Below are 72089 nucleotides of genomic sequence, written 5' to 3'. Positions count from 1 at the left end.
TTTGACAACTTCCGAGCAAGCTCGAGCTTCAAAAACAAGGGCAGACGAGGCAAAGAAAGGGTACTGTTGCTTAATAAGAACCTGCCCTTGGTGATCCACCGCAATCCATGCCGCACCTCCTCGAAGAGAATGCTTGTTCCATGCCCCATCAATGAGAAATCTATCAAAATATAAATGAGGAGACCAAGAAAAGTTATTAGTAATTGTGAAATGGTGCAATTCGGTAACCTGACCTTGAGATATAAATGGTTCATGCCACAGAAAAGAACTTGTATTTACAGGTTTCTTTTCCAGAATCAAGGAGTCTATCCAGGATCAAAATTTACAAGCTCAAAGGCAGCTCTGTTGCCATAACCAAATACCCCACAAAATCTTAATAGCCTCAATTACAGCCAATTCATCTGGAGCTTGTGTAAACCATCCAACCAACCACTCCGGAACCGACTGAGGTGTGCCCCTCTCAAAATCTAATCCTAATTGAGACCCTTTCCAAACATATTTTGAGATTGGACATTGAAAACAAAGATGTTCTGAAGATTTATCATCTTGCCAACATCTTGGACATATTGTGGACAAATTCACCCCTCTGCTTCTCAATGTAAGCGTAAGATTCTATGCATCAATTTCCAAATGAAGAGAATCCACTTCGTTGGAACGTGAAGATTCCATAATTGCTTCCAGAAAGCACAAAGACCCACCAAACAGTAACTTCACTTGCCAAGACTATTGTCTACTAAAAAGAAATAACCTGACTTAATAATATATTGTTCAGTTTTAGAAAATTTCCATACAACCTGATCGTAGGACTCTGTTTGAGGAATAGGCATAAGGAGAATATGCTCCGCCAAATTTTGTGGAAAAAAGAACTAGACCAAATCCCTTCTTCACTCCTTAGTACCGAAATTAGCAAATGATGCACCCCAAAAGACAAGAAAAACCTGACCATCCCTTGACCTATAAGACTATTTTGAACAGTTGGAATCCAATCATCTTCAAAAGGATCAATAGACTGTCCATTTCCAACACACTGGAAAAGACCTTTTTTAATCAATTCCTTTCCCCACAAAATACTCCTCTAACCCAAGAACAACGAGATGAAGGTTGAACATCGAGAAAGTTAGCCCTCCTAGAATATTTGTATAACAATACTCTGCTTAACAGCGTTTTAGGCTCCGTCAACAATTTCCACCAAAAAGGCCTGATTAAAAATCCCCGGATCCTTTAAACCCAACCCTCCCAACGACTTCGAAACACATAGAGTAAACCAATTCTTCCAGCACATCCCGTTCCCATCTTCATCCTTCCAAAGGAACCTACCAATCACACGTCAAACTTGTTTGATAAAATAACCCGGAGCTTTAAAAACCGAGAGTAAATACGTGGGTATAGAAAGTAGAGAATGTTTAGCTAAAACAGATCGACCCGCAAAAGAGAGTAGGCCCTGTTTCTAACCCTGCAACTTAGACTTGAATCTAGAAAGAACATTATTAAAAAGATTCGCTTTGTGCCCTGCAATATTCAATGAGGAGCCCAAATACACTCTAGGTTTTTCGAGGATTTTTATGCCCAACGTCTCTTTGAATACCCTATCCTTCCACAACATATGAGGACTTACAAACAATTCAGATTTGAAGAAATTAATCTAAGTTCAAATTGACAACAAAAAGCCTCCAAAAACCATTTCAACAGCCAAACCTCTGCCAGCACAAAAGGCATAAAAATCAAACAGTCATCCGCAAAGAGTAAATGAGAGACTAAATGGCTATTACAAATAAGAGCAATACCCCTACACACCTGTTGCCCTTCCAAATTCTGAAACCTTGCAGAAACGGCTTGCATAACCAACAAAAATAATTATGGAGAAAGAGGATCTCCTTGGTGCAATCCACATTGAGGTTGAAACCAATCTGAATGATTAGAATTAACCAAAACAGAGAAAGATACGGTAGAGATACACTGAGAAATTAAGTTAATCAAAGTATTACTAAAGCCCATAATCCCCACAACCTTTAACAAAAAAATCCCAACTCACACGGTCATAAGCTTTATTCATGTCCAACTTAAGTCCAAAATACGAATTCTTTACCCTATTTTTCTTTCGTATAAAATCCACCAACTCATGGGCTATATAAGGATATTATCAGAAATTAATCTACCCCCAACAAAAGCATTTTGATATGGCTAAATCAAGTGAGATAAGGCAATACGCAATCTATTAGCGAGCACCTTTGCAATAATTTTATAAAGAACATTACAAAAACTAATCGGTCTAAAGTCATTAACTGTCTGAGGACTTGTGGTTTTAGGGATCAAAACCAGTAAGGTTTGATTCAACTTTGTAGGCATAACGCCTGAATTAAGAACCGAAAGCACCAACTCTCGAATAGAGTTACCCACCACACCCCAATTACGCTGATAAAACACAGCTGTCATACTATCAGACCCTGGAGCTCATGGAGAATGCAACCTCATGATCTTTTTCTCCAGAAAAGGTGCATCCAGACAAGTTGTTTGCTCAAGACTTAATCTACCATTAATAACATTCAAAAAATTAAAATCATGGGGGGAAATCAAAAGAAGATTGAGTACCTTCGCCATTAGATTGAAACAGCTTCCGAAAATGTCGCACAAAAACATTTTGTATTCACACATGGTGTAGTATCAAGTAAAATAGGCCCATGATCCGACGGCTGAATATGAAGAGCCAACAAGGAAGCAGTCCTGAATTATGTCATCCACTCTAACGAAGCCATAGCATGATCTAATCTTTCACAAGTGACCTCTTGACCAACTCTATTATTTGTCCATGTAAAACGAACTCCCGAGGAAGGAATATCAACTAGCCCCAAATGACCCATAAAATAAGCTAACCAGTGCATCCCCGGGTTTTTTGACTTCACCCTACTTTGTTGTTCAAATGGATACAACACCTGATTAAAATCACCCATAATGACAAAAGACCAATGTACGTTGACCACAAACTTGAAAACACAATCCCATGCTTCCTTCCTCATAACTACTTTTGGATGTCCATAAAACAACAAAAGAACCCAAGCATCCATAATAGGTTCTTGAATTTCCAGGGCTATAAATTGTGCGTAACGTTTTAACACCCTAACTTGTTGAGTATCATCCCAAGTAGCTCAAAGTCCACCACTTCGATCAACACTATCAACTCTTGTCCAAAACTTAAAACCTAAAGTTAATCCCAGCACTTTCAACTTTTCTACCTTCATCTTGGTCTCCATCAAAAGCAGTAAATTTGGCTGTTGGGTGTTGGCTGTAATAATATGTCAATTGTGCTTTTGTTGGGCTATTGCTTGGCACATTATTGGTAATGAATATGGGCTAGATTTGGAATGAGCATTTTTAATGCTGGGATTAAATTAAAATTAGACTTAAAATATAAATATTAAATTGTTCAAATTGATTTAATAGGGATTAAACTAAAATTTGAATCAAATTATAAGAATGAAAAATGTAATTTACTCATATTATAGTTACATTTATTTAATTGTATGTGAATTTGAAGTTGTGATATGTGTTTTGTGGTTAATTTGTGTATATCTATTTGATTTGAAAACTATATGTAATGATTTTTGTTCTAAATTTGAAATTGAAGGTTTAAATGATTTCAGAAATCAAAATTGACAAGATGAATAGACTAATTGGAATATTTAGAACCCTTTGAAAAGTTTGATCAAAATTTGATTCGGTAAAATTAAGTTTTGTTTAATTTGTTCTAAGGCTTGATTAATTAGCCTAATGACCTAATTAGTGAGTTAACCTAATCAACTAGTATATATATATATGAGCCTTAAGAGAAAATTAGCTCATTCTTGAGCTCAAAAAATCTATAGAGAAGTTCTAGAGAGAGCGACCAAAAGGTGGCTCAACCGAATATTGCGAGCTTCCAGCATTTTTAAAGAACATCACAAACTGCTCGAGCGATCGAGAGATGGCTCGAGCGCACATTTTGAACATCCAGTACTTTTGCAATCTTTGCAGACCGCTCAAGCGACCGACTCTATTTCAGCATATTTTGACAAATTGTTTTGTAATCATATCTTCGTTACCATCATCTTTTGAGCATACCTAGACATGAAATATGATTCATTGGGAACTAATAAGTAAGAAAACAGTATGAGTAATTGAATTAGAAAAGAGAAGAAAGAATTATCCGATTTGAACAACGTGTTTCAATGTGTATGGTTATGTGAATGTGTAGGTGGGAACGTTAAGGAAGAACATCAAATTAGTCAAGGTGAATAATGTCTTTGTAGATATTTTCGTATAATCTACTTTGAAATTGGCTTTGCTATATGACAAATTATGGCATTTATACTTTGTTACGAGATATATGATAAGATAAGTATTTTCTGAAACGATGAGATATGCTATGAATTTCCATCATGATTATGATGTAATTGATATGTTATGAAACACCAAATTGTGTACGATACGATATGTTTTTCGAAAATTAGATTTTTACTAAGAATAAATGAGTTTCCTTTTGAACAACTATTGTGACAACTTGGAAATTGTATTTTGATCTTCAGTAACTTCTGTTTCGTCTTTGAACTGTCATGTACATTCCATATAAGTTATTGACTCGTTGTAAACATTATGTATGATGTCAATCTTTGATGATCATTCTGTATGGTTTCGATAGTAATCGCTCTGTATGATATCTACCTGTAATAAATGTTTCGAATGAGTCGTCCAAAGAGGGTATTCTGCATGAGTCGTCCAAGGTGGACGTTCCGTATGGTTTTGATGGTAATCATTCTGTATGATATCTACACATGATAGACATTCTGTATGAAGTCGTCCAATATGAGCGTTAAGCATAGGTCATCCAATGTGGGCGTTCCGTATGATCTCATCCAATGTGGGTGTTCCAAATGAAGTAATCCTATATCGATGTTCCATATGAGGCTGTCGAATATAGGCGTTCAGAATGATTCATTCCGCTATGAACATTTTGCGTGGTATTCCGTCAAGTTTGAGTAAGGCCTTCGGGAACTATGCAATGTGTTAACCTATGAAAGGTTTGACGAACTATATTCATTATTATACGTTTTCGAAACACGCTTTAAGTATGTCAAGTACACTATATTGTTGAAAATGTTATAGAACTCATTCATTTAACCTTTTTACTTAGAGATTACTCATTGGGTTTTTACCAGACTTCGTTTTATATATATGTATGTAGGTAAGCATCAGGAAGTTCAACATTAGAGACTACTTTGGAGTCAACTTTGTTGTGAAGCCACCCATGATGCACCTCCGCGTTGAGGCTTTTACTATTGCTTTTGGTCAAGCTTTGTTAAGCTTAATTTCGTTAAGTTTTTGTTAAGTCATATTTGTGATCTTGGGATTTGTATATTCAGATGAATGTTTGTAAATATATTATGTATGTGGAGAAGTGATTTGTATATCTTTGATCATGTCATGTAAACACAGCTCAATGGGCAAATTTTTGTATTCTGCTTCCGTTTCAGGCTCGTACATTTAATTGTATATTTTGAAATTTTGTCTTTTGAGGCTGGGTAATCTGGGATTACTGGCCAGTCATGATCCAAACCTCTAGGGGTGGGTTCGGGTCATGACAAGAAGAAAGTTCAAGAGAGTAAAAATTGTAATGGAAGATAGAAATGGTCTATCAATTTTGAAGATACACATTTTTCTTAGTGCAACACAAGGTTTTGATATTAAAAGCCCTATCCTTATGAGAAAGAGCTATGTATCAATATTTCAGTTTTAAATTATATATGTTGGGTTTATTTTTTGAGTCCTAGTGTCAGAGTAACATGAAGAAAAGGAAAAGATTTATTTCCCTTCACGCAAGGGACTGTTTGACATTAAATGAATTTAATCGATGTAAAAGAACTTCTTTCTTCGTCTTGCCTCCCGCCATGGCTATCAGGGTATGGTATCTGACCCTCAGGATCTTGACATTTATGCTACTTGACTTTTGCATATATATATTTTATAGGTTTTCATTTATAAGAGCTGTTATTCTTACTCAATTTTGTTTCAAATACATTCCTTTTTATCCTACAGGCTTACATGTTGGCCGTAATAAGTAGTCCTATGAGAATTAATAGTGTTTTTCATCCAACACGATTAGAAAACGTCGCTAATTGTTAATTTTTAGCGACAGTTTGAAAATTGTTACAAAAAAGTCACTAATTATAAGTTTTAGTGACAGTTTAAAAAAACCGTCACAAAAAAGGTCACTAATTTTCAACTTTCAGCGATAATTTGAAAAATTTATCATAGAAAAATGTCACTAATTGTAAATTTTAGTAACAATTTATAAAAATTGTGACAAAAAATGCCAATTATCAATTTTTTACGACATATGCAAAAAATCGTCGCAAAAAACAATTTTTGCGACAATTTTACTAGGATTTAGTTTTAATAGGATTTGATGAGTATTAAGTCCAATTATTAAGACCTATTGGTAGTTTACCCTACCCTTAGAATTTTTATTTTTTCAGGGAGTGTATTTTGTATAAAATGATATTAATGTAACTATATATAATAAGGATAAAGAAGAGACTGTATTTGGAATGTGAGAGGGAGGCTGAGGGAGGTCATAACCACTAGATTTGAAGCCCATTGGTTGGTTTACTTTATGATTTGAGAGAATTTGAGAGAGCCATAAGCAATGACAAAGCCATGGCTATGGTAGTAGTGTCACCTGACATCACTAAGTTAAAATTTTCTTTTTGAAGTATATATACATCTTTACCTAAAATTGTAGGCTTTCACAAAATGACCCCACTAGAATTAGGAAATATAAAAATAAAATTTTACAATTTTGATCCCTATGGAATAGGGCAATATATATATATATATATATCGTTAAGGTCACTGGACTGAAAATGAAATGGAATAATCATTTTCTTGGCCTTTCTATAAAGTGATTATTCTTTTATATTTGTGAATGATGATGTCCGTATATCATGTATTTTATAGGGGGAACTATATGTAGGTGGCAGAACTGTTGGGTTTTTTTGGCTTTCGAAGGTTAGTGATGTAATTTTAAGCGTGCTAGAAAGAATCAACTAGTCCTTACAGAAGATTAATTGCCAACCAATTATCAGACGCTTGTGTTTTAGCTATTTCAGCCTCAATGAAAAAGACTTTTACTGGTGGCTTTTTTAGGAGAATTTAATAAATAACAACTAAGTGAAGAATAATTTCAAAATTTCATTAAGTAAAACGAAAAACTTACAATAACTGACCCAACCTCGTAGAGGTTTACAGCAACAAGCTATTTGAAACTACTCCTATGAATAAAATGCAATACATGAATTTGAAGTACAGAAATGTAAAGAACTGTAAAAACTGGAAGAGAAAATAAAGTAAATAAAACTAGTTTTTTGATCTAAGTCTGGATGTTTCTTTCTGGGGCCTTCTCTGGAATTTATACTTCTCAATGATAACCGTCGAAGTGGGCTCCTAACCTTTGAAATGTCTATCCATGATTGCTGAACATGCTCTCTCACAGTCAATTCCACTACGCCATATTTGCAGTTAGGCTTCCCTCCTGATCTTGAGTTTGAACCTTGTGAGTAACCATTAAGCCACATCATCTTATATCCCTCGATCATTCCAATGCTACGCAGATCCATTATTACCAATATGGGCTGACACGTGTCTGACTATGGTTGGCAATTTGTATTAACTCCCCAAATTGCCATTTTCAAGCCACGTGTTGATTTGTGATTGGCTTATACAAATTACAAATTACACAACCAACATTACCCCCCGCACTAATATACCCAATACTTGGTGATATTAGTGGGTCAAAGCATTTTACCCATGTCCTAGAACGTGCATGGGCTTTACATCTTCTTAGAATTGCAACTGACTGCATTAAATTCTTTTCTACACCTTGAACATTTCCCATTATCTGAGCATTCGAAAAGATTGATACAGTTCGCATGGCCAAACAAACCTTCTCTGACATAGATCAAGCATATGAAGAGTTGTTAGATAATGATGTTCGCCCTCAAATGAATTTTCATGCATTTATTAGCCATACCTATCCATCTTTATTTGTTCAAGTCATGGAAGCTTTTGCAAATCATCGACCTTTGAATCAAGAACCTATTGTTCACAATTCTTTAGTCCAAGGCTTTGCAAAAATGGATATTGAAAGCTCTTCTTCTGCCACAAAACCTTCTGCGTGGGATGAGGCTGCAGCTTCCTTTTCTTCTTCTAAAGCTTTTGGCTGGGGAAGCTAGCCAGAACCTGATGAATCCAAGAAAAGAGAGCGAATTAACCATCGATTCGTCAAATTCGCTGATCCTCTGTCTTTCCCTCATTTTGCTCGGAGCTCGGTGGTTTACCCCTACGTATCCATCGATTGCCAATGCAGTTTGGAAGATAACTTACTTATAGCATGGTATACATCTTCCATGCCTACGAAGATAATGCGAGCGACTCCTCGTCCAGAGGAAGCACAAGGATACAACCCATCATTCTTAGCCTAGAGGGCAAAATTTTGGTCTTCTGACTGGTTTGAATGTGTAAATAACCCCCAGCTCCCTTCTTCTTTTGGGATGGATCCTCATGTGCCTCCTCTTCCTTAAAACCCTCATTGGATGGAAGAACTAAGACTTACTCTCTTTGAGAATCAGTTTCTTCCTTCCTACTAACCTCCAGCTTTCCCCACTATATTTGAGCAATATCAAGCTCAACTTCTGCTTGCAGTCTTTTCTTACTTGCCCTTCAATGTTCTTGGAGTTGATATTCCTCTTAAGAACTTTCGATGGGCTTGTGACATTATGACTCGGTGTCATGTCCTCAACCCCATTGCTCAAGCAGAACTTCAGATGTTTTTGGATCAACTCCCACTGCTTCTTCATTGGTACCAAACTTCTTTGGCTACCACTCAATCTTTGGACAAAATCTTAGCCCATCAAATTCACGCCCAGTATGAAGCAGAGAACCTTGTCGACGAATATAATGACTTCAAGAACAAAGATTCTGCATACTGGGATGATTTACATATCGATGAGATAGAACAAGGATTGAAGGAAACAGAGTTTGAAATAAAAACTGAACAACCTTTTCATCAAATAAGAGCATATCCGCTACAGCAACCCAGCTTGGAGAGGATAGAGGACAAAATAAAAAAGGAACATAAATTCATTGACCACTGTTGGAACAAATTCCATGACCTTGTTATTCTTTCTATTCCTTATTTTTATGAAATTGAATTTGTAGCCAAGAAGGCTTTCTAATGTAATTACTTTCACAGTAATAAAGCTAGGTTTTCCTTTCTTTATTCGGCATGGTGTGATTTTATTCTATTTGCCAAAAGCAAACAAAATCAGAGCTTCAAATTTAACAATTTTGTCCTTCGAAACCTGATTTGAACATTTCCAATGGAATACTGGAAACCTAATTTGAACTTTCCCAACATATGGAGTATAATTGACAATCCTTGCCTTAAGTCTTTTCATTCCAATCATATGGTTAACACTATCAACAGTTTCGAATTAACTTTCTTTGCTTCAAAAAAAAAAAAAGTCTACGTGTTTCGAAGTATGAAAACTTTCCTTAGGGATTGCACTGTTTTATTCTAAAAGAGTGAGTCCCTTTGTGTTCTTCACTGCTTAACCAAATATTGGTTTTTTGCTACTTCGAAGTCTAAAACAAACAAATTCTAGCTACAGAGTATTTCAAATTTTACTTCGAAGGATTTTACTATCAACAAGAAACCTAAAAACAAGTCTTTAATCCCCTTGAAGCAAACAAACACCTTAGTATTCTTGTATTCAACGTGCTTCAAAGTCAACTTTCTGTTTTTGAAGCCGTAGCTGGATGTTTGTCATCTGGCTTTGGAGCCAAAGCTTGGCTTCAAAGCCAAATATTTGATTTTGAAGCCAATATGAGTGTTTGAGATACGTTTCCCTCCCAAATTATCACTCTTGAGAGAAACTTGTCGTGTCCGTACCTTCAATACTTCTTTATGAATTCTACCCATTTAAACTGATTGGGTATTTTTCAGACAGAAAGGTTTAAAAACCCTTTCTTTTTGTGCTTTTAATTTACTTGCTCACGCAACACACAAACCCTTCATCTCTATTGATCTCTCCTCTTTTTTACCCTCTTTTCCAACTTCGTCCTCTGAAAACTTCTATCAATGGCTTCTTTTTCCTTGAAGATACCAATCGTAGAGCATGTGAGTCTATCTGTAGCCTTAAAAAGGATCATTGCTAAAGAGTGTGAGAAATACAAAGCTGGCGAGAAAAATGCTATTGATGGGCGTATTTTCATTCCCCGTCGCCATGAGCAATAGGAATATGTGCTTGGCCCTATTTTTAAACAGGTCCCTACTCATCTTCCAGCTCTGTACCCGCATTTGGAGGACCATTGCCTCCTTTATGAAGGCGGTCTTGATTGGGGAAGCTGGAGAGTGAACCGACCCCATCACTGCTGGCCCACGGTAAGACCAGAATATGAGGAATGGTATGATTGAGTCGTCTCTGCTAGAACACTGGATCTCCAGGAACTTTGCCTCTTTAACGCCCTTCAACTATCTAGGTTCACTATTTCGGAAGACCCATTTTTAATACCTATTGCTCTTTGTTTTTGGAATTCTGCTTTCAATTTCTTCCAATTTAGATGTGGTATGATGGCTCCTACTGTCCTTGACATCTGCCATCTATTAGGGTTATCCCCTATTGGTACCCCTTTTGGTCCAGACTACCCTAACCTCAGCATCTTTTTTTCTCTTCTCCCTCTAAACTCATCCTATAGTGACTTTGTCAAGGCTAAGAACAAAAGGGAAGGCCCTATGACTGATTGGGAGTTCTTTTGCTTTTTATTGTATTGGCTTTGCAAATTCCTCTTCTGTATTTCTTCTCAGAGGATTATGCTTGAGTTTGCCCCTCTTGCCAAAGCCTTTGTTTTGCATAAATAGGTGACCTTAGCTCCATATGTTTTGGGCCATGTCTACAGAGTTTGTTCCCTCTTTTGTGAAAAACCCATGGATGCCAATCAAGGAGGCCCATTTTGGATACTCCAACTCTGCCTTTTTGCATACTTAACTGATTTGCGTTCTAAGTGTATAAAGTTTTTAATACCAAACCCTACCACTTATGGTATGAAGTTAGCCAATGTCTCTCTTTATCTTTCCAACTTTGCCTTTTACTTTTCTTTTTTCACCAACTCCCAGCTTCCCCTTCTTTTCATACCTTCTTCTACCCCTTTGAAGCCAATATTGGCCAAGCCTGGTTGAAGACCTTTTTGAACGATAGGTCTTGCTCTAGGCCTCAGCACAAAAGTATGTAGGTTTCTATTTTGATCCCGAGGGAGCTATTCGTTGGCACCATGAACTCCAGAGCTTATTAGTGTATCTCTGAGCCCTATTGCCCTGCCCAATTTGCTAGGCAATTTGGACTCTCTCAAAGGATCCCAATCCCTCTCTACAGTCAGTCCAACTCAAACCTTGTGAACAGAGAACTGAAAGTTCCTAGATCCATATTAGAAGAGGAAACCTTCAAGTTCATCCAAGACTTGATTGATTTTGAATACCTACCCTTCATTTCCCAAAGCAACACACTAAAAAGGTACCAGAATTGGTGGATGGCCAATATAGAGGTGTACTTGGCCATTTCTCTTCAAGATCTATTAGTGGTACTAGATGTTCCTCAAGCCAAGTCCAAAGGGACTGAAGTTGTTACTTCCTCCACTGCTCATGCTACCCCAACTCTTACCCCTGCTACCACAAAGTCTGCTCCTGTTGCCTCACCTCTTCCTAAAGTCGCTCGAGCTGTTTCGAAGAAAGGTATGCACTGCTGTTTCTTTTCTTTTCTCTTTCCTTATGATGATTTTGCTTTTTACTTATAGTTCCTTCTTTGGTGTAGGGGGTGTCGGTACCTCACAGGGAGACTCTCCTCAAAGAGTTCAAGCTTTAAATATCCTCAAGAGCAAACAACAACAACAAAGGAAAAGAAAGCTCTTGCTTGATCCTGAAGAGGAGGTACCTGAGGCTCATATGGAAGAAGAGGAAGCAAAAAAAGAGCAGGAGACACCATTAAAAAGAAAGAAAAAAATAACGGTCTCTCTCTCTGATTTCACCGTGGATCTCATTCATGAAGCATCTGCTAAAGCAGTGGAAATGGAACACTCCAAAGAGATCATTGTGTTCCACAGGGCTAAGAAGAGGAGACAACAGCAAATGCTTAGGGATGAAGCTGCTGCTGCTAATGCACTCCAAAGAGAAACTGCAAGGAGGCAACAAACTGCTGAACATTATACCCTTCGCAGTTCTTCAATCATTGCTACCACTTCTGAAACTAGTAATTTCCTTTTGTATCTCTAGTTTTTTTTCTCAAGTTTTCGATACTGAAACTTAACATTGCTTCGTATTTCTTTTTTTGTAGCAACAACTACTCTACCTCCTCCTTTCGATAAGGACTTCTTCAGTTTCAACTGAAGTTGAAAGACTATTAGAAGCATCCTCAAAAAAAAAAAAAAAAAAAAAAAGACTAACACTAAAGTGCCTCTAAGTATAGAGCTCATTCAGGCAATACTCTTACTTCCTGGTTCTACATTTTTCATACCCTTTTTTGAGGCAAAGCATTCCTATATCTTTATCCTTTGGCTTAACTTCATACCTTCCTCTTCTAACCTTTAACTCAACCCAATTTATTCTCCCTACAATCCTTGCTGCTCCTTCCCCTCCTGAGGAGATCCTAGTTATTACTTCATCACCAGTAATAGTTGATTCCCTCAGAGAAGATACTGGTAGCTCACCAATTCTTGGTCCACCATCACTATCCAGCTCTAGCCCTTCTTCTCTTGACCTACTGATGGCCAGGACTATGGAAACTGCTAGGGACACTTCATCTTCCTCTTCTATCCCTATGTAGCCATCTCTTCCTACCACTAGAGCCCTTTCTGCACCACTAATGTCAATGGAAGAGATGAACATTTTCGAAGCTAGACTGGCTAGCCTTTTTGACATGCCTTCTACCATTCCAACAACCAGTAATGAAACTGAGCCATTGATTCTGGCTGATTCTCTCTTGGAAATTTTTGAGAGCTCTTCAACCATCAGTAGGGCTTCTTCACCTTCACTAGATTTGGGCATCTGTTTGGAGTTGCTGACATTGTTCTCGAGGATCCCATTTGAAGCCTTGCAAAGACCTATTATCAAGAATGGTTTCCTCTAGTGCTGCAAGTTTATTGAGAAATCCAACATGGCAATTTCAAGTTAGTTGTCTCAGGCAGTGGCTACTATTGACTTTTATGTCAAACACCTGCCATGTTGCCAAAGCTGTGGAGGAGAAATTGTTGAGAGGCCAAGAATTTGTTTCCTATATACATGCTGAAGTGTCTGAATTGAAAGAAGAACATTCCTCTGTCTCCTAATTTTGAGCCCAACTTTTGGAGAAGAAAGCTCAACTAGAGGAAGAGTTATCAGCAGTTAACCTGGCTTTGGATCGAACTGCCACAAAGCTGCAAATCACCAACCAAGGACTGGTTGATCGAAGGCATTAGATGACTACAGCCATTCAGTTGTTCCCATCCCTTAAGAGTAAAGGATCAATTGTAAAGGAACAAGTGAAACATTGTACTAACTTTTGGGCCAATCTATAGCTGCATGTACTTATCTCCTTATGAAATGAATTCTTTATTTATTATTTGATTGTTTTCATGCTTCTCATGTTTAGAAATTATTATACTCCTTGTGTTTCCCATACAGCTGGATAATAAGGCTTTAAGTACTTGCCATTAATTTTCTTAGGGTGTATATACCCATTCAAATTTCTCAAATGGTATGCTCGCCAAGGCAAAACTCTATGAACTTGATATGGTCCTTCCCAATTAAATGATCATTTGCCAAACTTATGGCTTTTAATTCCTATTGGGAGTATTGTCTTCCATACCAAATCACCTTCATCAAAGCTAATGTGCTTAACTTTCTTATTATAGTTTTTAGCTACTTTCTTCTTCTGGAAATGAATGCTATTTAATGTCAAAATTCTAGCTTCACCCATATTTTCTAATTCCAAGAACATGCTCTGACGGTACTGCTCAGGAGCTAACTGATCCTGGCATTTCACCCTCAAGGTCTTAATGTTAACCTTTACAGGTAACACTGCATCATGCTAATATACTAAAGCATAAGGAGTAATTCCTGTACGTGACCTTGGAGAATTCCTATAAGCCCACAATACATCCAACAATAAGTTATGCCAATCCCTTGGATTGTCTTTCATAACTCTTTGTATTCCTTTTTTCAAAGACTTATTGGATGATTCTGCCTGACTATTTGCTTGTGCATAATAAGGGGTAGAATTAACAAGGCTAATTCCAAACTCTGCCGCGAAAGACTTTACCATCTTTCCATCAAATACAGTCCCATTGTCCACAGTTATGGTTTGTGGGATGCCAAACCTATGAATCAGGTCTTTAATAAATCCAATAACTTCAGTTTGGTCTACAGCCTTATATGGTTTAGCTTCGACCCACTTAGTGAAGTAGTCTGTGGCCACTAAGATGAAACAATGGTGCTTCGAAGAGGGTGGATATATTTTCCCTATCATATCTATAGCCCAACCTTTAAATGGCCAAGTCTTCACAACTGCATGTAAATCAGTTATTGGTACATGTCTTATCATGCCATGCTTTTAGCATGCTTGGCAACCTCTAGCATGGTGGGCCAATAGTAGGAATGTCTTCGAAGTAGCCATCTCATCTTCACACTAGGCTGATGAGCACCACAGATGCCTTCATTAACTTCAGCCATGGCTATCAGTTCCTCCTTTGGCCCTAGACATTCCAATAACAACTTATATGCTCCCTTTTTATAAAGAGCATTACCATACACTATGTATTGCATAGATTGTAGTTTGATCTTTCTGCTGGCTTTCGAAGATGGGCCAATTAGGTACTGCATTATTGGATGCCTCTAATCTTGATCTTGTAAGTCATTATGATTGACTTCTAACACCACATCCCTTTTAGTTAAAGGTGGTATTAATTTTTGATATATTGCTTGACTTATGTTCATTTGAGTGTCATCTCTTCTCCTGAAATTCAAAGCTTTCTCAGCTACATCATTGGCTTTGTTATTCATGAATATTGGGATATAAGTCACAATTGCTATCTGAAACTGAGAAAACAAATATAATGCAACAACATAGTATGGCAACATGCTTGCATTTTGACATTTGAAAATCCCTTTCACTTGGTTGACCACCAATTAAGAATCCCCAAATATATCAACTGCATGAGCTTGTAATCCAATAAGCATTTCCAGTCCCATTATTAAAGCTTCATATTCAGCTTGATTATTGGAACAAGTAATTTCATCAACTCTGAAACCATGTGTGGTTTTACCCCATGTGGTGACTTAATCACCACACCAATTCCAGTTAGACCATTGGCTTTTGATCCATCAAACCACATTTTCCATGGCTCAACATTAACCATACCAAGATCCATTATCTCTTGGCTTTCTGTCTGACATGGATGATCTACCAAGAAATTAGCTAAAACTTGTCGTTTTACTGTTTTTTGGGGGACATATTCTAGATGAAATTTTGATAAGGCTAGTATCCATTTGCCAATTCTTCCTCTCAACATAGGTCTAGATAACATATACTTTACCAAATCTGTGGTTACAATTACCAAGACAATTGTAGGCAAAAGATAGTATCTTAATTTCATTGCAACAAAATACAATGCAAGGTACAGCTTTTCTATAGTTGAATATTTACATTCACAAGAATTTAAAAACCTACTAATGTAATAAACTGCTTGCTCTTTGCCTTCTTCATTGTCCTGGGCTAAGAAAACTCCCAATGAATCTTCTGCTGCAGCAATGTACAACTTCAAGGGCTTATCACTCTTTGGTGGCATCAGTACAGGAGGCTTGGCTAAGTAGACTTTAATTCCTTCAAAAGCAGTTTGATGCTCTGTTGTCCACGCAAACTCCTCTTCATCTTTCAACCTTAATAAGGAAGAAAATACTTTAGTTTTCCCTACAGTGTTAGAAATAAATCTTGGAAGAAAATTAACTTGTCCAAGGAATTTTTGTACTTCTTTCTTACTTGATGGAACCTTGGCTTCAATAATGGCTTTGGCTTTATTCTGATCAATCTGTATTCCCTTCTTGTGTACTACATAGCCCAAGAAGTTTCCAGCTGATACACATTTGAGAGGATTAAGCTTCAACTTGAACTTTCTCATTCTTTTGAAAGCTGCTTCCAAGTGAAATAAATGTTCCTCCATGGACTAGGAATTTACTACAATGTCATCAATGAAACACTCTAAATACCCTCCAATGAGATCATGAAAAATAGTGTTCATTGCCCTTTGATATGTAGCCCCAGCATTCTTTAGACCAAATGTCATTTTAACCCATTCAAAGGTGCCAATGTTCCGAGGACATCTGAATGTTGTCTTATGGACATCCTCCTCTGCAATGCAAATTTGGTTGTAACCAGAATGCCCATCCATCATAGATAAAATCTTGTTCCATGCTGAACTATCCACCAATAAGTCTACTATAGGCATGGGGTACTCATCTTTTGGAGTTGCTAAATTCAGGTTTCTAAAATCGATGCATACCCTCATTTTACCATTCTTTTTAACCACAGGCACAATATTGGATAGCCATTCAACATATCTGGCTGTTCTAATAAAGCCTACCTTAAGGAGCCTAAGAATTTCCTCCGTGATCTTCTGAATCACTTCAGGACTCATCCTTCTTGACTTCTGCTTGTATGGCTTGAAATTAGGCTTCATAGGGAGCCTATGTTCCAATAATGACTTATCCAATCCTGGTAGTTCATTATAAGACCATGCAAAACAATCTTTATATCTCTTTAAGACCATCAATAACTGGTCCCTGTCAAGAGCACTTAACGAAGCACTGATGTAAGTGGGTTGCTATGCAAAACCTTCCCCTAAATTAACTTCTTCCAAGGGGTTGCTATGCACTGATGTATTTGAAAACTCACTAATGCTTCTCTTTTGATTTCTTCTGTCCTCAAAGCAATTTCTTTGCTTTGTTCTGCTCTCACTTTCTCTAGTTCAACATCTTTGCCTTCTTCCTCATAGACAAAGTCTGTCCATAAGGGTTCTTCTTCCCGTATTTCTTGGACTTTCGTTTCGATGTCCAATGCACAGTATTTATCAAAGGTCAAAGGTCTGACCTGTTGTTGTTCCTGCTTACAGCCAACTACCATGGCTTCCTTCTCTTGTTCCAGGACCTTTTGAACTATTGATTTTAAGTCCAATGCTGAAAATTTGACTAAAGCCAAGGGTCTGGCTTCTTGGATTTCATTTTCTTGCCTACAACCAGGCATCATTATCATCTTTGATGATGAATTCTTCATCAGCACTCTCCTGTACCAAGTGCTTCAGGTGTGCTACTTCCTTATCAACCGTCACTTCGGCTGAACCATAAGGTTTTCCCAATATACTGAGTGGTTTCACTCCTTTAGTATACAACTTGGCCTCTGCAAAGTCAGCACAAGCGACAAAGGGTAGAGGGTCAGCATTGATCTCCTCTATCTCTCCATTGCATAAGGCCGTCATTATCTTCTGATGTAGAGAGGTAGGCATACATTTGTTGGTGTGAATCTAATCCCTGCCATGTAAAGCATTATACTTAGCATTATTATCAATAACAAAGAATGTCGTCATGCAATCTCTAGTTCCCACACTCAAGTTGATGGGCAGAATACCCTGAGTCATCTGCTTATCCCCAGCAAAACCAGCAATGGTTGTGCTGGTTGGGATTAGTCTAGGGTTCCTTTTCCGTAGTTTCTTCAAAGAGGATTTCGGAAGTAGGTTCACTGTTGCCCCATTATCCACTAATACCCTATTCATCTGTATCCCATCGAATATAAGGGCTTGACATGCTATGTCATGGATGTTGTAGGATATTCAAAAGGATATGAGAGATTAATATCACTTCTTCCTCACTCTCATCTTCAGTTTCCATTGATGTGGCCACTTCAGATTCATCTTGAACCATACTAAGCTGTGAATCTTCACTAGAAGCTGGAATAGGGTCAATCTCCTGACCTTCTTGGTTTCTATCTTTAGCCTGGAACTCCTGTGGTAGTATATGCACCATATTCACTGACATTGGAGGAAATGAGCCAAACTGAACTACTGGCTGCACTTACTTCTTTTCCAGACTAACTTGTTCAGTTATTTCAGAAGCATCTTCCATGCTGCATTCAGGCACTTCAGTACTAGTGACTTCCTTCGAATGGTCTGTTCTTACTGGTTTTTAAACCAAAAATGTATGTTCATCCATGAAGGCTTCAAACATCTCCTCATCTACCATTTCTTTCCTTTAGCCTAGGTTAACTTCTCTTTCTGTCTCACTGTCGCTTTCCATCAAGGCCTTTTCAAGACCTGCTAAGCTGGATCTTTCCTTGGCTTTCAGTTCAGATTGAACTTTAGCCAACTGCTCTTTGCTGAAACTTCTTCTATTTTGAGGAGTCGATTTTCGACTATGGTCCAATTTTGGACTCTCTCTTTCCTCTGTCTGGCCTTTTGGCTAGGCCAATAAAGAACTCTCCCTACTTTCCTTCAGATCCTTTTGGTACTGAGTGTACCTTTGTTGGATCTTCCTCCTTTGGGACCTCGAAATTACTATAACTATATCGCGTTCCTTTGTTTTTGGATGCTTTAGTAACACCTAATTATTTGGAGCCACCAAGAGAGGTTTAACCATCCTACCTTGGTCTCCAACAACACTTCTCTGGGTAGGCATTTCCTTAGGCATGTTCTACATGGAAAACCAATCTGGAATCCCAGGTACCCATGAACTCACTAGCTCAGTTGCTGAACTAGCTTTTTCTGCCTTTGAAGCCAGCTTCGAAACTGCCCATGGAGGCCACTGCTTGGCCCTGATCTCCTGTCTTGAGCCTAATTCAGGCCTTCCATCAGGGTGGCTACCTTCCATCTTGTTTGAGGCTGGTCTAGGAGGCCAATCTCTAGCTCTGATTCCATAACTTGAGCCCACTTCACGCCTTCTCTCAGGATGATTGCCCTCCATTCTATAGTAGTTGGGTGGTCTGAACTCATGTATAGGTCTCTTGCCCTTGGAATGCACTCTAGTGGCTATTGGTCCAGCCAAGAATGGCTGCTATCTGGGACCAGTTGGGTATGGCCTTTTGTTGTAGGTACTGGTTGGTTTAGGACGTCTCTGCACATCCTTGTAATACTGCTTCCTATCAATTGGGAGCCCTTTCAATCATTTATAACTTAACCTGCATCTAGGACACATCCTTTGCATGGCAGCTACCTCTAAAGAGTCATCATCCAGTGCCTCCTCTCTAGAGTCCTCCCTTTGGTCTGCAAAGCTCTGCCCATTCGCTAGTAAACTTCTGGTATCTTTCTTGACAGTAGTCTGGCTGGCAATATGCATCTGCACATTAACCTCTTCCAATTCCTTCAAGGATAAGTTCTGGAAGTCTGGCACAGTAACATCGCCTGTAACTTCTCCAATCTCTGGGAATGGATTAGTGTTAATCCCCGTAGCTTTCTCTACTTTAGCTGGGAATTTTAAACTCCCATTTCGAATCTGTCCTTAGATCCTGTCCTGAAAAATAATATAATTTTTAGTTGAGTATGACCAAGAATTGTGCCATTTACAATACATTTTCCCTTTAAGTTCTTCTGGAGAAGGAGTTTTAACTCCTTTTGGTAACTTTAAGAAATTTGCTGCAAGCAAATGATACTGGTCTATCATAGTGTCTTTATGAATTAACGCCTCACAGATCACAGGTTCTTTCCCTATGATCTCTGCTGCATCAATCTCATAATTAGGATCTCTATAATAAGTCTTGTATGATGCATTACTTCGATCTTGTTCTTTCTCAAGTAATGATTCATATCTAGATACCTTATAGGTTAATTCCACTAAGTCTCGAAACTCAGTTGAGTCAAACTTCTTTCGAAGCCTAAACTTTAAACCATTTTGAACCAATCTCACAAATTCAGGCTCTGGTAGAATGACCCTACACTTGTTTTGTGCTCTTTTGAATCTGGCAATAAATTGAACAGCCTTCTCATCTGGCCTTTAACTCAACCTTGCCAAGTCTACCGTGGAAACTTCTGGCTCCGTTTGGAAGAATTAGGCATGAAATGCCTCCTCCATTTGCTGCCAAGTTTGGATAGAGCCAGATGTAAGGTTAATATACCATACAAAAGCTACCCCAGTTAGAGAATTTGAAAAAAGTCTTAACTTCAAGTGATCATTATTAGTAAATTCACCACATTGGGCAACGAACCTGGCAATGTGTTCTATTGTTGACTGGTTTCCATTCCCATGAAAAAGAGCAAAGTCTAGTATTCTAAACCCCCTCGGGTATTCATGAACCCTATCCACCCATTTTGGGTATGGTTTCCTATACACAGGGGTTTGAACCCCCCGAGCCATAGGTTCACACATTTCTCTGACAATATCGGCAATTTGGTCCCTAGGAACCATATTTTGTGCTTGTTGGACTACCATTGGAGGAACAAACACAGGATTTGGTGGAAAACCGTATGTTTGAGGTCCTCTTGGTCCATAGGGAGGTATATTTGGGACTGGTTGTCCCTGTGGTACTGGCTACTGTTGAGGGTATGGTTGACCTCTCTAAGCTCGTCCTACGAAAGAACCTGTGAAGGGTGTTGTAATAGGAGGAATAGGTGTTGTTTCTCTTCTAGCCACAGGAAACCCTTCCACCCCCCCAGGTGTAAATTCGAACAAGGGATTAGTGAACCCCCATATGCCAGGTATGGCTTTGAACATGGGATTTGGAAATATTCTCATGCCATTTTCTTGTGTTGGTCTAGATCCACCAATCTATATGACTTCGCTGTTAGGTAATGAGGCATTTTGATTTACCATAGGCCTCGATAGAGGCTCATACCAAGACTGAGGTATAGGTAATGGCCTTTCATAATTTTGATTACTAGTCTGACCATTAGTATGTCTATTACTTTGCATAGACTATTTATCTCTAGCCAATCTTTGCTGAGGAACATTTGAATTTTCCTCCTTATGCCTTGTGTTAGTTGGTTTATGGGAATTCATCCGATCCATAAAGGATATTGCCCATCTTTCCATTCTGTTCATTAACTGTTGTCCCATGGCATCTACCAGGCCTCCCTATGGATTTATTGGCTGAGTAGATGAAACAATGGATGGTTCAATTCCATGGCCTCGTCCAATATTTTGAACATGTGGTGCCTGTTCTGAATCACTGGTCTGTTCGACCATAGGTTCTGACGAGATAGGTGCTTCCATAGGATATGTTATCACATTATCCTCTGGATCAGGTACCTCTACCTCTCCTTCTACACCTTCTTCCAGGCATTCATTTTCTCCTTGTCTCCTACGTATAGCCATTTCAATTAGTCCCACTAGGCGTGCCAAAAATATATGTTGGCTTTTTTGGCTTTCGAAGGTTAGTGATGTAATTTTAAGCGTGCCAGTAAGGATCAATCAGTCCTTACAGAAGATTAATTGCCAATCAATTATCAGACGATTGTGTTTTAGTTCTTTCAGCCTCAATGAAAAAGACTTTTACTGGTGGGTTGTTTAGGAGAATTTAATAAATAACAACTAAGTGAAGAATAATTTCAGAATTTCATTATGTAAAATGAAAAACTTACAATGATCTGACCCAGCTTCGTAGAGGTTTACAGCAACAAGCTATTTGAAACTACTCCTATGAATGAAGTGTAGTACAGGAATTTGAAGTACATAAATGTAAAGAACTGTAAAATTAGAAGGAAAAATAAAGTAAATAAAATTGGTTTTTTTATCTAAGTCTGAATGTTCCTTTCTGGGGCCTTCTCTGGTATTTATACTTCTCAATGATAACCGTCGAAGTGGGCTCCTAACCTTTGAAATGTCCCTTCATGATTGCTGAACATGCTCTCTCACAATCAGTCCCACTACACCATATTTACAGTTAGGCTTCTCTCATAATTTTGAATTCGAACCTTGTAAGTAACCATTAGTCACATCATCTTATATCCCTCGATCATTCCAGTGCTACGCAGACCCATTATTACCAATATGGGCTGACATGTGTCTGACTATGGTTAGCAATTTGTATTAACTCCCCAAATTGCCCTTTTCAAGCCACGTGTTGAATTGTGATTGGCTTATACAAATTATACAGGCAACATTACCCCCTGCACTAATATACCCAATACTTGGTGATATTAGTGGATCAAAGCACTTTACCCACATCCTAGGACGTGCATGGACTTTGCATCTTCTTAGAACTGCAACCGACTACATTAAATTCTTTTCTACACCTTGAACATTTCCTACTATGTGAGCATTCGAAAAGACTGATACAGTTCGCATGGCCAAACAAACCTTCTTTGACATAGATCAAGCATATAAAGAGTTGTTAGATAATGATGCTCGCTCTCGAAAGAATTTTCATGCATTTATTAGCCACACCTATCCATCTCCATTTGTTCAAGTCGTGGAAGCTTTTGCAAATCATCGACTTTTGGATCAAGAACCTATTGTTCACAATTCCTTAGTCTAAGACTTTGCAAAAGTGGTACCTCTGATTCTAAGGGTGGCCAATTCTCCAGGCTCTAGCTGACAGATAATAGTACCTCTCATTCTTAGTGCGTGTACATTATCAAGCATCACAACATGCTAAACACCCAAATAATACAAATGTACTTCATACACATAATCTATTCAACATAACAATGTCATCCTCCACCGATGACCAAGGACAAAACCTCTAAACACAAACATTCAATATGCGTAATACAACAATCCACTTCTTCATGAAACATTAGGTCCAACAACAGCAACATCTAATATGCCCAAAGATTAACCCCGTTCATTTATCGATTTGTAAAGGAATTTCAATTTCATTTATTTCCAAAATGTAAATCCGTTGTTTTCCAATCATTATCCAAAAATTAATTTTTCTTCCTTAACAAATCCAAATCCATAGATAACAAAATCGCAACCCAACTTAACTCAACATATATTTCTCAAACAATTTCGATATCTCAATTAGTTCCCTTTTTAACAATTACAATATTAATACAATCTACATAATACATAACCTAACTATTACTTAACTTTTCCCTCTTTTTCTTTCATCAAACCTTTAATAATAGAAATTAGGGTTTCTCAATCATTCATAACATAAACAAAATAGACTACCTTTCAATATACCAAAACCTCCCAAAAACATACAATTTCACTTTTCATAACTCAAACCCAAAAGCCCCTTTACATGAATTTCAAATCACATAACTAAATTTTACTTTTTAGGTAATAGAAATATACCACATGTCTATCTATAAGGAAGTATTGAAAATGAGCAAAGAAATCCCTACTTCTATCAAGAAGAGGAGAAAACCCAAAATTTCAATTTTGACAAAAACACGATCTGCTCAGATTACTAGAAAGCTCTCTTCATGCTCTATGTTTTGGTATATGGAACTAAGGGTAGAAAGTGAGTGGAGATAGATGAAAACCAAGCTAGGAAGCTTGAAACCCTCAAAAATGGCAGAGAGAGAGAGAGAGAGAGAGATCTAGATTTGAGCAAAAATGGCTTTTTAAGGTGTTGAACCTGAATAGACCACTCGAGTGATGAAACTTGCGCTCGAGTGTTAGAGACACAAGCCCACTCAAGTAATGAAACTTTTACTTGAGTGCAGAACGTGAACTCCCAAAAGTTCAGACTTGCAAAAGACCTGCAAGATCGCTTGAGCGAACAATCTGCTTGAGCGATAAAAAAGAAAAATTTCCAAGTTGTCACAAACCTGATCCTTCACATGTATTGGATTGGTTTGAGTTAGAGATAGATGACGATGCCTCGTATGAGGAGAGACCGGTTCAAGTTTTAGACACATGGGATCAAGTTTTGTGAGGTAAGACTATTCCATTAGTTAAGGTATTGTGGCGACACTACGGAGTTGAGGAAGTGACTTGGGAATGCGAGGTTGAAGTCCGTGAGAAGTATTCAGACTTATTTGTTAGTGTTTGAGTCTTTGTACTAAACTTTTGCTTCATTGTAATATACAAATGTTGTGAATGTTTTGGAGATTTAAAAACCATAGTTTTTTTTATAGATGGCTATGTTGTACCATTAACTCTACCGGGGTTGTTTAATAACTCCGCCGGTCCCAAGCCGAGTTAAATGAGGAGGGTTGTGTGTTAGGTAGCCGACAGCCAACACATAAAAAAAGCCACTTGGATCCTTTATGACAATGAATCCTAATTTGAATCGATTAAATGCTAGGTCGTTCTTTTCAAGTGACGCGTTGAGCTTACCTCCGGGTGTTTCAAAAAGTAAGCAAGAGGCACCGTATCGACGCCTGGGTGCGGTGAAAAATGGGTACAGGTTTCTGCATTTTTCTAGATGAGCTCGAGTAAAGAAGTTAGTCCAAGACTACTGGTTTAGGGTAGCCACATGGAATATAGGAACTTCAACTGGTAAAACTATGGAATTAGTAGATGTTATGATTATGAGGAGAGTTAGTATAGCATGCGTACAAGAAACTAAGTGGATAGGTGAGAAAGCTAGGAAGATTGAAGATACTAGGTTTAAACTATATTATAGTGGCAAGGATAGACACAGGAATGAGATAGGAATAATAGTTGCCAAGGGTCTTGTGAAAAATGTAGTGACGGTCATTAGGAAAGGTGATAGGATTATGTTAATTAAACTAGTCATTGGAGGGAATATAATGAACGCTATTAATGCATACACCCCCCAAGTAGGATTAGATGATCAGACTAAGAGGAATTTTTGGGAGCAAATAGATGAGATATTGTAGGCGATACCCGTAGGAGAGAACCTAGTTATAAGTGGAGATTTTAACGGCCATATAGGAATAGATAAACTAGGTTATAAGACGGTGCATGGTGGGTATGGTTTTGTTGATAGAAATGAGGCTGGAAAGAGTAGTTTAGATTTTACGTTGACTTCTGACCTGGTGGTGGCCAATACTATGTATAAGAAAAGCGAGAAGCATTTAATAACCATTAAGAGTAGGTCAGTTAAGAGCCAAATAGATTACTTTTTAGTGAGGAAAGTGGGCCGTTTAAATGCAATGACTGTAAGGTGATTCCTGGAGAGAGTCTGACGTCTCAACATAGGATTTTGGTACTGGATTTATGCTTTAAAGGGCAATACCAAGCTAGAAAGGATAGTGGGCATCGTAGGACGAGATGGAGAGACCTAAAGGGGGATTAACTAGAAATATTTAAGAATAGAATAGATAAGAAAGGTACTTGGGACTTGGAAGATAATGCTAACACTATGCGAAACTCAATAGCCCATTGCATGAGGAGAATCTCAAGGGAAGTTCTTAGAGAAACGAAAGAAAAATGACCCAACTCTAAGGAAACTTGGTGGCTGTAGACACCCCATTTTTGACCGCCCTTAAGACTTGGGCGCTACTGATGGTTTACTCGGTAATGAAGGTGTGTAGGGCAAAGGTTCAGTTTCTTCGGCAAGGAGAGAGTCAAATCTCAACTTCATACCCCTTTTGGACCAAAACAATCTTGATTGAAAGATTTTAGACCTTGAAACCCTCTCTTTCAAAATGTTTTGAAAATAAAGTTCCTACGATGTTCCGACGCTCACATTTCGTTAAATGTTGCACTTTTCAGTAAACCGAGCAAGGACGAAGTGGAAATGAATGAAAGAGAGTTGAAATCTTTGAAAAATCTTTCAAAACACCTTGTTTAGGGGTTTGGAGTTGAGGAAAATTGGAGAACAGGGAAGAAACCAAGTTGAAGAAGAAGATGGGTTTGAATCGCTAAGAGAGAGAGCCGAGCGGTCCTCGCTAAATCACACCTGTCTGTCTATACACTTGGATTTTAGCTATGAGGCCTCCACCGTTGGAAATCTTACTTCTGGGGCTTCATTTTGCACTCAAGAATTTCCTAAAGCCAAGTCCGGACGGGGGAGATATAGTTGGTTGAAGTAGGGCATCAATCCGGTTGGACCGAATCTGCGCGGCTTCACCAAAATAGGCATAACTTTTTACACAGTCAGAATTGTGATACAAGGTTGGTGCCATTGGAAAGCTAACTTCTAGGGCTTCATTTTGGACACTAGCCTACCACTTTTTGGCCTTGGAGACCACCCTCCGACCACCTTTCTTTCTGGCCGACCACAAAAAGTAGCTGGCCGACCACCTAACCCTTTTGACCTGGTCGGCTGACCAGGGCAAGTGGTCGGCCGACCCACTGAATTGGTCAGCCTGCCTCCCTCAGTTTTGTCCCTGTGAGTTGATTCCAGCTGTGTCAGCTGGAGGGCACAGACTGGATCCTCCATACACGTGTATGGAGGATGTTTGCCCTTGGTTTGAAGCTTCTTTGAGAAGCTTTAGACTTGTTTGTCTATAAAGGAGGGCCTTGCCTTCCTTGTAGAGGGTTCAGAAGTTGGCTGGAGCATACATACATATATCTCTCTTTGTCTCTATATTTTAGCCTCTAAAGAGCCAAGTTCTTACCCCTTTACACACTACCTCTTAGCCTAACACCTCCAACACCAACCTAAGGTCCTTGGAGCTTGTTTTCAGAGGTTAAGGATCTACATTTTTGGTCCAGAAGCTACCGGAGTTGCTGAGCTACAAGGGTAACACCCTATTCCCTCTTTAAGGCTTTATTTTGCTTCATCTTTTAGCCTTACTTGCAAGCATTTTTTAGCTTTGTCATAAATTAAAAAAAGTCTTATTTTAAGGTCCTTTACATGTTTGTTTCGGGTCATTTTTCTGTTGGGGGTCATCTACCCCCTTGCATGCTTGTTTTCACCTTGTTTTGAGCCATGCACTTAGACCTTTGCATTAAGCTTTGTTTGGCCTTCTAGCCACTGAAATCCAGTGGATTTTCAGTGGCTAGCATACTGTTTTGAGAGCCAAAATCAGAGAGGGGTGACCCTCTCACCCCTTGTTTTGTTTTCTAGTATATTTAGCCTAACAAGGGAGCCCATGTGTGCATGCTTCCAAGCCATGTTTCAGGCCATTTTTGGTGAGTTTTAGGACCTGCATGAGCTCTGTCCAGAGCTATTTTTGCCATATTAGGTGTCCCTCTTGCATGTGTAGAATAACCCTCTTCATAGCATATCAAAGGAGCCTGTACTTGCATGCTTCCTAGCCTCATTTTAGGCCATTTTTAGTGAGTTTTAGGGCTTGAATAACCTCTATCCAGTGGTGGTTTTGTCATATTGGGTGTCCATCTTGCATGTGTAGAACAACTCTCTTCATGGCCTATCAAAGGAGCATCTCATTCTTGCATGCATAGACCATGTTTCAATGAGTTTTTAGGCTTTATTTGGCATGTCATACCTCTAAATTTTGCTGGTTTAGTGGCCTCTTGAATGGTTAATATACTTGTAGTGTAAACCCTCTTCACTAGCTTGTATTGCATGTTGTTTCGGCCCTTAATTTTAGCATTTTTTGGCCATGCCTTAACCTGATTTTGTGCATGTTTTGGACTGCCTTAGCTCTGTTTTTGTGCCTCATGGTCGAATGATGCATGCTATGCATGGTTGTAGTTTAATATCCATGCCTAGCCTTGAGTTTTGTAGCCTCTTGCATGCTTGAATAGAGGTGTTTGCATGTCTTGGCATCATTGTGCATGTTATTTCAGACCTCATACTTGTGCCATGTTCCCATGTTTTCCACTCCTTAAGTGCATTTGAGAGTTGTGCTTGCTTGCCTCATTTTTGGACCATTGCATGAGCTTCATTTCCATGCCTTTTGAGCCACCATTTTAGTCCATATTTGCTACTGTTTTGGTCTGCATAGGGACTATTTGGGGGTGGTTTGGTCATTTGAGCATCGCTTTGCATACCCCTAGTGTAATCCACTTCACTAGTTTCGGTAGTTGGGCCACCTAGCATGCATTGTGTGAGGTGTTTGCATGATTCGGGACCCTTTCGTATGTCATTTCAGAGTTGGAAAATGTGTTGTCGTATGCTATATTACATGCTTGCCATGCCTTGGTAGAGTTGCACTTGGTGCCTTAGTTTTGGTCCCTTGCATTTGGGCATATTTGCATGAGTGTTGTTGCTTCATTTCATCATGTTTGGCCACTGATTTGAGTGTGGCTGAGGTCCACTCATATTGGTTTAAGTCCATCTTGCATTGTGTATGCCATATTATGTCATGTGCATTGAGTATGCCATTGACAGTTCATAGCATTGCGCATGCTAGTTGCACCTTTGCATATCACTCCTTGCATGTTTGCGTGTCTTAGTTGCATTTCGTTTAGGATTGCATGCTAGTTGTTGCATTGTGTTTGCATGCCATGCCATTCTAGTTGTTGTATAGTGTTTGGAGTAGGGTTTAATCCAAACACGGGAAACGAGGGATGTTTCGTACTCAAAGTGACGAAACGTGCTTCAATTCCCGGTCACCGACACTCTTGACTATCCGTGATAAAGTTGTTGGCTTTAGGTGTCCATTTGTGCATTCATTTCACATTGAGTCGTGCAATTCGACTCCTCAGCCATCATGCATCGAGATGCGTGATTGGTGGCACAAGGATCGAGGACTACACTCCCTAGAGCTCATGCAATGACGGGGAGAGTGGTTGTGCATCCATATGTTGAAAATACTTTGTTATGCCCCTTTCTTGCTCTCTGTTACAGCAAACCGGAAGCCAACAGCAAAAACTGGTCGGTAGTATCCCTATAACATGGTGGAGTTTCAGCCTTCTGGAGTTTTGTTCAGTGTTCTGGGACCAGTTGCAAACAGAGGCAAATCGGGGCATCGCGATGGATTTTCTGGCAAGGCGACTCGAGCATACATGCATTCCTTGTCATTCAAGACCGAGCTGAGGCAGTCCATTTCATATGTTTTGCATGCCAGCTTATTTATTTTAGTTAATTTGTTAATTAATTAGGGTTGTGTAATAATTAACTGTAATTTGTTATTCATTCGGTTGTGTATTATTTATTCGGACCCTCCGAGGAGGGCAATGTTGTAATAAGTGTGCTCGTGTGTGATGTATGTCTTCCAACCCCACGTCTTTCTCCGTTTTATTTACCAGCTTATGATGGTCAGTTTTAGGGCACGTTTAAATTAGCATCCTTATGCTCGTATGTTTGCATCCATTTATCTGTTTTGCATGCACCGGGCTCGACGCATCATGCTAACTGCATTGTATTTCAATTCCAAGTTGAATACATGTATCGATTGTTACATCTCATATGCCATCTTAGAATAGCCGAGCCTATTATAGTTGCATTTTTGCATGTGTTGCATTAGGCATTCTTAGCATAGTTAGGATTCATGCATGATTTCTAATTAGCTTCTTTCTTTGGCTCGGAGTACTCGGTAAGTGTTTATGCTTTAGCATCCTTGCATGTGTGTGAGTCACTGCCATGATAGCATGCTTACCATGAGGCTATGTGTTTATGTGATATAACTGCCTGATTGCCTGTGGGTGAAGGTTGGATTATTTGAATTGGCATAATTCATCGATTGCAAGTTTTAAGCCCAATTGAGAGTGGCAAATCACCATATTTTCTAAGCTCACTTGAGGGTGGCAAAATCTGCATTTTAGCCTACTTGCGAGTTGTGAACCGCTTTCAAAAACAAACATGAGATGTTTTGTTCCAACTTAGGTGATCCAGTTTATACTTGTATGCTGTGCGCATCACATAGTAATTCTAGGCTAATAAACCGGAATAAGAGCACATAATGTTTTCAAAACTCGATATCATGGTTAGTAGAGGCGGATCTTTAATCGGGCGAGCAGGGGTGCTCACGAGGTGACCTTTCCCAATCGTACCCAAGTTCCCAAGCCGAGGCAACTTTGGTGATGACGGACACGTGGCCTTAGGCACGAGTCAGGGTTTCCTAAATTCCCACAAAATAAAATATTTAGGTAGGGACTTTGTATCTGGCAAAGCAGTCCATGTTTGGCACTTCTTTCTAAAAATCTGTTTTTCAAAACGATTTGCCGGATTTGGACTCTTTGATGATTCATCGGTCTTGCATTACACTCCGCGAGATTAGATACAGGACCGTGACAGTGAGTCCAAACTGTAGTAAGCCCCAATGAACAAAACGGGATTCCTTCCCGGGACGTCTACAGTTTCTGGCGACTCCGCTGGGGACTTAGAGAACTTGACTCGAACTCATGATATCTTGTTTTGATTACACTTATGTGTTTCTTTGCATTGCATTTGCATTGGTGCGCCTAGGACACCGTGTTTGCCGTCTGCTATTCCTGAACGGTTTGCCGGAGGCTCGCTTTGAGAAGCATGCCATAAGGCTAACCGATTACGGGCTCTGCCACGATGGGAACACAAACCCCGGTTTTTATCAGGGCACCCTTTTTGACCATTCGACCTAGTGCATATTCGAAATCCATAGTGACTATTCCAAACTAGGACAGGTTGCTTACCCGATTATAGGTTGTTTGAAACCGCTGTGCGCGTAGTAAACCCTAGCTCCTGACAGAATAGGACAGGGAAACCCTACCCCTCCATAGGGGTGTTTTTGGCTCCCACTTGTTTTCTATGTGCTTTTAAAGTGTGTCTCTATATGAATGCATGTATCAGTTTGCAAGTCTGGGTATCAGGCCTGCGGACATCAGTATCAGTGTTTTGAGAATCAGTTATATCTATGGGTATCAGATTCAGTTTTGGGGCAGAATTCAATGGAGAGGACAGTCATTCAGCTTTGCTTATATTTGTTCTGGTGAAATTGGGCTGAGATGTTGCTTGTTTTCTCTTTTGCTAGGGTAATCTTGGGAACCATAGCTTCAGAAGGCTTCGGTATCCCCCGGGTACATTGGACTTGTGCTGATAGACTTTTTTAGGTCAGAGATTCAGTTCAAGGGCAATCAGTGTTCCTTTACTAGAGACAGGGTAAAAAGACTAGTCAGGCACAGATCGTCAGTTCAACACTCTTCGGATCAGTGATCATTATCCACCTCACCTATGCACAGTTGCGCTGAGATATCTGTTTCCACCTTAGAAAGGGGATACACACTTATTCAGTTAGCATGGAAGAGATGATGTGTCAGCTCCAGGAAAGTATGAAAACCATGCAGCAGGATGTTGTTCGTCAAGCAGAATTTGCCAAACAACAGGCCGAGGTCATGGCTCAATAGGCAGAGCCAATTGCCAGGTTACAACAGCAAACCGGAGCATACGCTTCACACCAAGCTCCTCCCCCACCAAGAGTGCCAATACTCAGGGAGACAGCTAATGTCCAGGAAGATACGGACATTCCAACAGGGCTGGCTCCGCCTCCAATCCTACCCCAGCTATCCAAAGCACAGACCAACCTGCAGGATACTCCATTTGCGTTCGAGGTGGACCCCACAGCACTAAAAGTAAGCAAGCTTGAAAAGTTATTCAAGAAATCTCAGGGTGTGAAGTCCATCCAGACATAGAGGATGGATACACTGGTTCGGCGGTGACATTATCGGACCAGTTCAAGATGCCACATATCGATCGTTTCGATGGTTCTGGAGACCCAATGGTGCACCTCCACCTACTTTCTGATATCCTGAGGCCAATGGGTTTGACCACAGCCCAAAAGCTATCACTATTCGATCAAACCATGTCTGGGATAGCTGCAATCTGGTATGCGAAATTGGAGGACTCTGTGAAATAGAACTGGGAAGAGCTGGCTGAGGCCTTTATTGCTCAATACTCTTACAATACACAGATCGAGGTCACAACTTATGATCTCGAAGTCACCCGCCAAGAGCCAAAGGAGAGTTTCTCAGAGTTCGTGGCGAGATAGAGAGCAAAGGCCTCAATGATGACTACAAGGCCTTTCGACAAAGATCAGATCAGGATGATTGTTCAGAATCCACATGGCAAGCCGTTGCAAAAGATGGTCGTCCTACCTCTGTTTACCTTTCCAGCCCTTTATGAAATGGGGGTTCAAATCGAGGATGCCATCAGACAAGGAATCTTTGTGGAAGATGATGAGCCTTTGCGGAAGAATGTTGTTCGCAGTTCCAATGCTACTACTGATGGTAGCACAGCTACAAAATGCTCAGAAGTAGACTCTATCACCACTTCCCTCAATGGCCAAAAACCCGCCACTTCAAATCGGCCCCAAGCCCGAAAGTTCAATCCTCTTTACATGAGTCTCTCTCAAGCTTTGAAAAAGCTGCGAGCAGAAGGGCACCTAGAACTCCTAGAACCCCAACCCCTTCCAAATCCTCTTCCACCAAGATATGACCGAGCTAAATACTATGCCTATCATTAACAACACGGTCATGATACGAACCGTTGTATCCGCCTCCGTCAAAAGATTCAGGATCTTATTGACGAAGAAACCCTAGCTCCACCCAAAGGACCTCAGGTTAGTACTGACTCATCACCTCCCCACCTCAACCTCATGCATATACTACCATCCACCTTCGACCCCAGCATATACATCACCCCAGCCCATCTACCCAAGCCTGAGGTGTTCATTTCGGAAAGCATGGACTTATGCATGATGGGTGCACCTGAACTCCAATCATCTCAAACCCGTGAACCCACTACTTCTGAGTTGATGAGAATGATTGAAGATCTTCAAAGAACTGTGATAGATTTGGCCTCCGAGACGTTGGCTCCATCATCGACCACATCACATGCTAGGAGTTTCATGACAAAAGGCTCCCCAATCTTGGGACAAGTTGTATTGGAAGAAGGCCAATCCCTTGGCAAAGTGGAGGCCAGTGGTAAGAACAAGGTAGGGGCAGGCATTGATCCCCATGAACACCTTCTGTAGGCTGTGGAGGCTTTGAAAGCGGAAGGGCTAAACAAACAGCAAGTGCTTGCAATTGTTGCAAAGATTGTGGAGGATACTTTCGTCACTCAAAATTAGAGTAGTTCAAAGCAAGGGAAAATCGGGAGAAGGGTTGTTGTACCAGAAATGATCTTTTGAGCTCTAATCCTGCACTCGGAAGAGATCGGCAAACCAGGCCAGCACCTGCCAATCCTTTTGCTGGTGCGTCCAGCAAAAATCCAGAAACTTTGAAGTACCAACCCCGAGGTCAGAGGGTCTTCCATGCCCTCTATATGCCTTTGTCCAAAGCTCTCCAAATCCTTGTTGGACAAGGCCATCTCAAACCCCTTGAGCTTCGGCCTCTCCCGAATCCTCTTTCGGCTACGCATGATGCTGCCCAGTACTGTGCCTTCCATCAATAAACTGGTCATGGCACCGACAATTGCTTTCGTCTTCACCACGAAGTGCAAGATTTGATTAACAACGGGGTCATTGCCGCACCAAGCTCGGCAAAGTCTATCGGCACTAGATCGGTGAACTTAGGGGATAATGTGACCATGTGATCGGGGGATGAACCAGCTACGGGTGGCGCTCGGTTTACTCCAGATGTGGGAATGGCACACACTGTTTTGAGCAATATGCAAATACTAGTTTTTGTACTTTCTGACTTGGGTATTGGGTCAGTTTTGTTGTTTTGTGTATAGTCAGTCTTTTCGTACTGAGTCAGTCGGGTCTGTCTTGTTGTATTGAGTCAGTCCTGTTGCACAGGAGTCAGGTGATCTCGGGGGTGTTACCTCGGACATCACTATCTGGTTTTGTGTTTTTCTTTTTGCTTTCTTTTGAGTCTGTTTCTGCCTTGGAGCCAGTTATACCAACAGATCTGAATGAAACAGCAGTGATTTTCACACTCTTATGTTTACTTCTGCCATGCAACAGTTGTGCCAGAAGTTTGAATGAAACGGCAGTACTTTTTGCCTACTTTTCTGTGCCTCGAACTCATTGCATTGATCTAAGTTTTTCAAAACTTTTGAAACACTGTGATGAAAACGAAGAGGGAGGAATTCCTCAGGTTTTGCAAAGTTTGATCAATTGAGAGAAAGAGAGGCATGCTAAGCCCTTAATGAATGAAATCATGTTTGTTAATGTGAATACTGAGAAGGACCCTGGCTTGATCCAGATTGGTTCTACACTGTCTTCAACGCGAGCGATTTGTCACTTTCTTAAAAAATTTCAAAAAATATTTTGCGCGGTCCTACAAAGACCTGTGTGGAATCGCTCTTGAGATTGTGCAGCCTAGGATCGCTCTCAACCTCGAGACTCGACCCCTTGCTTTTGAACCTTGAAGTTAGATTCAGAATGTTCAACGGTCAACCACCATGTAAGGCCTGCGTGGCCGGATCAGAAGCAGCCCTCGAACTAGGAGCAGGGAAGTCAGATCAAGAAGATCAGATATCGTCAAAAGAAGCTTGCAAAGCTAGATCAGAAGCACCCCTCGAACTAGGGGCAAAAGATACCAGATTGTGCTCGAAGAGCCGAAGATGGATCATTCCACAAATCAATGATGATCGGCAAGAATGCCAAACCCCAGAAGGGAGGAAAGAAGAAGACATTGCTGAAGGACAACCGAGTTCCTATCCACAACACTGGGGGCAAATTCACCCTCCATTAGATGGACTCTTGCATCGTCAGCGAACAACAGCCATTCTCCTAGATTCAGATGACTTCAGGATCTCAAAACCATTTGAGATGGACAAAGCTACACTTTTACCCTTGAGAGGCTCACTGGGCCGAAAACTTGGAAGGGCGACCCAGGCAAAAGTTAGAGCAAGAAAAAGAAGAAAAAGGAAAAAAGAGAAAAATGCAAACAAAAAACAAAAAAAGAAGAAAGAAGAAAAAAATGAAAAGAAAAGATGAAAAAGAAAAGAAATGAAAATAATTGAAAAGAAAAGAAGAACATAGCTTGCAAGGTTGAAAACCCGAAAGGGCAGCCTTGGCAAAAGTTAGAGCGCCAAAGGCGAGGTTAATACTCAAGTGTACCTTAACCCGGAACTACGCAGGGCTTGATTCCCATGTTTGGGATACGTAGGCAACTTCATTCTAAAGTCCAGTCGTAAAACACTTCAAATTCAACTGTGTCCATGTAATGGTTCTGATCATCCTTGTCTTCTCTGTATCCGAGAGCTTGGTTGTGATCGTGACCTTGAAAACTGGTTACAGTGTGCTGCGGTGCAATTCAAACAAGGGTCAATTTTCCGTTGCCATACAATGCGCTGCGGTGCCATTCAAACAAGGGTCAACTTTCCGTTGCCATACAGTGTGCTGCGGTGCCATTCAAACAAGGGGTAACTTTCCGTTGCCATGCAGTGCCGTTCAGTCAAGGGGCAATTCTCCTTCGAATTTGAGGTTGTGCATCTCGAGAGTAGGTTCCGTGCTCGTTGAGCAGTGGCCGTTTGCAAAAATAGTTTTTGAGAATTTTTACTGAGGTTGACTAATTTTCTCGAAAAGTATTCCATTTTTCAAAACTGGACCACTTCTTGGACCCAAAAAAGGAAAATTTTCAGTGCTCATAGCCTGACTTGCATGATTTTAAATCAGAAAATTGAACAAGCATGTTAATCTAACTTTCATTTTGGTCAAAATTGTTTTAGTAGAAAGCCAAAAACAAAAAATGGTCAAAATGATGAACTAGAGGCACAGTTGAGTCAGGTGTTCTATCTTTTCCCCATTGTCAACATACTTGCCAGAAAGGGCACTCTACTTGCCAGAAAAAGCACCGTATTCGCCAAAAAAGGGCACCACTGAAGCTGACCGCAAAACGGCAGAAAGCTCTCACATCCTCCAAGCAACGAGGTATCAAGCCAAGTGCGAAGCACGAACTGAAATGAGGCAAGATATTCCACTCCCTCATCTAGGCCAGATCTGATCACGTCCAAACTCCCCAGCACAGCATCGTCAACCAATGTCAGTTGCAGATCTACTGCGCGTCTGGTCCCATTGCAATCCCTCTGTGGGAGAAACTCACTGTTGTGAACAAGAATAAGAATCTGGTAGAATACCAGGGGCAAGAGCCCACAACTTCCTGCTTATCCATCAACCACCCAGGGGAGGGATAAAAATTGAGAGATTGAAGAATAAAGAGATGTACGCTGAGAGAAAAAGTGAGTAAAAGGGCTTTTCAGAAAAACAGAGCTTGAGGGCCGAGTGATGTGAGAATCACAAGTGAGAAAGGGTGGGAAACAATACCCGAAGAAATTGGCTCCTCGTGCACCGAAGGTCTCTTGCCTTTATAACACAGCTGAGTGTTATGTTTGTGTGTTTTTGTTTGTTTCGATTCTTGTTTTGAGTCGTTTGAGTGTCAATAGATGTGTTTAGGTTGTTTTACCTTGTTTTTCCTTTGATGAGTTGTGTTTAGGTTGTTTTACCTTTTGTTTTCCGTTGTTGAGTCATTTTGGCTGTGGTTAGTTGTAGGCTCAATACCCAATTGAGAACTTATTCTCACTCTCAATTTCAAAAAATCGTTTTGTGCTCAGAGTGCCGTGCCATTCTCTACATTTGTGAAAAACAAGATTTGTTCTTCCATAAAACTACAGGGTTCGACCCAGGTCACATGAGAACAATAGAGCAAGGACCTATCTGAAGCTATATAGATTCCAGACTACAAAGCAAAAGAAAAGAGGGAAAATTCGGAGCATCTGAGTGTGTTGCAACTTCTACAAGTTCTGTCATTGCATCTCGTCCGTCCAGAAGGAGTTGTGTGTTCAGAATGAGCAGTGTGCTATTATGGGCTGTGTGTTCAGAATAAACCGAGTACTGTGTTACGAGCTGCGTGTTTAGAATGAGCAGTGTGCGGTATGAGCTGTATGCCAAATAAACTAGAATGTTGTGTTTTGAGCTATGTGTGTTAAATGAGTAGTGTGCTGTATGAGCTGTGTGTTCAGAGTGAACAGAATACTGCGTTGATTGTTTCAATACCAGAGTGGCAATCAGAAGTGCTCTCCTTGAGTACCATTTCCCGTCAGAGTTATCTTGGCTATGTTTGCAATGAGGGAAAGTTATGAATATGATCAGGATGAAAAACGGCATTTGTGGTTTCTACATGCAGATGTTGGTCTTTGTCAGCATTTCACAACCTTTATACGGTGAGTTGAAGGTAAGTATTCGAAGAATACAAGAGCAGATCCCCGTCAGAGTAAAGCGATTTACCTCCACTCATTCCATGAGGTGCTTTCTAAAGTGCCGTTTTGTTTGTTTATTGCATTCCCTAAACATCATGCTCTACATTGCTTGTAGCATGCATCGTATCATCGCACTTATTGCATTTATTTGAATCTTGTGTTATCTTGTATCGTTTATCCTTTTACGCTGAGTAGCATTTAGGATCGTTGCCCTCCGGGGCTTTCTCAGGTTGCGTTGTAGATGCACTGGGCGGGTTATTGAACCTCCTTTCACGATTTCAGCATGGTTTGAGTGTCCCATTTCCTTACACGATTTCAGCGTGTTTGGAATTTATCTCAGGATGCGTGATGCGCGAGCCTGGGTGGGTTTTATCTCAAGTTGCGTTGTAGACGCGCTAAGCGGGTTGTTGGACCTCCTCTTAGCGTGGTTTGAGTGTCCTATTTCGTTACACGATTTTAGCGTGTTTGGAATTTATCTCAAGACATGTGATGCGCGGGCCTAGGCAGGTTTTATCTCAGGTTGCGTTGTAGACACACTGGGCGGGTTGTTAGACCTCCTCTCAGCGTGGTTTGAGTGTCCCGTTTCCTTACACAATTTCAACGTGTTTGGAATTTATCTCAGGACGCGTGATGCGCGGGCCTGGGCAGGTTTTATCTCAGGTTGCGTTGTAGACGCGTTGGGCGGGTTGTTGGACCTCCTCTCACGATTTCAGCGTGGTTTGTGTGTCCCGTTTCCTTACACGATTTCAGCGTGTTTGGGAATTTATCTCAGGATGCATGATGCGCGGGCCTGGGCGGGTTTTATCTCAGGTTGTGTTTAATACACGACTGGGCAGGTTGTTTTGGACCTCCTTTCATGATTTTAGCGTGGTTTGAGTGTCCATTTCCTCACACGATTTCAGCGTGTTTGGAATTTGACTTAGGTTGCGTCATATGCGTGCCTGATTGTTTATTTTTCCTCCTCTCATGATTCCAGTATGGTTGGAGTATTTTCTCCCTTTGCATTCACCATTGCATTTTGCATGCATTGCATCATGCTTTCTTGCGCACCTTACCTGCACTTGTTAGTGCATTGTTTGCGCTTTCTTGCGCACCTCACCTACACTTGTTAGTGCATGGCATCGCACTGTTTTGTGCAGTTTATCGCTCGCGCTGTTTTACGCATCGCACTGTTTTGTGCAGTTTATCACTCGCGCTGTTTTGCGCATCGCACTGTTTTGTGTAGTTTACATTCGCGCTATTTTGTGCATTCACCTTGCTTGCACTATTTTATGCACCTTTAGCTCGCACTGTCTTGTACACCTGTATCACACTGTTTTGTGCATTCACCCTACTCGCACCGTTTTGCGCACCTTTAGCTCGCACTGTCTTGTGCACTCACTTGGTCTAGGAGACCTTAAATCCTGCACCTTTATTCGCACTGTCTTGTGCACTCTCCGGTCTAGGAGACCTTAAATCCTCTAAAGGTGCAATTCCTTTGGTGTTTGTCGTGCCCGAACGACTTCTGGTGGTCTGGTATAACCACCTGCCTGTGTTAGTAGTGAGTTCCTAGGAGATCAACTGAGACGGTGGAAACTAGAGTTCGAATGGCTTATGCCTAGAACGCAAAGGTTCAGGATTTCCGAGACTAAAGTCTGGTTTAAATACCCAGGGGTATATCCTCGGCTTGAAATCTGTATGGCAGCCCCATAGATTGAGATAGCATGTGTATGCGCCTCAATTCTGGATACTGAACCAACCTAGTCTGTCACCCTGTTGGAGAATAGGGAAAGCTGCTACCATAGTCAGGGAGAAAAGTAGTACCTGTGGTTCAACCGAGAAGAAGGGGAAGATTCTCACATCAGCATGAGGTAGGACATTGCCGAGGTAGGTCATTGTCAATTGCCCCTGTAAGGTACCTTCACCTCTTAGCTATTACATTGCATTTTAGCCACTACATTACAGTGCTTTGCACAAATCCTCAATTTTCAAACCGGCTTCGTGTAGCATATAAGTCCAATTATCAAAATCTTCCTGCATATCATTTTGCATCTTGTCCCAGAACTACGTTGGTTTGATTCTTTGCAAAGGGATAGTAGGCAGCCTGCGGGCGCAACCATTTATTTATCTATATTTTGTTTGTTTGTCCAAGTCTTCGGTCTTGTCAAAAATGGGTCGTCTCTGGGCTTTGACATTCACTCCCATCACTTCTTGACTTTTGAGTTCTGTCAAAGAGGGACAACTGTAGACACCCCATTTTTGACCGCCCTTAAGACTTGGGCGTTACTAATGGTTTACTCGGTGATGAAGGTGTGTAGGGCAAAGGTTCAGTTTCTTCAACAAGGAGAGAGTCAAATCTCAACTTCATACCCCTTTTGGACCAAAACAATCTTGATCGAAAGATTTTAGACCTTGAAACCCTCTCTTTCAAAAGGTTTTGAAAATAAAGTTCCTATGATGTTCCGACGCTCGCATTTCGTTAAATGTTGCGCTTTTCGGTAAACCGAGCAAGGACGAAGTGGAAATGAATGAAAGAGAGTTAAAAATTTTGAAAAATCTATCAAAACACCTTGTTTAGGGGTTTGGAGTTGAGGAAAATTGGAGAAGACGGAAGAAACCAAGTTGAAGAAGAAGGTGGGCCTGAATCGCTAAGAGAGAAAGCCGAGCGGTCCTCGCTAAATCACGTCTGTCTGTCTATACACTTGGATTTTAGCTATGAGGCACCACTGTTGGAAATCTTACTTCTGGGGCTTCATTTTGCACTCAAGAATCTCCTAAAGCCAAGTCCGGACGGGGGAGATATGGTTGGTTGAAGTAGGGCATCAATCCGATTGGACCAAATCTACGCGACTTCACCAAAACAGGCATGACTTTTTGCACAGTTGGAATTTTGATGCAAGGTTGGTGCCATTGGAAAGCTAGCTTCTGGGGCTTCATTTTGGACACTAGCCGACCACTTTTTGGCCTTGGAGACCACCCTCCGACCACCTTTCTTTCCGGCCGACCATAAAAAGTAGCTGGCCGACCACCTAACCCTTTTGACCTGGTCGGCCGACCAGGGCAAGTGGTCGGCTGACCCTCTGAACTGGTCAGCCTGCCTCCCTCAGTTTTGTCTCTATGAGTTGATTCCAGCTGTGCCACCTGGAGGGCACAGACTGGATCCTCCATACACGTGTATGGAGGATGTTTGCCCTTGGTTTGAAGCTTCTTTGAGAAGCTTTAGACTTGTTTGTCTATAAAGGAGGGCCTTGCCTTCCTTGTAGAGGGTTTAGAAGTTGGCCGGAGCATACAAACATATATCTCCCTTTGTCTCTATATTTTAGCCTCTAAAGAGCCAAGTTCTTGCCCCTTTACACACTACCTCTTAGCCTAACACCTCTAACACCAACCTAAGGTCCTTGGAGCTTGTTTTCAGAGGTTAAGGAGCTACATTTTTGGTCTAGAAGCTGCTGGAGTTGCTGAGCTACAAGGGTAACACCCTATTCCCTCTTTAAGGCTTTATTTTGCTTCATCTTTTAGCCTTACTTGCAAGTGTTTTTGAGCTTTTTTATAAACTAAAAAAAGTCTTATTTTGAGGTCCTTTACATGTTTGTTTAAGGTCATTTTTCTGTTGGGGGTCATCTACCCCCTTCCATGCTTGTTTTCACCTTGTTTTGAGCCATGCACTTATACCTTTGCATTAAGCTTTGTTTGGCCTTCTAGCCACTGAAATCCAGTGGATTTTAAGTGGCTAGCATACTGTTTTGAGAGCCAAAATCAGAGAGGGGTGACCCTCTCACCCCTTGTTTTGTTTTTCAGTATATTTGGCCTAACAAGGGAGCCCATGTGTGCATGCTTCCAAGCCATGTTTTAGGCCATTTTTCGTGAGTTTTAGGACCTGCATGAGCTCTGTCCAGAGTTGTTTTTTCCATATTAGGTGTCCCTCTTGCATGTGTAGAATAACCCTCTTCATAGCATATCAAAGGAGCCTATACTTGCAAGCTTCCTAGCCTCATTTTAGGCCCTTTTTAGTGAGTGTTAGGGCCTGAATAACCTCTGTCCAAAGGTGGTTTTGTCATATTGGGTGTCCATCTTGCATGTGTAGAACAACCCTCTTCATGGCCTATCAAAGGAGCATCTCATTCTTGCATGCATAGACCATGTTTCAGTGATTTTTTGGGCTTTATTTGGCTTGTCATACCTCTAAATTTTGCTGTTTTAGTGACCTCTTGAATGGTTAATATACTTGTAGTATAAACCCTCTTCACTAGCTTGTATTGTATGTTGTTTCAGCCTTTGATTCTAGCACTTTTTGGCCATGCCTTAACCTAATTTTGTGCATGTTTTGGACTGCCTTAGCTCTGTTTTTGTGCCTCGTGGTTGAATGATGCATGCTATGCATGGTTGTAGTTCAATATCCATGCCTAGCCTTGAGTTTTGTAGCCTCTTGCATGCTTGAATAGAGGTGTTTGCATGTCTTGGCATCATTGAGCATGTTATTTCAGACCTCATACTTGTGCCATGTTCCCATGTTTTCCACTCCTTAAGTGCATTTGAGAGTTGTGCTTGTTTGCCTCATTTTTGGACCATTGCATGAGCTTCATTTCCATGCCTTTTGAGCCACCATTTTAGTCCATATTTGCTACTGTTTTGGTCTACATAGGGACTGTTTGGGGGTGGTTTGGTCATTTGAGCGTCGCTTTGTATACCCCTAATGTAATCCACTTCACTAGTTTCAGTAGTTGGGCCACCTAGCATGCATTGTGTGAGGTGTTTGCATGATTCGGGACCCTTTCGTATGTCATTTCAAAGCTGGAAAATGTGTTGTTGTATGCTATATTACATGCTTGCCATGCCTTGGTAGAGTTGCACTTTGTGCCTTAGTTTTGGTCCCTTGCATTTGGGCATGTTTGCATGAGTGTTGTTGCTTCATTTCATCATGTTTGGCCACTGATTTGAGTGTGGCTGAGGTCCACTCATATTGGTTTAAGTCCATCTTGCATTGTGTATGCCATATTATGTCATGTGCATTGAGTATGCCATTGAAAGTTCATAGCATTGCGCATGCTAGTTGCACCTTTGCATATCACTCCTTGCATGTTTGCGTGTCTTAGTTGCATTTCGTTTAGGATTGCCTCCTAGTTGTTGCGTTGTGTTTGCATGCCATGCCATTCTAGTTGTTGCATAGTGTTTGGAGTAGGGTTTAGTCCAAACACGGGAAACGAGGGACGTTTCGTACTCAAAGTGACGAAACGTGCTTCAATTCCCGGTCACCGACACTCTTGACTATCCGTGATAGAGTTGTTGGCTTTAGGTGTCCATTTGTGCATTCATTTCACATTGAGTCAAGTAATTCGACTCCTCGGCCATCATGCAATGAGATGCGTGATTGGTGGCACAAGGATCGAGGACTACACTCCCTAGAGCTCATGTAATGACGGGGAGAGTGGTTGTGCATACATATGTTGAAAATACTTTGTTATGCCCCTTTCTTACTCTCTGTTGCAGCAAACCGGAAGCCAGCAGCAAAAACTGGTCGGTAGTATCCCTACAGCATGGTGGGGTTTCAGCCTTCTGGAGTTTTGTTCAGTGTTCTGGGACCAGTTGCAAACAGAGGCAAATTGGGGCATCGCGATGGATTTTTTGGCAAGGCAACTCGAGCATGCATGCATTCCTTGTCATTCAAGACCGAGCTGAGGCAGTCCATTTCATATGTTTTGCATGCCAGCTTATTTATTTTAGTTAATTTGTTAATTAATTAGGGTTGTGTAATAATTAACTGTAATTTGTTATTCATTCGGTTGTGTATTATTTATTTGGACCCTCCGAGGAGGGCAATGTTGTAATAAGTGTGCTCGTGTGTGATGTATGTCTTCCATCCCCACGTCTTTCTCCCTTTTACTTACCAACTTATGATGGTCAGTTTTAGGGCACGTTTAAATTTGCATCTTTATGCTCGTATGTTTGCATCCATTCATCTGTTTTGCATGCACCGGGCTCGGCGCATCATGCTAACTGCATTGTATTTCAATTCCAAGTTGAATACATGTATCGATTGTTGCATCTCATATGCCATCTTAGAATAGCCGAGCCTATTGTAGTTGCATTTTTGCATCTGTTGCATTAGGCATTCTTAGCATAGTTAGGATTCATGCATGATTTCTAATTAGCTTCTTTCTTTGGCTCAGAGTACTCGGTAAGTGTTTATGCTTTAGCATCCTTGCATGTGTGTGAGTGACTGCCTTGATAGCATGCTTACCATGAGGCTATGTGCTTATGTGATATAACTGCCTGATTGCCTGTGGGTGAAGGTCGGATTATTTGAATTGGAATAATTCATCGATTACGAGTTTTAAGCCCACTTGAGAGTGGCAAATCACCATATTTTCTAAGCCCACTTGAGGGTGGTAAAATCAGCATTTTAGCCTACTTGCGAGTAGCAAACCGTAATTTTTTCGTAGCCAAAAGTATACTTTTGGCGACACAATGATCAATTTCGTTGGGAAAAGTAGACCTTTACCAACGCAATTTACTATCATCGCTAAAAAAGCATAACATTGACTAGGTGCCAAAAATATTGGTTGGCGCCAAAATTTCATAAATTTTAGCTACGAGGCTTATTTTTTAGCAACACAATAAGCATCGCTATTAATGTGCTTACTTTTGGCGATGACAAGTTGGCGTGGGCAAAGAGTTAAACATTTAGCGACGATAATACTATTCGTCGGTAAAAGGTTTGATAGTGAAATGTGGTGATTTAGTTATTTGTATTTTTATTATAACTTTTCAAAAAAAATTAAATATTCTAATTATTGAATTGTAAAATTAAAGTGATCATTGAGTTAGATCACAAAATGAACTCATCAAGCCCAAACACACTCTTAAGTTCAGATGGCTAATTTGAGATAATCTAAACTTTTCCAAAGAATGTGGTTAAATTATCAATTTCAATATGTTTGGTTTTATTTTCATAAACTTATTTCAGAATTTTTTTTTTCCTAACAAACTAAAAAACAAATTGGTGAAAAAATTAAAAAAAGAATACTTATTATTTTTGTATAATTTTATCTTTTAGGAGGTCATAAATAATTTTTAAATTTTAAAAATATATTTTTGATTTTTATTGTTCAAATTAGTTTAATTTTTTTTTTATTTATAAAATTCATTCCAATTTTAATAGCCTTTTAAAAATGCTGTAAAAGATCAGTTAAGTTTTCAAATGTCATTTTATTATTGTTATAATTGAAAAGATAAAGCTACGGAAAACATTAAAACCAAAATCCCTAAAATTTTGGCGCGAACATTCCCTGCTGGTTTGGGTTCCTTATTCTCCTCTGATCATGGACGGGTTCCCTTATTCCTCGCTGGTTTGGGTTCCCTTATTCTTCTCTCAATTCTTAGGGTTTTTGAAGCAAATCAATTTCAAAGAAAACTGAAGGTAATACTCTCTCCCTCTCTCTCTCTCTCTCTCTCTCTCTCTCTCTCTCGATCGATTTATTATATAAATATATATTGATTATAGTTGCTGTTTATTTTGATATCACTACTAGAAAATGAGGCTTTTGACACGGAATTTTTTGCGACGGTTTCAAAATCGTCGCAAAAAGTAACCTTTTGCGATGTCAAAAAAAACTGTTGCGAAATTATCTTTTTTGCGACGACATTTGATTGTCGCAAAAAAGGCACTGACTAAATACCACTATTAGAGACGGAAAATCCAAGACCGTGGCAAAAAGTAATATTATACGCAACGGCATGTTACCCCGTCCCTTTTTTTTTTTGGCGACGCTCTTTGTTAGTCTGTAAAAAAATGTATTTTTGCAATAAAAAATAAGGATGTAAAACGAAGGCTTGAGATCACTTGAAGAAGATGAATACGTTACCAAAACGGCGTCGTTTTGGTGAGGTAATTCAAAATAATAATAATAAAACAAAAGCCTCTATTCTCTTGGTTACGTATTTCAGAAAAGAGAGAGAGAAGACGAAGAGCTGAGAAGTCGCTGTCCTTGCTGCCCCGTTCCCTACTCGTCAGCCGCTGCCCTACCCCTGCTCGTCCGCCGCTACCACCGAGGATTGGTTGTGTTCGGATTCAAGAAGCTAGTATTCATTCAACAGATTCAACAGGTTCGTCCTCCAAACTTAAAATATTAGGGTTTTTAATTCAAAAATTAGGATTTTCTATGCTTTGATTTGAGGCTTTTTACTTGATTTATTTAAAATCTATTATTGGGTTAAAAATTAGGGTTTTGATTTGGGGGTTTTTACATGATATTGAGAGCTCTCTCACCTGTCTCTTGTTATTGAAACTAGGGTTTTGATTGAAGGATTTCAATTGAACCAAAAAAATAAATATCTAGGGTTTTTCCAAATGTTCATCCCTCTCTTTTTAATAAATTATTCAAGGATCTTTCTGTCATGACCCGAACCGGCCCCGTGGGTTAATGACATAGCCGGCTAATAATCATGAGATTACCTACGGCCTCAAACCAAAACAAATGTATTTTTAACAGAGATATTGGGGGCCAAATGGAAGCAGTTTAAAACTTTGTCCATAGAGCTGTGCTTACATGGCACATCCATACAACCAAACACATATACATTAATAACTCACAACAGAAATGCAGTAGCATAAGTTCTGTACAAACAGGATCATCTAAAACTAAGTCAACCCATGACAACTATATACAGACATATGTAAAGTCCTCGCCAACATGACAAAAATAAAATAGTATAGCAGAAAGGCGAAGACAGGTCTCGTGCGTAAGACACTAGGGCTGACTCTCCAAGACTCGGTTGTTCCACACAGACTTCACTGGAGCTGGGTCTGGACCTCTCTTGGCTCACCTACAAACACATGAATGAGAGTGAGCGATAGCCCAGTGAATAATATCAAATAAGAAGATACAAACAATATGTAAAACAACATACTCTGAACGGCCTTGGGCCCAATTCACATTTTTTGTTTCACATTTATATAGGCAATTTAAGTCAAGTGACTGTGGTTTCAAACGTACTGGCCTTTGGCCCATTTATTTTTCATTCCTGTCAAACGGCCTCTAGCCCACTTATTTGTATTAAAATGGCCTCTGGCCCATCCATTCATGTCAAAACAGCCTTCGGCCCATCCATTCATGTCAAAACGGCCTTTGGTCCATACATTCATGTCAAAACGGCCTTTGGCCCATTCATTTATGTCAATCAGTTGTCCATAATTCAAACTAGTAAACTAGTAGAGAAATAAGCAATTGGACAATTGACAAACTTCAAAATATCGATGTTACTCACAGTGATCGGTTGGTTGGTTTGCCCTGGAGCTCGACCCTACACAGTCCATGAACACAAAAGGGTCACCAACAATTCAACCCATTCTTAAATTCACATTTTCCTCTTCAGGCTTTATTCTTATCTCTTTAATTCAATTACAATGCTCAATGCATGCCTAAGAGTACTTAGAAGTGAAAGAGAACAGAAAACGGAACTCATAATGCATAAACAAAATTTCAGAAAAATAGGGTCCCCGCTCGAGCGTGGACTTCCCCGCTTGAGCGGACCCTTGAGGCCTGCAAAAGTAGTAGGAGCATCAAAATTACGCTCGACCTTGAAGTCTAGCGCTCGAGCGGAAGGCCTCTCTTCGTGGCTCCCCGCTCGAGCGTGAAATTACCCCGCTCGAGCGGATGCCATATCTGCAAAAAGTGCTAGATGCATCATTTTTACGCTCGAGCGTGAACTCGGACGCTCTAGCTGAAGGTCTGTCTACATAGCTCCCCGCTCGAGCGTGGACTTTCTTGCTAGAGCGGACATCCAAGTCTGCAAAAATACTGGGAGCACAAAATTCACGCTCGAGCGGCGGTTTCTTGGCTCGAGAGGACATCAAAATTCTGGGAAACCCAGAATTGTTCTTCGGCTTCAATTTCGATGTTCAAGGGGTTCAATTCATGATTTCAGTTCCAAAAAACAAAAAAACACATTATATCACACGAGAGTGCGATGATATTACATCAAATTGTTCAAAGTCATCATCTCATTCTCAAACAACTCTCATTTCTTTATCATGAACAAAACCCATATATTTCACACTTCACATAGGCTCCATTTCTTCAAAAGTCAAACATGCAAGTAGGTTGGCTTCCAATTTGAGTTCAAATGGTACAAATAAGGTTCATGATCATGGAACTTATGAAAACCATGCATGCATGTGAGATTTGGTGCCCAATTCCTCTTATTCAACATGGTTCATGCATGAATATGCAAAATTATAGCAATCATGCACATGCATGCTCATATAAGCTCCCAATTCAACAAATTCAACTCAAATTAAGCTCTTGATCACAAGTGAACCTTGAACCTATAAAATTACAAATTCAACTTATGAATTTAAGATCAATTACCTACCTAGAGGCTCAATTTCTCCAATCAATAGCAATTTCTTGAGTATGGTTGCAAAGTATCATGCTTCAAGACCAAAACCTTGATTCTCTCCCCTCTCTCTCTCTCTAATTTCGGGTCTCTCCTCCTCTAGAGAGTTAAATCAGCCAAGAGTGAAATAAAAGAGGGAATTGCACATATAATGGTCCCATATATAAGCCCACTAGGCCTCATTAATTTAATATTACATATTTGAGCACTTAGCACTAATTTAATCCAGTTAATTTGATCTGAATCAATTTTCAATTAAATTTCACCGTAGCCTCTAAAAATTATACCAATCACAATGGCGCAACCAATTTTGGTTTCAATGGCTGATAGGGCCTTCAATTTAATTCCCAAAACAAATAGTCAAATAGATATTCCTACGGTGAACAGATACAAATTCAAAACCACATATTTTCACATAATGGCACACAAAATCATATTAAACACATAATCATACTAATATTATGGACCAATTAACATACTACGGAACAGGGATATCACACTTTCTTTTTTTTTTTTTTTTTTTTTGGTTGGTGTTTATGTCTTTTCCTTGTCATTAGCAATTGGTGTATGTGCCTATGTTTGTCTTTTCAAATTTGCATGCAAAGGCTACTATATTTGTTCTTATTTGTGCTTCTATATTGGAATGGATTGTACATAATTTATTACATTTGTTGACACAGTCCTTTAAATTAATTTTATTTCTATCCCATTCACATGCCCTTTTTGTAAGGCGGAATTGGTTATCGGAGACACAAGATTTTGATGTTGACCTATTTCCCAATCTTTCTTTTCCACCTATGCCACAAATGTGAGAAATTCTACTCAATAGCTAATAAGCAATGAATGAGCAGTTATTGTTTTGTTGTTCACAGCATTGACCCTCAACACTTTGAATGTACCGTTCAAAAGTACGAATAATGTGGTGATTTGGAATTTTAGCTAATAAAGTGTTAATGGGGAATGGATGAAAAAAGTTTTTTTCATTTTTTTTTTTTTTTATAGTTCATAACACACCTGACTGTACAATGAGTAGTTTTTCCAGCTGATTGAACTTTCTTGAGTGCTACAATTATTAAGACATCTCTATTAATTAAGTGAGAATTTTAAGTAGCTAAATCATGTGACTTAAGTTATTTACATTTGTAGTGGCACTTTCTGCAAGACAACCACTGGTTTTGGAATGAACTTTATAATCTAAGGAGCCATCTTCTTAGAAATATCTGTTGACACTGCATATTCCATTTGGTGATTGATGTTGTAAGATTACTTCACATTTAGAAGTTCAATAAGTTTTGATTATTCAGAGTGTTACTCTATTTTCTTTTTCCATATTATTCAGTGATTCTCATTAGTTTGCTGATGTTATTTGCTGTGTTCTTGGAATCATGATTGGTATTGCTATAATGAAGATGTAGAGAAAAGAACTGAAGTTTAAAAAGAAGCAAGTAAAACATGTAAAAGAAGTTGCTAAGTTTGAAATATATCATAATAACATACTACAACAAGACCTATGTTGCTTAAGGTAGGATTTTGTTCAATTTTCGCATCTCTTGGATGTACTAAATAACTGTTTCTCACATTAGGGTGAAGGTAGTGATGACCTAGAGAAGGTTGGTTTCTCTCTCTCTCTCTCTCTCTCTCTCTCTAATTGTTTAAACTATCTGAACATGCTTAACTTGAATTACATGTTTGTTGGTTATTTGATAGGTACGATGGCATTTACTTATCAATAATAGTCTACAGCATACAGGTTTCTAGTGTTTGTTATTGGACTATATTTTGGTTGAGTTTACTCAGAAGCAACTTAACTGAAGTACATAGGTATTTGACTGATGGTTGTTTGGGTTGTTAATCTGATGGGTGAGTAATCCAATTAGAGCTTATGTGTCTATAATTCATCACGGACTTGCTTGTATATATGTATTTTATTAAATGTATTAGAAGATAGTTGTTTGGTTGAAGATTATAAATAATGCTATTCATAAGTAGCTGTTGTCAGTCAATTTGTGTAGCCTAAGACTATACAGTTTCAAATTTAAATACTTGAGTTATGTGTTGAGTACTTGTTCATCCTATTTTCTGTTTTCTTTGCAAGTGATTTGTTTTCGATATCTTATGCTTTTTTCCCCCCTTCTTGAGCCAGAGCATACACAAGTTTTTTCCCCCTGCTTTGCTGTTGCGTTGCTACGAGTGCTTGCAGGAGTAACTATACCACCTGAAAAAATCTATGGTCTGGGAACTAGGTGAGAACATTTTTAAGTATATATATATATATATTGTGTGTTATTACAAATGAAAATTACTCTAGTTGGTCTTTTAAGAACCCCTCTCAAATTTCGGATAATCAACTTATTTAAACTATTCTTATTTATATTACCAAACAATCTAACACAATCTCTTTTTTCTTTTTGATTTTTTATGCGTGTTTGTTTTCCTATATGTTTTTTATGAGAGCAAACGGTGAGTCAGAGTTTTCTTTGATCATGGCCACACTCTGGACAACCAATCAATCGCTCCGATTGTCTTTCTGAAAATCTTGGCCAGTACTTGCGCTTGTATATCTATTAACTCTCTCTCTCTCTCTCTCTCTCTCACACACACACACACACACACACACACATAGAGAGACTGCTACCAGATCAATAAAAAAGCTAATGAACTTTGTTTTAAACTTGTCATTGATCAATACAGATTGCTACCAGATCCTCCTTTTTGCTGGTGGCTGATGGCTGTTGCTTGTTGGTCTGCTGCAGCGGCCACCCTCGTGGCTGATGCTTGTTGGGATGTTGCTGCTGCAATGTTGTTGTGAGACGGCTGCTGCTAGATGTTGGTGTGCTGCATAAGTTTGTGGGTAATTTTCATGTCATTTTTCCTGTCTTTGTTAGTTTCATGTTTTCATTTTGTTATCTATTGTTTCTAATGTGGGTTCACAATTTGGATGTATTTGGGTATTTTAGTGACTTTACCCTTTTAGGTTTTATACATTGCTTCTAAAAGCTGTATCAGTAGTGTTTTTGTTGCTTGCACATCAACTTTAGGTGATTTCATATCAATGTTATTAGTTTGTAATAGTGGTGTCTGAGGGATGCCTCTTGTAAATCTATAAATCTTATAAAAATATATAAATTATTTTCAATTATTTTTGTTAGTAACTGTGTCGCCAAAAGTTTATTTTTGCCCACTCATATTGTGTTGCTAGAAGTGTATTTTTTGCCAATGCCAATTTGTCATTGCCAAAAGTAAACCTTTATCGACAAACAAATGGTTGGCAAATGGAAATATTTACTGACGTAATTGTGTTGCCAAAAGTTTACTTTTGTCCACTCATATTGTGTTGCTAAAAGTGTATTTTTTGCCAATGCTAATTTGTCGTTGCCAAAAGTGAAGTTTTATCGACAAACAAATCGTAGGCAAATGACAACATTTACCGACGTAAATGTGTTGCCAAAAGTTTACTTTTGCCGACGCATGTTTTGTTGCTAAAAGTATATGTAGACATCCCCGAACGCCCCGGGAGGAACGAGCTCCCGTTCCGTTCATTTGGGGTCACTACAGCTCAGGACTCTCAAATTTGTCACGGTTCTAAGTCTGAACCAAAGAGTCCAAATCCGGCAAATCGTTTTGAGAAAACAAATTTTTGAAAGAAGTGCCAAACATGGACTGCTTTGCCAGATACAAAGTCGCCACCTAAATATTTTATTTTTGAGAAATTTAGGAAACCCTGACTCGTTGCCTAAGGCCACGTGTCCGTCATCACCAAAGTTGCCTCGGCTCAGGAACTTGGATACGATTGGGGAAGGTCACTTCGTGAGCACCCCCGCTCACCCAATCAAAGATCGGCCTCTACTAATCATGATATCTATTTTTGAAAACTTTGTGTGTTCTTATTCCGGTTATTTAGCCTAGGTTACTATGTGATGCGCACAGTATACAAATATAGACTGGATCGCCTGAATTGGAACAAAACATTTCATGTTCATTTATTTGAAAGATGGTTTGTTACTCGCAAGTAGGCTTAAAATGCAGATTTTGCCACCCGCAGGTGGGCTTAGGAAAAGATGGTTTTGCCACTATCTAGTGGGCTTAAAACAAACATTTGATGATTTGTTCCAATCCAAATAACCCAACCTTCACCCACAGGCATTCAGGCAGTTATATCACATAAGCAATTAGCCTCATGGTAAGCATGCTATTCATGGCATTCACTCACACGCATGCAAGGATGCTGAAGCATAAAACTTACCGAGTACTCCAAGCCAAAACAGACATTCATTAGAAATCTATGCATGAATCCTAAGTATACAGAAATGCCTAATGCAACACATGCAAAATGCAACTATAGCAGGCTCGGCTATTCTAAACATGGCATATGAGATGCAACAGCTAACATGTATTCAATTTGGAATTGAAAGTACAATGTAGTTAGTATGATGCGCCGAGCCCGGTGCATGCAAAACAGATGAATGAAGGCAAACATGCTATCATACTGTATGCTAATTGAAATATGCCTTACTCTAACCATCAAAAGCGGATAAATAAAAGGGAGAAAGACGTGGGGTTGGAAGATATACAACACACACACGCACACTTATTACAGTTGTGCCCTCGCGCAGAGGGTCCGAATAAATATACAGTCCCGAGTAAAAGAATATTACAGTCCAAATATTGTACAAATTCCTAATTAATTAACAAATTAATTAAGAAAACTGTAAACTGGCATGCAAGCCAGGGACTGCCTTGACTCCGCTCCGGATTGATGAATGATGCATGCCCGGGTTGCCTTTGCGCGGAAATCCATGACGATGCCCCAATTAGCCTCTTTTTACACCTTTTCTTGAAATGCGTGCCAAGCTCCAAAAGGTCGCTAATTCTTCATTTTGCTGCAACAGAGAGCAAGATGGGGGCATGGCAATGTATTTTCACAAATGTATGCATGCCTCGATCCTCGTGCCACCAATCACGCATATCGATGCATGCTGGCCGAGGAGTCGAATTGTGCAATTCAATATAGAATGAATGCATGTATAAACACAACAAAACCTAACTCCATCATGGATGATCCGAAGTGTCGGTGACTGGGGAATTGAGACGCGTTCCGTCACTCGGAGTACGAAACGCACCTCATTTCCCGCGCCCGGGCTAACTCCTATTCCGAACGCAATGCGATATGCATGACATGCATGAATGAAACTAAGATACAGCCTAGTATGCACTATGTTGTGAAAATGAGATGCCTCGAGATGCGTGCACACGGGCACGCAAACCGAGGCAATGGCATATGCAATGCAATATGGCTAAAATGGCATATAGAATGCAACATGGACTTATACTAACATGAGAGAGCCTCAGCCACACTCACATAAGAGGCCGATGGATGAAAATGAAGCGCCTCGAAATGCGTGCACACGGGCACGCAAATCGAGGCAATGGCATATGCAATGCAATGGCATGGAAAATGATATGCAAACATGCTAATGGAATTTCAGCACTGAAATGTGGGGGAAAACAGCCCTGAAATGAGGCGAAAGTACACCCGATGCATGGAATAGTCCCGAAACATGAATTTTGGCACCCGAAATGGCCTATAGCTATACCAAACATGCACAATATGGACATGCAATGAATAGACAGTAGCAAGGCAGCCCCAAAATAAGCATTTTTCCAGTTCAAATCATGGCCAAACAGCAAACATAAATAGGGCAAAACTAGTATGCAAAAATGGCCCTAAATATGAGGTTATGAAGCAACTCACAGCTGCTGACCCCAAACAAGTTAGGCCCTTCAACAACATTGAAGAGGGGCCCAAAATAAGCCACTTTAAAGAACTATAAAAACCCCAAAAACAAACATAGATATGGCTAAGCTCTTATGCAAGAAAATGGGCCAAAAGGTGGCCAAAGAAGCAAGTGGTAGATACAAAGCCCAAACTGAAAAATGCCCTTCTACAACACTGAAGAGGGACCAAAAATATGCATATTTACAGAACTGTAAAAACCCCAAAAACAAACATAGATATGGCTAAGCTCTTATGCAACAAAATGGGCCAAACCGTGGCCAAAGAAGCAAGTATACAAAACATTCATAAAAAAGCCAAAGACCCTTAATGAAACATGACAAGGGGGTCAAAATATGGCTATTTTTAGTTCGGACCAAAGTCCAAAAACAGCAACATCAGGGGCTGCCAAGGCATGCAAAAATGGGACCCAAAAGAGAATATAAAGGCAAGCATAGCATGGAGGTCCCAAACAGTGTTGAGCCCTTCTTCAATGTTGAATAGGGACTCAAGATAAGCCTATTTAAAGTTTGCATCATGCTCCAAAACAGATCACATATAGGCCAAAAATATCATGCAAGAATGATGGTATATAAAGGGGTATTGAGGCAAGTGCCAAAAAGAAAACTCAAACAGAGAAAAATCCTTAATGAAAGGTGAAAATAAGCTCAAAAAATGACCACTTTCAGTTATGGCCGGAGCTCAAAGCAAAAAGAAAGAGAGACTAAGAAATGTTGCAAAAAATGAGCTAAAAAGAAGGAAATGGCAACTCACCCTTGTAGACCAATCTTTGGTTGCTTCTTGGACCAAGTTGCAGCACCTTTAGCCTCTGAGAAGCCCTCCTTGCTGCTGGAAATGGAGTGGTGGTGGTGGTGTTAGGTGGTAGTGAAGAAAAGGGGATGAAACTTGGGTGTTTTAGGGTAGAAATGAGAGAAGGAGAGGGGATATAATGCAAGAGGCTTAATGGATTTTTTTGTAACCCTAAAATCTGAAGGGGAGGGGCTGTATATATAAGAAAAAGGGGTGGAAAAGAGGGGGGAAAAAAAGGGGCGGGAAAACAAATCAAGTTTCCCCCCAAAATGGCCAAACCCTCGGACATGGGTGTAGTGTAAAAACAAATACATGGCTGGAATGCACTCACAGGGGCAAAAATGGCCGGCCAGTTTAAAAGGGGGGAAAAAGTCATCCACCAGGTAAGTGGCCGGCCGGTCAGAAAAAGTGGCCGGCCGGCCAGGTTAAAAGGGAAAAAGTGGCCGGCCACCTCCTAGGATGAAGCCCCAGAAGTTAGCTTTCCAATGGCGCAAACCTTGCATTCAAATTCCTCCTGTAGAAAAAGTTATGCCCTTTTCCGTGAAGCCGCGCAGATTCGGTCCAACCGAACTTCAACCAACCACATCTCCCCCCCCCCGGACTTGGACTTAGGAGATTCTTGAGTGCAAAATGAAGCCCCGGAAGTAAGATTTCCAATGGTGGTGGCCTCATATCTTAATTCCTCTAGTGCAAAGAGTTACGCCCGTTTCGGTGAAGCCGCGCAGATTTTTCTCCTTCCCGGATTCATGCTGAACCACTTTTGACCAAAAAGAAGTTGGCTTTTCAGCAAAATTGCTGGCCTCCCACCCTCCTACAAGCTTTCTAACAGTGAAAATAAGGTCTCCACCAAAAATGAGCCCAAACCGATGCAAAATGAAGGTTCGGGGGCCGAAACGCGCAGCCCGAGGCCCCGAAAATTGACTGTTAGGCACCGAAAGTGGTGTTCGACCATGAAGTCGGTCTCTCAGACCTCAGTGTCCCTCAAAAGGGAGCAAATTGGATGCACGTCAAAAACCGAAGCAAATGGAGGTGGTTGAGCGGCCCCGAACCGAGGCACATGGCCAACGGCTCCGAAAAACCGGGAATTGGGCTCCGAAATGGGCAAAATGGCCTATAGCCACAAAATGTAGCCCACGGCCACTGAGAGATGGTCTACGGGACCTCTACCTCCCCTCAGGAAAAGAAACAGAGAAAACTGAGCCTAGTTCGCAAACCGAGGCAAGGCACAGAAGAGGGTTCGGAAGTCCGGAGGCAGGGCTCACGGCCGCGACTCTGAGACTTCTAAATGAGCATAATATGTAGTATCACCGAGTGCTCAACTGGTGATGTCTAAGTCTTAAGGTCGGTCAAAAATGGGGTGTCTACAGTATATTTTTTGCCCATGCAAATTTGTGTCGCGAAAAGTGCCACGCAATCATCATATTTGAATGACTTTTACCGACGCAAGGTAAATTGCCGACGATCGATAAAGGCTTTTATCAACGACTATGTTCGTCGCTAAAGGCATTACTTTTACCAACGCAATGATAATTTCATCGGCAAAAACTTTTGCCGACTCACTTTTGCCTACGAGTTGCCACCGTAGCTTTGTGTGTCGACAAAACTCTTTGCCGACGAATTTTCCCTTTTAGTTGTGTTGCGAAAAATGCAATTTCTTGTGGTGTAGTATTAAGGAAAACCAAAACTGTAGGTTCTATCGCATGATAAGGAACTTTGAAGTGGATATTTCACTTAAGAAGATGAAATCGAATAAGGCTTTAGGACCCGATGATATCCCTATTAAAGTTTAGAAGTGTTTGGGTAAGGAGGGGGTTTCTTGGTTGACTAAGTTGTTTAGCAAGATTTTGTTGACTAGGAACATGCTAGATGAGTGGAGAAAAAGTATTTTAGTGCCAATCTATGAGAATAAAAAAGATGTCCAGAATTGCAACAACTATAGAGGAATCAAGCTAATGTGTCATATAATGAAAGTATGGGAGAGGGTGATAAAACATTAATTGCAAGATATAATAGAGGTGTTAGAGAATCAATTTGGGTTATGCTTAGTAGGTCAACAATGAAAGCGATCTATCTTTCGAGAAGAGTAATAGAAAATTACAGAGAAAATAAAAGAGACATTCATATGGTGTTTATTGATCTTGAAAAATTATATGATAGAGTGCCTTGGAATATAATCCGATGGGTGTTAGAGAAGAAATGGGTGATAAAAGGTTATATTGATGTGATTAGGGACATGTATGAATGGGTGGTCACCACTATTAAATCGCCTGCTGGAGAGACAAATGAATTTCTAATTACTAAGAATCTACCTTAAGTCCTTATCTTTTTGCTTTAGTTATGGATGAGTTGACGAGAATTATTCAAAATGATGTGCCATGGTGTATGCTTTTTGCAGATGATATTGTGTTAATGTATAAGACTAGAGAAAGAGTTAACATAAAGTTAGAGATTTGGAGAGAAGCACTTGAATCTAAAGGATTTCAGATAAACAGAACTAAGACAGAATACATGGAGTGTAAATTTAGTAACAATAGTAATGGAAGCAGAGGAGAAGTGAAGATTGAAAACCAAGAACTACCTAAGAGTGAACATTTTCGCTATTTAGGGTCGATTATCACAACGGCATGGGAGATTGATGCGGATGTGGTCCATGGAATTAAGGTAGGGTAGCTTAAGTGGAGAAGTGCGTCTGGGGTACTATGCAATAAATGAGCATCCACTAGACTAAAAGAAAAGTTCTATAAAATGGTTATTAGACCATCGATGTTGTATGGGATGGAGCGTTGGGCAACCAAGAAATAACATATAGATAAGATGAGCGTTGCTAAGATGAGGATGCTAAGGTGGATGTGTGACAAGACTAGAAAAGACAGAATTAGGAATGAGTATATTTAGGAATGGGTAGAAGTAGCACCGATAGAAGATAAGTTGAGATAGAATAGATTGAGATGGTTTGGTCATATTCAATGGAGACCAACAGAGACGGTAGTAAAGAAATGCAATACAGTGACAGTAGATGGAAGTGTTAGGGGACGAGGTAGACCTAGATCGACGTTGGCTATCGTAGTAAATAAAGATATGAATCCACTTAATTTGACTAATGAAATGGCCTTTGATTTGGGTGCATAGAGAAGAATGATTTAAGCAGCCGACCCCATTTGATAGGACTCAAGGCTTGGTTTGGTTTGGTTTTGGCTATGTTGTACCATTCTTGCTTGCATAAGTTATTATTGCAATTGGGCTATTGTGTGATTGTATTGATTTAAATTTTCGGAACGAAATTTCTTAAGGGGGAAGATCATGACGGTTCCGTTTTAGACCCGACCCTTTCCATGTTTTTAGATTCAGAATTTTGTATCTTTAATTGTTGTTTATACCATTTTCATCTTATTATAGTTGAGTTTGATTGTTTGGAGATGTTGGTTGTGTTTGGAACAGGTTGGGAGTTAATTTTTCAAAAGAGTTATTATCCATTTCCTTCTTTGTTCGCTCAAATGGTGCTTTGGTCTCTCGAGCAGTTTTTGAGATCTCCCAATATTTTTACAGGTTTGTAAAACTTCTGGGAGTAGGGTGATCTTCGCTCGAGCAATCATTTCTTCACTCGTGCAATCTTCTGCAGTTTGCAAAACTTCTGAGAGGGGATCATTGTGTGCTCGAGCGGTGTCAATTATTTGTGTTTGATACTCGAGCGGTGGTTTGGTCGCTCAAGTGGTCCGCGCATATATCAGATCAAGGAAAACCAATTTTTAGTCACTTTTTCATTCCTCTCTCTCTAAAACGTTTCTAAACCTAATTTCTTCACTCTCTCTCTCTCTATCTATCTATCTCTCTCTCTCTCTAGTTCTTGCCAAAACACCTCAAATACACCTAAATCTGTTGATTTCGCCGCTGTTGTGCTTTAGAGAAAAAGGTAGAGCTCGTTAAGTAGAACATATTAATCGATGAAAACTTTCATTTTGACTTCATCTCAAGTTAGGGCTTGCTCTCTTCTTCTTCTAAACTTGAGGTAGAGATTTCTTCAACCTTTTAGTATGATTCTAAACTTAGTTATGTGCTCCTCGTTAAGTATTGGGATTTAGGAGATGGGGGTTTTGATTTAGGGTTTGATTTTTGAAATGCAAAAGAGGAATTTTCAAATGAGTTCTTGAGAAATGTTGTGGGACTGTGAATATTGTTGAGTTGTTACTACAACAAAAAGCAGTTTTGGCAACCAAAAATGTAAATTTCGTCGCTGAAAGTAGGACAACTGGCGACTAAAATTGAATTAGTAGCCAAAAGTGAAGACTTTTGGCGACTAAAACAGTTTAGTAGCCAAATGTATACTTATTGGCGACTAAAAATCAGATTAGTCGCTGATTACATGGGTTTTAGCGACTAAAACAATTTTAGTAGCCAAAAGTGAAGGTTTTTGGTGACTAAAAAAAATTAGTAGCCAAAGGTATAGGTTTTGGCGACTAAAAAATGGTTTGGTCGCCGATTATAGGTGTTTTACCGACAAAAAAAAAAATGTTGTAGCCAAAAGTAAAGGTTTTTGGCTACTAAAAAAAATTTAGTAGCTAAAAGTGGACAATTGGCGACTAAAATTGAGTTTAGTCGGCAAAAGTGACGATTTTGGCGACTAAAAATCAGTTTAGTCGCCGAAAGTGGTTATTTTTAGGCGGAAATTAATTTTTTTTGCGACTAAATTATTGGGTAGTAGCCAAAACTAAGGTTTTTGGCGACTAAAAAAAAATTAGTCGCCAAAAGTGGCTTCCTTTTTTTTAATAAATAATTTATTTTTTACATAAATTATATTGAATAAAAATAATTATGTTTATATATAGTTTAATATTTATACGGGTCAATATAGTATATAAATAATATATTTTGCATACATATTCATGTGGTGCTATTGTAGCATAGTGGAGAGAGTGTGTTGCTAAAGGGTTAGAAAGTGGAAAGTTGGTGGTTCAAAACTTGAGAAGAGCAGAGGGTTACTTTTTTTTCTGATTTAACCTTTTGGCGACTAAAACGGGTGGTCGCCAAAAGCTTCAGTATTGGCGGCGAAAAAAATAGTCGGCAAATGTATAAATTAAAAAAAAATAATTCACTATTGGTGACTAAAAATTTAGTCGCTAAATGTATAATTTAAAAAATATAAATGAGCTTTGGCAACGAAAAATTTAGTCGCAGCAGACTTGGTTTTTGGCGACTAAAAGTTTGTTAGCCGCCAATACCTTTCGCGACAGTTTTCCAGCGACCAAGCCGGCGACTAAAAAATTTAGTCGAGAAAACTCAAAACCCGACTTTTGGCGACTAAAAATTTAGTCTCCAAATGTGTTTTTTTTTGTAGTATGTATTGAAATGTTAGAAATTCCTTCCTTAAATGTGCTTTTGAAAGTAAAAGATGTTTTATTGAAAATTCATTAATGTTTGATTTATAAAAGAAAATGAAAAGATGTTGGGTTTGAAAAGATAAGATGAATGCATCTGTTGATGATGAGAGTGGAGTTGGATATATATTATCACTTCCATTTTGAAATTTATGAGATTATACCTGTTGTTGAAAATTTATCTGTTGAGTAGAGATATCTGTTTTGGGCTATCAGTGGAGGATAACTTTGATTATTGTAGAAATTGCATGAGGATTAAATTAATTGAAACTAATTGCTCATACATCTTGCATTGAGCATTGTTTCATACTTAAACATCGAAAATATATTGTTTGAGAAAAAGGAGAGTATACCTTGGTGAATCTAGTTAGGGGGTGTGGTTGTGGTTTATATTGTTAGCTTGTGTCTCTTTGGTAAAAGTCCAAAAACCTGCGCAGTTAGGTGCCAATCCTTCAAGTTAGTACCAATAAAATGACTTTGGTAGTGCTTGTATAGTCTACTAGCAAACATATACTTAGAGATTCTAGTGTTTTGTATTCACTGCCCTGTTTTCTGATTTAAAAAGTATTATTTTTTGAATTGATATACATATAACTGAGACATTGCATTATTTTGAAAGAGAAAGTAGAATATTTGGCAAATGACATGCATATACATTCACCATACGACTTTGTTAATCTCCATACATTGTGTTTAAGTACTTCTACTAGGCTTTAGCTCACCCTACGTGAAAAACAAATTTTAGGTGCTCATGATATACCTCCACCAAGGACGTAACTTAAAAGGACTTGGAGTCGCGAGTTTTTTTTTTTGTTTCTTTTGTGTAATTATTTTTGTACAAGCCTTAGACTTTCTATGTATTGAGTTTAACTCACTTTTGTTATACCCAAGAATTGACTTAGAAAGATGTAGCCATTAAGGTATAAACTTATTTGTTCCAATTCATTTATACATGTCATATTCCCTAAATTCAAAATTTTAAATTTATAAATATATATATATATATCATCTTTTATACAATAAAAGAATATTAATGAAAGGTTAATTATATATAATTTGCTCCTTATCCGTTAAAAATCATGAGGTGATTTGTTATTATTATTTTGGCCAGTAACATCTCACATGCTCAATATTCATGTCAGGTAGGTTGCCAAAGCCTTAAAACAATGATCTGGTGGAATTTGAGAAAACCCATGACAGGAGTCTAGAGTTTTATTTAATATTTTTGTAAAAAAATAAAAGAAGAGGGGGGGGGGGAGGGGCGTTAAGTCCTCTCTTTTCTAGTAGTTTACATGAGTAAAGCATCCATCCATGTCTATCTTGTTCCTCTAGTTAGGAGCAAAATTAGTAAGTAAATGTTATAACAGAAATGTAAAGAATTCATCCACATTGTAACTTCAAAAATCATGAATTGAACCTAATATATATGCATATTTACATCAATATATTTGTTGTAAAAAGTAACAAGTTAAGAACAACTTGTGTCATAGCTTGCATAGCAACACTAATTTGTACATGGCCAGAAGAGCAAATCCTATATTTATAAGTTTTTTTTTTTTTTTTTCAAAAAAAAAAAAAAAAGAACACCATAGTGAGAATAGAACATTGGTGGCAACAAAAGAGAAAGAAACACCTCCTTTGATAATTCACTAGTGTAACTTCTTTGCCAAAGAAAAACAAAGGTCAATCTAGAGGATCCATTCTACACCTCCCACTCTCCTCTCTACTTGTTGTAGAAAAAGAAGCCCTATAAATGCAACACTGTCATACCAAACACAATGAGATATGTAAACATCTATACTATACTGTAAATGAAACAGCCAAAAAGTAAAGTTGAGTAAAGTTTTTTTTTCTTTTCCAAGATTGTCCATTAAGTGATTTTTTTTAGCATTTAAATGAATTCTTCCATATTTTTTGAAGGGTAATGGTGTGAAATTGCTCACAACTTTCAAATTCAAAGGTGATTTCTAAAAATTTCATCTCTTTTTTGAGAGTAACACACACATTATTACTTGCACAGCTATTTGCGTGTGTCAAGAGGCAAGTGATTTGTAATTTAAGAGTAAATTAAATTTTTCAGCCCTTTAATTTGACTGAAATTTTACTTTTGATTTTTCGTATTTTAATTTAAAATTTGATCCTTATACTTAAAAGTCCAGTTTCAATTTTGTTACTCCATCCAATTTCCTGTTAATTTTGTGCATGTATACCTCTCAAGAGGCTAACAAATATCAAAAAATCGTTAATTTCAATATCTAATTTGAACAAAAGGACCAAATTAAAGTTAGACTTAAACAATAGTTGGTCAAATTGGAAGAGTTAAAAGTGTCAAATATAGTTTGTATAACAAAAATGACAAGAAAACAACTTGAAATAGAAGAATGGAAAAGAAGAAGATCATACCATTGACATTACTACTTTGATTCAAGACAACTCACTTGCTCCACCAAGTCCTTCACATAACAACCCCAATCGGGTGGCTTGGCTATCAAATTCTCCAATTGAAGAACAATCTTGGATTGGTGTTGAACCAACTCTACTTCAACTTGAGCTGATCCATTCTCACAAATCACTTCATCCTCCAATAGTTTCTCCCACAAGATATAATCCTCATAGCTCAAATCCGGACTCATCGGTCCAGGAGATGCATTAATCTTTTGGTCCTGACTCGGACTACTTTCAACGTCCAACGAAGCAGCGAATAGTTTTTCCACTTCCGAATCATTGGTTGTCAACTCCTCCTGATTCTTATTTGTTACTTGGTCCTCATTGCTTTGTGGGGCAGCTGCCAATCTCCGTTTCTTCGCAATTTGGCCATTGCACAGTTCTTTTTTTGGCCTCATAGGATGGATGAATTGATGGAAAAAGGCTGGGTTCGAGAATGCTTTGGCCATGAATATCAGTATATCTTGTTGCTTATTCTCGGTTTTTCCTATTCGCTCCTTAACCGCAGCCAAGTGACTCTCTATGTTCTCTTGTTGTTGTTTCAGTTTCATGATTTCCATTTTCATTTTCATCCTATCATTCCTTAGTTTTTCAAGCTCAGTCTCGATTCCGAAATTGGCTGAATTGAGACAGGGTCTCATGACTCCTTGTTGCTGCACATTTTGGCGGTTATGTTTTCTCCTCTTTATGTTTTTCAACAAATGTTTTTTCCCTCCTTCGAACGCTTCATTGGCAAAATTCCCATCTGTCTGAATCAATTCTCTTAAAACCCTTTATACCAAAAAAAAAAAAAAAACACATAATTAGCAATTAGCAGGAAATCCCACAAACAATAAATTGCACATATAAGTGAATTGTTACTTTAGTCCGTAATCTTGTAATTTCAATTTCAATCTGCACTTTTAATTTTAATATTTTATTAAAATATGATCCTCCGTCACTTACCGTCGTAATTCCCTCCGTCACTTTTACCATTAAAATAGAAAAAGACCATGCGTTAAAATTAGAACCACCAAAATAAAATTTAAAATAAACTATCTAGTTTTACACAAATTTTTAATTTTTTTTTTCAAAATGTTACCAACACTGGGACTACGTTGCAAAAGTGTAAGGAAAAAATATTTCTTGGTGTAATTTACCCTTCAATAAATACACAAATCCAATAAATAAAATTTGAAAAAAAAAAGGGTTCAATTAGCCATCAACCAAACAGAGACCTTTAGAAATAGCTATAGCAACTGTAAACTAAAAACACAGAATATGCAGCGGATAAAATAATCAGATCATACCTTCTTGATGATAGAACCTTCTTGGATAAATCACGTGCTTCCAGAAAACTTCTTGATGAACCAACCCAGCAGTAGAGTGATATCACAGATTGAATATCACCCACACAAACCACAGTGTCAAAGACTTGATCGTTGTGTTTTTGGGAGAGAGTCAGTATATGGGTAGAAACAGATCATACGTTGTTTCTCATTTGATTACCCATAACCATATATCAGATATATAATATATTATTATATCTATCCATATCAGTTAAAACTGATAATATCTGTATCTTGAGTGGTTATCCTAAATAGGTTTGATTTCAAATTCAAAACCTATTTGGATAAGGATTCAAATTCAAATTTAATGGTCATGCCACATGGGCGCCCATTACTAACATCTCCCACTCGCACATGAGTTGGCATGACACTGCCACATCTCTATCTCAATCTCCCCAAAAAACGAACAATCTCATACTAGCCAATGCACCGTGCGACCGCTGAGAACACCTGCAAGTGGGAGCTCTATACTAGAAACTCAATATGAGTCAGCACAGAGACATCAACCCAAAAAGAACAGAAATAGTGTCTCATGTACCCAGACCCATCTAGCTACATCAGTCCAAAAAACATCTCTAATCCCTCAAAGAGCGTGTTTGACTCTCCTAGGTCCCGCATTATATTCACACCCAATCAGCATCCTATAAAGAGCGATGTGAGTTGTCGACAGTGAATATAGAGCAGAGATGTAGAACTAGATGATCTTCCCTTCACCCTCATATCATTCAATTTGAAATTGACCGCTTTCCCAGTAATGTCCCTTAAAGCCGAATCATACATGACCGCAGGCAACATACCAAAGTAGCTGAACATCAACTCCTCATCTTATGACATAGTCAAAGGTCACAAAAGGCACAAAGTGAAGTCATTTAGGGAAAAATGACTTTTAGGACTCACACGGTGAAGAAGCAGGGATCCATTCTTTCACCTCGCTAACGGGTCGATAAGCACATATAGTATGAATACATGTTACGGTGGAGTAACTCTTCCATAAAGAGTGACGTCATACTCGATACACCGTACAGATATTAGTCTAGTCGCTTTCTAGCGCCTAACCCGAATTCTCTATTTGCTCGCCTTCTAGGCACCAAATGAGATCTCGCATCTGGCTAATCATAACAGGCACAACATGGAAAGTGGGTACTAACATCCATGTTTGGTCCTTAACACGACCTTATCTTGGTTATAACCAAGGCGACATACATAGTGGATGATTTAAGCCTCTCTTGGCTCCGAATAAAAATAAACCACCAGTCTCATCCTTGCTCGCTCCCAAGCACCAAGGGCAATTGCTCGTGTGAGTGAGCCAATCTTGCCTGCTGACATCATCACCTGCTAATCATTATGATACAAACCATAATAGTGTCAACATCCCATTATCTCAAAATAAGTGATCGATTTTAAAAAAAACACAGCTTGTGCAATTATAGATTCCAAACATAAGCCTTATCAGCACCTCTTGCGATAAGTATGTACAATGGAATCCACCATGTGCGCCTCACATGAAGTAATTTAAGATCACTACCTCTTGCGCAATAACCTCTCTAAAGATATTTTGGTGACCAATTTGCGTTCATTCTTAGTGCGCCCAACTAGCGCATTGAATCTTACAATAAGCAAATTAATATACTACTAGTAAAGCATTTTATCCACAGTCTAATGAGCAAGGTCAATGTCTAAACAACTCCGTTAACCATTTACCAAGGATAACACTTATCATGCTGAATACGCCCACATAGCGTACTTTAGGCTCCCACAACAAAGAAAAGATCAAGGAATATAGGTCACCTGTTTCTCCCAAAGACAATCCGAGGATTCACTTAATAGCTAAGGCTCTGGCTTTTACCGATAGGTAAGTCAATGGATTTGCAATTTTGCATCTAGAATCATTCTAGGATATTCTCTATGTAAGTCATTGAAGACAAACCGAGAATTTTCCTAAAACAATCCCTAAGGATCGTACATCCGAGCATATAAATTACATCACCCATGTCCATCATATCTAAAATAGAGGACTGCCCACCCCAGGTGGCGACAACCTTATAAATTCCTGGCTCATAATGACTATTTAAGGAAAAACTTCTTTTGGACCATTGATCATGCCTCAGTGGTCTTCATTGATCATCGTTGGCCTATCATGGCTTGACGAAATCTAAGAACCACTGTTTGGATAACTGCTTTAGGTTGTAAAAGATTTATTGGAACCAGCAACCTTTTTGCGCTCCTAACTTTTCACCATAAAAGCAGAAGGTAAATCCTTACGGATCTACTTATCCAATTCTCTAATGAAAAAACGGGTCACAATGTCCACAAATCAATGTTCCGAACTTATGTCAATCATAGCCTAAGTCAAAATAACCTCACTCCCCAGGAGGAAGTCTTCTCATGGTCTACACTTTCCTCAATAGTGCGACCATTCGGTATCTAGTGAGCCTTATGCCTCAACAATGACTATCCAAATTACGCATAACTTGATAACAGTTTTGCGTCAAAATGGAAAGTCAACCAAATTATAAAAAAGGTTAATCCTCAAAGACTTTGTCTTAAACTGCGCAACATTGATCCACTTTCTAAAAACAGGGGACTAGAGCCTTTGGCATTATCCTAGGCTCTTTATCATCTTGCGGAGCAATCATGAATGTTTCCCTCTCAATCACCCAGTGATGACGTGGAAAATTTTCACATTTGCTACCACGCAACTAAGAATGTAGAGTATTCTGCTCTAATGGAGTAATCCATTAGTAGGCACATCGCTCCCACTGTCCCTAGGATATTAGAAATTTCTTTTCATTCTCAACTAGGCTACATAGAGCGCTATGCTTGGAATTCTCCATGTTATAGAGTTCCAAAAACTCTATTCACGTCACCTTTACTAATAAAACTTTATGTGACTTAGTTACACTACCACAAAGCTGCTTACCTATATGCACATGACCCGGAGGGTTTGCATGACCGCATACAATAATGCGCCACATGACCCTTTGTGTTTACAAGACAGCATACAATAATGCGCTATAGAACCCTAGGTCTGAACTTCGCAATCTTATGAGAAGTAAAATAAAGATAAGCTGCTTAACGGTTACAGATCGCCCATAGATGGCTCTTCGCTAACCCATTACTTAAAAGGAGTGTAAAATTTGATATGGAGGGCACTTAGTTAGGGATATAGGCAACAAACTAGTGCAATTTCCAATTGGGAAATATTTTGCGCCATTATCCACCTATCATTAACAATATTTAATTCCTTATCTCTACTACACAATTGTGTTGTTGAGTACTAGGAATAATCAATTTTCTAAGCACCCATCTCTCTTCACAGAGTTTTCTAAAAAAAATAACTCAAATAGATATTCGCCACCTTGGTCAAAACTAAAAGCATGAAAGCTGTTATCTAATTGATTTCAACCTCATATGTGCAATGTCAAAAATCATCTCAAAACTTTTGACTTATGGGAGATCAAATAGTCTTGACTCAGATGCGTATCGTAATTTATAAATGTGTCGAGATTGAGGCTTAGCTATCATACCCTCACACATATCTAGTCACAAATATCATAGTGGACTAAATGCGCCAATACAAATGACCTTCTACGGCTTTCCTACTTACTTGTGCACACCCATTGCGAACAAAGTTACATATTCACATGAGAGCAGGATGTCATAAGCGAGTGGGCTCGAGAAGGCCTACTCAAACCATCGTGTCATCATCTCATTAATGTGATTAAGTATAATAAGCCACTGGTTCATGACCAATGTCATAAACTAATTCCAATCATCTTAATGTGTGAGTTCTCAAAGACAAGTTTTAAAGGTTTAGGCCCAACTAAGTAATGACTCACGACAAAGTCATATTCACTAGATCATAAAAGGGATGTCATGGAGATATCAAGTGCGCCTAAGTCGCAAATTTAACTAGTAAGTGCTAATCCCCTGCACCTTCAAGTCAATTTTATTCTCCATACACTTTACTGCATCTAGTTGAAAGATGACGATACTCATCTTGCCATATCTATTTCTCGCTTCATAGTTACTTGCAATTAATTCTACTATCCACAAGAAGGAGAGAATAAGCTATCAACTATGACAGCTCCAAAGTAATTTAAGCGCGAATTAGGCTAAACAGTCTAATTCAACACAATGCTCTCACAAGTGATGCGTCAAATTCTTAGAGTCATAACAACCTTGTCGGCCTTGACCTTTTCATCACTATGCCGCAACATTTGCGCTTAGTGTTAAACGTTGTTAAAAAAAACGTTAGCCTAGCTAAGGAATTATACAAAGAAGCCCCTCCTCATGTCTCACACTCAAGTGTGGAAACAGTAAGTGTCCAGACTTAGACAAGTTGGCAATGCTAATAGATTTTGCAGCCACTAAGCGCTAATCTTTTCACTTAGTGTTAATAGATTTTGCAGCTACTAAGTGCTAATCTTTTAACTTCACGTGATATTTCAACGCACACTATTATAGTGCATGACATTTTGCTCCATCCAACTCCCAATAATTGGGTAGAGAGCAAAACACTGCTCATACTGGCTACTCGTCTTACACTTAATGACTAATTTATTTAAGCTCGCATTTCTAGGATGACGTGACTCTTGAATGTTACGTCATCCAATGATGTAACATTATTTACAAATCAAATTACAAAGTCAATCCGCGCAGCTCATTAGTCAAGATCATATACTGATCTATTGAGGGCTTACTAATTTCATAACTCCAAAACTCGCCAACCAAAACTACGTAGTATGCCGCTAACCATAGCGCACACATTAGTTTTTATTATGCCAAACAAGGCACCAAAACCACGGCGACTTTGAGTCATGTTTCCTTACTTTGGCTCAATTAAGGTTTGACCTAAAGTCTCCAAGACTTTTGCTCATCTAAAGAATGTGATTAGTTTGTTCACATTTGAACATCTCTACTAAGTCTAGGTCAATTAAATTAACTTCCATAAGTTAAATCAATTTAGAGAGAAATTCGCATTGGGATTAATTTGATTAGCATAATATAATTTTGCCGCAAAAATCTAAATTAAATAGTGACAATATTACACAAGTCGCAAGATCGAAAATCCGCTATGCTCGTAATCATCTCTTGCGCCACAGGTGACAATTATCCAAAATTTAATTTAATTTATGCGCAAAATATTGGTTTTCGGGAGTTAATCTACAAAGATTTCTCTCAACCGAATAACCTCCCACTGACTATGGCATATAAAAAGCATGATAAATTCCATACAATAGCATCTTAATGTAAATTTACAAATAACTCATGCTATATTCATTTAATAATGGAATTCTAATAAATAAATAAATAAATAAGCATGCTCCTCTAATTACAACATATTACAAACTCTAAAAAAAATATGTTGTATTAAATATTTAAATTATGTCATAACAGAAAGTACATCATCCTGAAATTTTCTGGTATTTTCTGGAATTTTCTGGAATTTTAAATAACTAATAAACACACATAAAATCAGAAATAAATATTCCAGAATCTGATAAAATGCTATAACTATACCAGTAAATAGTAAACTATATCAATAGTCTACAATAAAAAATTCAGCCCCAGAAATTTAATCATGCAACACCAGATGCATTTTAAAGCAAAAATAATGCATTATTATTTCAGGAAAAATATTTTTTATTTTCATAAAATTTTCAAAATTTTACAGAATGTAGAAAAATTAATTCTGAGTCTAACGGTACCAACCATGCTTAAAACAAAGCTATAACGAATAAATTATGGCCAATTAACGCAATTCAGAATTAAAAACAAACAAACAGAGCCTTAGAGCCAAGCCAGGCCGGAAAAACGGCTCGGCTCGGCTCGGCGCCGCTCAGCGCAACTCGGCGCGAGTCAGCTTAAGGGGCGGCTCGGCGCGCGTGCGAGGCGCGGACGGCGTGCGCGTGGACAGCACCGCTGACACGCGCGTGATGGCGCGTGCAGGCGCGTCTGGCGCGTGGCAGCGCGTGGGCGCGCGTGGCTGCGGCGTGGTGGCGCGTGCATTCCACGCGCCGCCTTCCAGGGTACTGACTGGTCCGATTTTTATACTGTCGGACTCCTTTTTTCAAAATAAAACCATTTATGGTATGAAAAAAGACATTAATGAACATAAAAAAATATTTATGCTCTTAATCTAATCAAAGTAGATTTTTTTTTCTTTACAAACATTCATGTATATAATGTAAACATACACATGTAAAAATATACACATGATTAAAAAGAAACACGAAAATATCCATCAATGGCTCTGATACCAATGTAAACTAAAAACACAGAATATGCAGCGGATAAAATAATCAGATCATACCTTCTTGATGATAGAACCTTCTTGGATAAATCACGTGCTTCCAGAAAACTTCTTGATGAACCAACCCAGCAGTAGAGTGATATCACAGATTGAATATCACCCACACAAACCACAGTGTCAAAGACTTGATCGTTGTGTTTTTGGGAGAGAGTCAGTATATGGGTAGAAACAGATCATACGTTGTTTCTCACTTGATTACCCATAACCATATATCAGATATATAATATATTATTATATCTATCCATATCAGTTAAAACTGATAATATCTGTATCTTGAGTGGTTATCCTAAATAGGTTTGATTTCAAATTCAAAACCTATTTGGATAAGGATTCAAATTCAAATTTAATGGTCATGCCACATGGGCGCCCATTACTAACAGCAACAAAACCCACAAAGAATAAACCGCAAATTTAGAAGATAAACACTCAAATTTCATAAATAGATCATAATTTTAATAGCAGAGAAGAGAAGAGGTTTTTTTTTTTTTTGAACGAGAAGAGATTGGATTGGAAGAATATGGAGTACTTACATAAGTGTAAAGTTGGCGGATAAAGCTTGAGAAATTGTTGTGCTTGAAGTATTTGGGCAAGAGATTGGTAGAGAACTGGTGATGATCCCAGACTACAAAGCTTTTCTGAGAGGCAGTCCATGAAATGATGATGTCAGTATCAGGGTCTTCCACCATGTGAAAGGTCTTCTTCAGAAATGGAGATGGTCCTGTTTCATGCAATCCCTCCATGGGTTTTGGGGCTGATGAGATTGGTGGTGAACATGGCATGGAATCACCACCACCACCACTGCCACCTCCTCCTCCTCCTACTAGTACTACTCCTTCACCACTTACCCAATCATCATCAACCAATACCCCTGCTTCTTCTTTGACTTCCACAACTTTCACTGTCTCCTCCTCCTCCTCCTCCTCAATTAAACCTCCACCACTACCACCACTAGGTATGTCATCATCAATCACTACAATGTTCTCCTGCTTGATTTTTAGTGTTTCCATGAGAGACACAGAGAGTTTTGGATTAGTTTCTAAATGAGTTGATTGTTTCTAATGCAGTGACTCTCAGAAAGGAGAGAGGGAGAGTTGTCTGAACTGAGAATGACCAAATGTCGAAATGTGTTGCCATTTGTAGCTCCAACTTACATACAAATCCAGGCCCCTTTACTTCTGGAAACGTTGCCGATGTAATGGCCCTGTTTAGTGTAAATTACTCATAAAAAAGTAAAAATAAAAAATACTTCTCCTCTAATTTCTAAATAATTAATTAATTTAAATTATTTTTAACTAATAAACTATAAGAGCATCTCCAACGGTAGTAGGCATTTTACCTATCTAAATATTGCTATAAAGTATATATTTTATTTTGCCTATCAACTGTTTTATGTTTTTACTCCAACCATGCTCTTTATTTTACCTATTTATCCAAATACTATTAATTTTATAGAATGCCACGTCAACAACAAAGATAGAGGGAAATGATCCTAATGAGTGAATACATTTTGCCTAGCGTTGAAGGCTAGCTACATGTAGCTAGTGAATATGAGTTGAGCCAAAATGCCTAATCATATGCCTAGTGCATTGGAATTGAAAAAAGTGAATCACACTAGGCATTTTAACTAACAAGTATTATATATCTAGTGCATTGGAGATGCTCTAAGCAGGCATTCTAAATAAATAAATAAATAAACTAGACTCATAACCTGCATCAAATAACATAACACAAACCCTAAAATTAAAATAAGTTATAATTATTTCTTTTATTTTATCAGTATCAAAATATTAATCTCTTTTAGAAATTTAATTGTTTTAGGTAATATAATTATTAGACTTGAAAAATATATTAACTTTCTAAAACTACCTTTTAACTTATTTTAGGAAAATCAATTATCATAATTATACTTTTTATGTATAAATTTAAAAGAATGACAAAATAAGAGATTCCTAGTATTTTACCCCTTAGTTTTTAAAAGAGACTGATATTTGAGACAATAAAAAAATTAAATAAGAAATTAATATTTTGAAACAAAATAAGTAATAAATTGTAACTACCACCCCAATATGCCAGATCCATTGAATAACTTTCCTTTTTGTGAGATCAAGTTTCTTTTCTGGGTCTACACCGTTTATTCTACCTCCCACATGCTATTAGAGAAAATTTGGAGTCTTGAAACGCATCGTCCAACCACGTCCTAGTGCCACGAATGCAACATACTTTGTCCTTTTTCGAATACACTAGTAACGTATGTATATATATTTTTTTAGGCAATAAGGAAAGTTAGTAACGTATGTATATATATAGTAGTAGTTTTAAAGGGAAAATTATTTAAAAATCCCATTTGGGAGAGATTTGGACTGATGAATCCTTATTTATTTTTATTACTCTTAGAAGTCCCATTTATTTGGTTATGTTCACCAAAAGATCCCATTTGTGTTATTAACAGCGTGGGATCCGATGTCGCTTACATCGCGATTCACCACAAACACGAAAAACCTACAAATCTGCGAACACGATTAACAGAATTTTCAAACCAAATCAGATATGGATCAATCTGAAATACACTGAACCCCACGGATTTGGTTTCCAAAACATGGTAAATATTCCCAAAGCAACGTAGCAACCCAAAAAAGGCTACAGTACCATTTTTCCAAACGTGGCAAGCATATAACATTTGCAATCTTCATAAATCAACATTAATATCAAAACATTACCATTAATAACATACATTATGAGCAAAAA

The 72089-nt window shown here is 39.0% G+C and overlaps 1 protein-coding gene and 1 pseudogene across 1 annotated transcript; one reads left to right on the top strand and one right to left on the bottom strand.

The window, feature by feature from the left end:
• The first annotated feature begins 24492 nt into the window (after window positions 1-24492).
• LOC145791444 (uncharacterized) lies at window positions 24493-50109 on the top strand. Its single transcript, XM_082871797.1, has 3 exons — window positions 24493-24824; window positions 24939-25046; window positions 49992-50109. The coding sequence occupies exons 1-3, from the start codon at window positions 24493-24495 to the stop codon at window positions 50107-50109; spliced, it is 558 nt and encodes a 185-aa protein (XP_082727923.1).
• Window positions 50110-61669: 11560 nt separating this feature from the next.
• On the bottom strand, window positions 61670-70351 carry LOC145791443 (heat shock factor protein HSF30 pseudogene; annotated as a pseudogene).
• Window positions 70352-72089: the final 1738 nt, after the last annotated feature.

Source organism: Camellia sinensis, chromosome 5, assembly GCF_055761805.1.
Source record: "Camellia sinensis isolate YWXY chromosome 5, ASM5576180v1, whole genome shotgun sequence".
Classification (NCBI taxonomy): domain Eukaryota; kingdom Viridiplantae; phylum Streptophyta; class Magnoliopsida; order Ericales; family Theaceae; genus Camellia; species Camellia sinensis.
The sequence above is the reverse complement of the archived record's forward strand: the minus strand, read 5'-3'. Positions and strand labels throughout refer to the sequence as shown.

Excerpts from the sequence above, each read along its gene's own strand:
- LOC145791444 (XM_082871797.1), top strand. The coding sequence starts at position 24,493 with ATGGAATTAGTAGATGTTATGATTATGAGGAGAGTTAGTATAGCATGC. Across the intron at positions 24,825-24,938 it reads GAGCAAATAGATGAGATATT|AAATGAGGCTGGAAAGAGTA; the intron begins GTAGGCGATACC and ends TTTTGTTGATAG. Across the intron at positions 25,047-49,991 it reads TTAATAACCATTAAGAGTAG|ATTGCTACCAGATCCTCCTT; the intron begins GTCAGTTAAGAG and ends TGATCAATACAG.